Consider the following 72,089-nt stretch of genomic DNA (forward strand, 5'->3'; position numbering starts at 1 on the left):
TTTTTCTAGTATTAACATGTCCTAAACGATTATGCCATAAAGATAAAGAGTCAACAACATAAGCAAAGACATTCACTTTATTGATATTGAGTTTAAACATCCCTTCATACATATATCCCTTTCCAACAAAGGTACCCCCCTTAGAAAGAATGAATTTGTCAGATTCAAATACGAGCTTGAAGCCATTCTTGTTAAGAATGCTTCCAGAAACTAAATTCTTTCGCACTTCAGGTACATGAAAGACATCGGTAAGAGTGAGGCGCTTGCCGGATGTAAATTCCAGTTCTACTTTGCCTCTTCCTTTGACTTCTGCCGTCGACGAATTGCCCATGTAAAGGACACTTCCATCTTCAACCGTTTCATAGGTCGAAAACAGATTCCTGTCTTTGCAGACATGCCTCGTCGCACCCGAGTCAATCCACCAATCATTGCCATCTTCAAGAATATTTGCTTCTGAAATCATGGCCACAAACTTGTTGTTGTCTGTTGGTGTTCCCGACTTCTTATCTTTAAGAAGTCGACATTCACTCTTGTAGTGGCCTGGTTTGCCACAATTGAAACAAGCACCCTTCCTTTTCTTATTCTTATTATTCTTCTTGTCAGGGTGTTTGTTTCTCTTCCGATTGCCTTTCCCTTGTTGGTTTGGTTTATTGACATTTTCCACCAAGTGTATCTTAGAGGAAGAATTCTCATGATCATCTTTATGATCTCTAATCCTTGACTCTTCCTCAATCCTGAGGCATAGAGCTAAGTCATCAAGAGAAATCTCCTCTTTCTTGTGTTTAAGACTTTTTCTAAATTCTTTCCAACTTGGCGGAAGTTTGTCAATAATCGACGGAATTATAAAGGAATCATCAAGTAAAATGCCTTGCAAATGAATTTGACTCACCATGTGTTGGATTTCATGCAGTTGATCAATAACAGGTCTATCATCTACCATGCGATAATTCAGGAAACGACTCACAGAGAATTTTTTGCTGCTAGCATCCTCCGCCATGTACTTCGCTTCGAGTGCGTTCCAAATCTCACTTGCCGATCCCATTCCCTGATATATGTCGAACAAAGTATCCGACATAGCATTGAGGATGTGCCCTTTGCAGATGTAATCATCTTGTTCCCATTTCATTCTTGCACGAGCCTGCGCTAATGTCTCATTTTCAACTGTTGTCGGCCTTGGGGATGTGAGAACTCGAACTACTTTGAGCGACGTAAGGATGAAGTGCAACTTCTTCTGCCATCGCTTGAAATTCCCTTTGTCAAATCGCTCAAGTTTGACAAAGTCTTGGGACATTTGACGGATTGAGTACAACGCCATTGAAGCAAAGATAAATCTGTCTTAAGATTGTTAGTGAAATAATTATGTATCTGTTGGAAAGAAAAAGCAGTAACCAGTTTGCTTCAAGGCGCGAAATCGCTTTCCTTAAGACAGATTTCGCCCCCACTAGAAGTGTGCAAAGGGGATCCGCGAACTGCCTCCAAGATACAATGAAGCCAGTAGGAATGTCCTACTAATTTGACGACGCTATGCACAAGCGGAGTCAAATCCGAAATGCCCTTAGAATCTTACAAGCCTGAGAGAATCAGTCTAATTTCTGTTACTGCAGTATAACAGTAATTAGATAAACAATAAGAAAATAGTTTAGTAAAACGAATTTTGGTGGGAGCAAGAAAGAGAGTATAATGCACTAGAAGTCTTAAGAATTTATCCAGAAATGGGTAAATTCGATTGTACTTTGAAATGGTTGGGTTCTGCAACTTTTATAGAGCCTCTGGTGTCTTTTCAGTGTGAAAAGCACCCCTGTATAGAGTCTTTCCAGATCGGTTTGAATTCTGGCCGTTAGATCGCGCCCATACGCGATTCAACGAACCAGATCAATCCTAGAGAGTCTGTTGGGATATTTAAATTCCCGTCCTCCCATCTAACCGTTAGATGATCCATCTATGGTACAGATCGCACCCCTTAGATCCTTGACCGTTGGGAAGGGACACAACCCAATGGATCGCACCCACTGACCGTTGGAGTACTGGGCCCGCTGGGCCGACCGTTGTGCTCGAATCAAAGCCCAACCCAATCGAACTATTCGACACTGGGCTTGGGCTTGATGGCCCTTTGAACTATTTGGCCCACCCACTAGACCGATCCACAATCGTCTAGATCCAACGGTCCAGATCAGATCTGGAAAAATTAAAGGCTCCAATCGCTCCTCGCTACGATGCGGCGTGCGAAGTGCAAAGTGCGCCTAAAAAAACGCCAATAAAGCGCCACTATGCGCCCTATAGCCCATTGCCCACGCCGCGCGTGCGTGTGCGCGAACGGTGCGTTGCACCGTCCCGCAGGTCCAACCATGGGTTCAACCCAATGTGCAATCAAACAAGTAATAGAAAAGTGTAGTGCTTTATAAGCCCTTCTCTTTCTTTTCTCTCATCCGATTTGGGACTATCTTTTCAACTACATTACACTATTCTCTTTCTCTTGCAAAAAGCAACTATTTCCAAAGAAAAGTTTTTCTTTTTCCAAAACACACTTAAAGAAAATATTTTCCAAAAATTGTTTTGACCAAAAACACTTGATTTTGAAAAATCTTTAACAATCCCCCACCATTTTCAAAATCAAAAAAGATTTTCTCATCAGGCTTGGAATTTTTATGCATAAATAAAGGTATCTTTCGATTTGAACATTTACTTAGTGAAAACACATCAAAGTTAACCAGAATTGCATAGTAGACATGTCTTTGAACTAGCGATTCTATTTGGTTAACCGGACACATCTCACACATAAGAATTTATCTCTTTAGGCAATTTCTAAAAAACCGACACATGAATTGGCCTTGTGTCTATATCTTGGTTTCATGAGTGCTCTAGAAACTAGCCAGGTCTCATAGGAAGCGGCACCACTCCCACACTCACATAGGTAGACTTATCAAGAGTGCCCCTGTAACTATAACACTCCAACACTTTGTTATAAGTCTATTAAGAGCTCAAATGCTCAGCCTTTCCCTTTTATACATTACAGGTACCAAGCACTTTACCTTGGGATGGAAATATAATATATATTATAGTGCTTGCAATCACTCCATATGATGTACTTTGACTCATTGAACTCAAGACTTGATATTTATTCAAGTGTTGAGTCGAGGTTCCATCATTGGTGACTATTTGGTAATGGCTTTAACCCCATCCCTAATGATGTTTTACACACCATATCTCTCGCAAGAGCTTTAGTAAATGGATCAGCCAAATTTTGGCTTGATCTCACAAAATCAATAGTTACTACTCCATTAGTAAGTAACTCTCTCACAGTACTGTGTCTAAGTCCTATATGCCTGGACTTACCATTATAAACATGATTATATGCCCTTGATAGTGAGGCCTGACTATCACAGTGGACATAAATCGATGGCATAGGATTAGGCCATAACGGAATTTCCAATAACAAATTCCGAAGCCATTCCGCCTCTTTACAACATGCTGCCAGAGCTATAAACTCTGCTTCCATAGTGGATGTTGAAATGCATGTTTGTTTCTTAGAGACCCAGGAGACTGCTCCCCCACCAAGGGTGAAAATCCACCCACTGGTTGATGTATGATCTATACGCTCAGTTATCCAACTAGCGTCAGTGTATCCTTCTATTACAGTTGGATACCCACCATAACATAAACCATAGTCTATAGTTTTCTTTAAATATTTTAATACTCTATAGACTGCATTCCAATGAGAGAAATTTGGATTACTGGTAAACCTACTAAGCTTACCCACAGCAAATGCTATGTCTGGCCTAGTACAGGTCATAGCATACATAAGGCTACCAATCACACTAGCATACCCTAGTTGAGAAATAGTCCTTCCAGAATTAAGATATAACTTCCCACTAGGATCAAAAGGAGTTGAAGCAGGTGAACAATCAAAATGATTAAACTTTTTAAGAACTTTTTCAATATAATGTGACTGGGTTAGAATCAAACTACTGTTATGTCTTATGATTCTTATACCCAAGATCACATCTGCTTCACCCATATCTTTCATATCAAAGTTTTGAGATAAAAATAATTTAGTACTTTGAATACATTCAAAATCTGTACTAAATATTAACATATCATCAACATATAAACATATAATAACACCACTACCACCTTTAAAGTTACTATATACACATTTATCTGACTCATGAATTCTATAACCATTAGAGACTAACACCTTATCAAATCTTTCATGCCATTGCTTAGGAGCTTGTTTTAGGCCATATAAAGATTTGACTAATTTACAGACTTTATGCTCTTGACCAGGTAAAATGAAACCTTCAGGTTGTTCCATATACACTTCTTCATCAAGTTCACCATTTAAGAATGCTGTTTTAACATCCATTTGGTGAATGTGAAGTTTGTATATGGAAGCAAGAGCAATCAAGACTCTAATGGTAGAAATCCTAGCAACGGGTGCATAAGTATCAAAATAATCAATTCCGGGTTTTTGAGTAAACCCTTTGGCAACTAACCTAGCTTTAAACTTTTCTATAGTTCCATCTACTTTGATCTTCTTTTTGAAGATCCACTTACACCCAATAGGTTTAGATCCAGGTGGTAGATCAACTAAATACCAAGTCTTATTACCCATAATAGAATCCATTTCGTCATTAATTGCTTCTTTCCAAAAAGCGACATCCTGTGACTTTATGGCTTCCGTATAGGTTTGAGGGTCACTTTCTACATTTAAATCTAACATTATAGAAGATTTGAGTTTTTCTCTTGTCCCTTCTACTAGGTAAGTAACAAAGTCAGGACCAAAACTCTTTTCACTTCTATCTCTTTTACTTCTTCTTATTTCACTAGGTTCACCATCTTTTGTTTGTGGTTCTAAAGAAAGTTCCACAGTATTACTAGGCTGAACTTCTTTTGGAATTGAAGTGAACCTATTCTCATAGAAGAAGGCATCTCTAGATTCAATTATTGTATTAATTTGTAGAAAATCATTAGGTACTATAACTAGAAACCTATATGCCTTACTATGGCTAGCATATCCTAAAAAAATACACTCTATACCCTTCTCACCTAATTTTCTTAATTTAGGTTTAGGAACTTTAACAATGGCTCTACAACCCCAAACTTTAAGATAATTCAAGTTTGGTTTTCTTTTCTTCCAAAGCTCATAAGGGGTTACATTATTCTTTTTACTTGGTACCCTATTCAATATGTAACAGGCAGTAAGTAATGCTTCACCCCAAAAACTTTTATTCAAACCAGAATTAACAAGCATAGCATTAACCATTTCAGTTAAAGTTCTATTTTTTCTTTCTGCTACACCATTTTGCTGTGGTGTATAAGGGGCAGAAGTTTCATGAACTATGCCCACTGATTCACAGAAAAGAGGGAAATGGTATTCACCACCCCTATCAGATCTAAGGCATTTAATGCATGTTTCACATTGGTTTTCTACTTCTGTTTTATAAACCTTAAACTTTTCCAACACTTCATCTTTATGACTAAGTAAATATACATAGCAAAATTTAGTAAAATCATCTATAAAAGTAACAAAATACTTTTTACCTCCCTTGGTAGGAACACTATGTATATCGCATACATCGCTATGTACAAGGTCTAACAGATTAGAAGTTCTATCTACTGAGGGAAATGGTTTAGTTATTAATTTAGTTTGCATACATATTTTGCATTTATCTACTAAATCAATTTCACATTTTGGAATTAAATCTAACTTAACCATATCATGCATTTTTCTAGTATTAACATGTCCTAAACGATTATGCCATAAAGATAAAGAGTCAACAACATAAGCAAAGACATTCACTTTATTGATATTGAGTTTAAACATCCCTTCATACATATATCCCTTTCCAACAAAGGTACCCCCCTTAGAAAGAATGAATTTGTCAGATTCAAATACGAGCTTGAAGCCATTCTTGTTAAGAATGCTTCCAGAAACTAAATTCTTTCGCACTTCAGGTACATGAAAGACATCGGTAAGAGTGAGGCGCTTGCCGGATGTAAATTCCAGTTCTACTTTGCCTCTTCCTTTGACTTCTGCCGTCGACGAATTGCCCATGTAAAGGACACTTCCATCTTCAACCGTTTCATAGGTCGAAAACAGATTCCTGTCTTTGCAGACATGCCTCGTCGCACCCGAGTCAATCCACCAATCATTGCCATCTTCAAGAATATTTGCTTCTGAAATCATGGCCACAAACTTGTTGTTGTCTGTTGGTGTTCCCGACTTCTTATCTTTAAGAAGTCGACATTCACTCTTGTAGTGGCCTGGTTTGCCACAATTGAAACAAGCACCCTTCCTTTTCTTATTCTTATTATTCTTCTTGTCAGGGTGTTTGTTTCTCTTCCGATTGCCTTTCCCTTGTTGGTTTGGTTTATTGACATTTTCCACCAAGTGTATCTTAGAGGAAGAATTCTCATGATCATCTTTATGATCTCTAATCCTTGACTCTTCCTCAATCCTGAGGCATAGAGCTAAGTCATCAAGAGAAATCTCCTCTTTCTTGTGTTTAAGACTTTTTCTAAATTCTTTCCAACTTGGCGGAAGTTTGTCAATAATCGACGGAATTATAAAGGAATCATCAAGTAAAATGCCTTGCAAATGAATTTGACTCACCATGTGTTGGATTTCATGCAGTTGATCAATAACAGGTCTATCATCTACCATGCGATAATTCAGGAAACGACTCACAGAGAATTTTTTGCTGCTAGCATCCTCCGCCATGTACTTCGCTTCGAGTGCGTTCCAAATCTCACTTGCCGATCCCATTCCCTGATATATGTCGAACAAAGTATCCGACATAGCATTGAGGATGTGCCCTTTGCAGATGTAATCATCTTGTTCCCATTTCATTCTTGCACGAGCCTGCGCTAATGTCTCATTTTCAACTGTTGTCGGCCTTGGGGATGTGAGAACTCGAACTACTTTGAGCGACGTAAGGATGAAGTGCAACTTCTTCTGCCATCGCTTGAAATTCCCTTTGTCAAATCGCTCAAGTTTGACAAAGTCTTGGGACATTTGACGGATTGAGTACAACGCCATTGAAGCAAAGATAAATCTGTCTTAAGATTGTTAGTGAAATAATTATGTATCTGTTGGAAAGAAAAAGCAGTAACCAGTTTGCTTCAAGGCGCGAAATCGCTTTCCTTAAGACAGATTTCGCCCCCACTAGAAGTGTGCAAAGGGGATCCGCGAACTGCCTCCAAGATACAATGAAGCCAGTAGGAATGTCCTACTAATTTGACGACGCTATGCACAAGCGGAGTCAAATCCGAAATGCCCTTAGAATCTTACAAGCCTGAGAGAATCAGTCTAATTTCTGTTACTGCAGTATAACAGTAATTAGATAAACAATAAGAAAATAGTTTAGTAAAACGAATTTTGGTGGGAGCAAGAAAGAGAGTATAATGCACTAGAAGTCTTAAGAATTTATCCAGAAATGGGTAAATTCGATTGTACTTTGAAATGGTTGGGTTCTGCAACTTTTATAGAGCCTCTGGTGTCTTTTCAGTGTGAAAAGCACCCCTGTATAGAGTCTTTCCAGATCGGTTTGAATTCTGGCCGTTAGATCGCGCCCATACGCGATTCAACGAACCAGATCAATCCTAGAGAGTCTGTTGGGATATTTAAATTCCCGTCCTCCCATCTAACCGTTAGATGATCCATCTATGGTACAGATCGCACCCCTTAGATCCTTGACCGTTGGGAAGGGACACAACCCAATGGATCGCACCCACTGACCGTTGGAGTACTGGGCCCGCTGGGCCGACCGTTGTGCTCGAATCAAAGCCCAACCCAATCGAACTATTCGACACTGGGCTTGGGCTTGATGGCCCTTTGAACTATTTGGCCCACCCACTAGACCGATCCACAATCGTCTAGATCCAACGGTCCAGATCAGATCTGGAAAAATTAAAGGCTCCAATCGCTCCTCGCTACGATGCGGCGTGCGAAGTGCAAAGTGCGCCTAAAAAAACGCCAATAAAGCGCCACTATGCGCCCTATAGCCCATTGCCCACGCCGCGCGTGCGTGTGCGCGAACGGTGCGTTGCACCGTCCCGCAGGTCCAACCATGGGTTCAACCCAATGTGCAATCAAACAAGTAATAGAAAAGTGTAGTGCTTTATAAGCCCTTCTCTTTCTTTTCTCTCATCCGATTTGGGACTATCTTTTCAACTACATTACACTATTCTCTTTCTCTTGCAAAAAGCAACTATTTCCAAAGAAAAGTTTTTCTTTTTCCAAAACACACTTAAAGAAAATATTTTCCAAAAATTGTTTTGACCAAAAACACTTGATTTTGAAAAATCTTTAACAGAACATAGAATTTGGAGAACCTGGAAAAGTACTATCAGTAGAATAGTTTGCTTGATTATTAGCCCAATCTTTAATTCATGGGTTAGTTTGTTTGATCCAATGTGGTTTGGCATTATTTTACCAATTAATAAGAGTTGTTCTTTTCCGAAAAGCAAATTGTATTCAAATCATAGCCTAACATCAACATGACTCGGGACCGACCCGGGCGGTCCATCCACAAACCCAAGGACCAACTTGGAGTAAAGTCATTGACTCTTATAAACCGATCTTCCCTCTGAAGGACTTCCTCGGAGAGACCGAAGCTGACCTGGTCAGGACTCAAGAACCACGCAGACCGAGATTTGAAGCCTACCAGGTAGGACCATGGCACCCGGGAACCACCTGGACCGAGCCTTGAAGCTGACCAGATAGGGCCCCGGTTGCATTGGATATCTATATCCGCTAACTCCTAGCGTCCTAGGCTCGGGTATGTGTAGAATCTGGACCTGATCGACTAATAACCACCACCTCAAATACTTTCAAACTAAAACTTGACCCTTGGCTAGAGGGGTTGGTCATGTTCGAACCGATTAGTCTAAGAAAGACCAGCTAATGTACAGAAGCGTGGGGAATCATGACCCGCCTGGCCATCAGGCCGACCAAGAATAATCAAATCGAGCCAGGCCCCAGCGAAGGAAGGTCGAGGAACCCTAATGAAGCTCATCTGAAGTTCACATCCACCGGGTACGGTATGAGCCCCTCTTAGGAAAGCAAATGGCCAAAGTTCGATACTCCGAACTAATACATAGCGGAAAAAAGGAGTTTCATTCATCAACAAGAATCATACAAAATATAAGAAAGAAATGTAGCACTTCACTAAAGTTAAATAGTTTTATATCGAAGGGTTTCGAGGACATACACAAAAAGGGGTTCGACCAAAGCTGAGCCCAGCCATTGTGAAAATTCAGTTACATTACAAGTAAAACATCCGACCTACCCAATTTCTGCTTACATCGCTCATGAGCAATGGATCTGCGGGTGGACGAGGAAGCTTCGTGTCTTTAGAAAGCTACTTCCTCGGACCAGAATGATGCAAGAAGGGTGGAGGGGTATTATGTTAGGGGTAAAATCCGTTCACCAATGATCACTTGAAATGTGGCCCTGGTCCGACCTTGGGGGACCGAACTTGCTAATTATAAAACAAGGGCAAAGATGTCTTTTCACACTCCATTAGTTAGTAACTCTGCGCAAATGGGAAAGTGCCCAAGTGGGGGCTCCGAGCCCTACACGACGAATTTCCTAAAAGCTCGAGTGTATAAATAGAAGCCAAGTTCCACAAGAAAACTCAAGGATCACCTAGATACACATGGAAACTGACTTCTTAGGGAGGTCGACTAATTGAAAAGTCTCCAAGAAAGGCAAGCCTCCTAAGCTGCCTAGGATTTTGACCCTATAATAGGACCCCCCATGCCCAAGGTAAGTAACGGAAGCTCTTATATTCATATCTTTACTTTGCTCCCTTGTTGCTCAGTTTCTCTGGTTGTGCCGATTTCTGACTTGAGCATCGAAGGGTCTTCCCAGAGTTCAAACTCCGGGACCTTTAACATTTTGTTCTCTAAGAGCAGGACGAAGCACAATCCGAACCTCGTGTCTAGTTCTTCTAGAGCGGATTTATGCACCAATTATAAATAACTAAGCTCAGTTAGACAGCTAAAAAACTCGCATCTACCCTTGCTGGCGCACAGGAAATGGCACGCCCGCTACTCGCCTATTGAAGGTGCATGCACGAGACTCAAGCAAGTATAGTCATGACTGCCTACCTTGCGATGCCTTCGCACTAATATTTTGTGCTTCTCATGGACGGCCATGGAAAACAACAAAACATACCATTCCTTTGTAACCAGACATACGGAGTTCAATTGCTCAAACAACAAATCCCATATAGACAAAAAAAAAAGTTAGAAAGAACCTTCTGTGGCAAACTGTTTTGACCTCGTCCTCACTGAGATTGAGCTGATGGGAGAGGTAAATGGGAGAAATGAGCAAGAAATACAAACACAGACTTTCTCACTCAAGGGGAGAGCCCCCTTTACGATGCAACTAAGAAAAAATTATTATTTCTTCCTTCATGCAATTATGAACGCGAGATGATATAGAAAAGACTCACAATCTAGTATAATTCCAAATCTCCTAGAAGAAACGAAATCCTAAACTACTATTTTGAAGATCAAATAAAAAGGAAACAATCATATTGCAAAAGGGAAACAATCCTACTACAAAAGGAAACAATCTTAAAGCAAAAAAAAGGAAACAATCTTAATGCAAAAAAAGGAAACATTCCTACTCTTCACCAGCTACACTTGCGTAATTAGGAGCCTCACTTGCGGCCAGGGCGTGTGGGTCATTATAGTGCGTAATGGCGCCCACAAGAGCCCGAACATGCCTGTAATAAGAAGAGTAGTCCACAAACACCCCGTCGCATCCCAATTGCATCATCAAGGCTACATCTGCGGGCATGGTAATGCCTCCGTACACGAAAAGAGCCACGGGAAGCCTCCCCAACTTCTTCGTCTGTGCCACAAGATCATAAGGAGCAGAAATCTTCTTGGCGAATGCATAAACTTCATCTTCATCCATGTTGATCAGAACCCGAATGTCGCCCATCACAGATCGCACCTGACTCACCGTCTTGGCAATGTTTCCAGATTCTCCTCCCTCCGTCCTGATCATGGCTGCCCCTTCTCTTATCCTCATCAAAGCCTCGCCGAGGTCTCGGCACCCGCATATGAAAGGAACCTGAAAGTTGTGCTTGTTGATATGGTGCTGATCATCGGCGGGGGAGAGCGCCTCGCTCTCATCCACATAATCTACACCTACTGCCTCAAGGATCTGGGCTTCTACGAAATGGCCTATACGTGCCTTGTCAATGACAGGGATTTTGATAGCTCTCTTAATGTCTTTGATGAGTGAAGGATTCGCCATTCGACCAGATTTGTATCCATCTGAGACAATGATGGCGCATGCCCCGTGTTCTTCGGCGAACTTGGCCTGGTTTTTGTTTTCGACATTGATGACTACGCCTTTTCTGAGAGACTGTGCGAAACTAGTGAGATTTCTAACATGGTGAGTTACAAAAGATTTGCAGAGAGATATTCGTAAATGCCTATGCATTTGTTACGAACCCTATCTGATTCGTAATGTGATTGATCGTCTTAGAGGGAAGATCGGCCTCTTGATCCACTTCGAGGGAAGGATAAGTCCTCCTTTGTGCAGAAGACACACTTTCTCAAACAAATTTCTTCATTGATTTCCATTAACAATAACATATGCTTATATAAAGCACTTAATGTTAAACATAGAAAGATCTAGAAAGATCTTATGATAAGAATAGAAATAGCAAAATAAAGATTATCCTAATCTAAATAGGTATCCTAATATAAAATAACTACTAAATATATCAAATCTGGTAAGATCTAATATTATTCACTAAAATATCTAATTAATTTATTCCACTCTAAGTGGGACCCATCTAGGCACCTAACATTCCACCCTCCTTGAAATAAATCTTGTGCATTTTCTGAAAGTCTTTTTCTGTCTCCCTCATTTTCTTCTTCTCTTTGCCTTACGGTTTGTCGTCATCAATGGTTGAGACAACTCCATTTTCAAACTGATCTTCATCAAAGCTCATGCGTTGTTTTATTTTTTGAATGATTTGGATGTTGACAAACGGATGGCTATGTGCGAGAATTTTTTGGATGGCATTGGACAATTTGAGAACAGACTCTTCGACGACGAACTTTCTTTTGTGGCTTTTTCGCCTTTTCTTCCTGATTTTTTTCTCCTTCTTTTCTTGTCTTTTTCTGTTTCATTGTTTCCTTTTCATCGGGCAAGCCTTTTCGACCGTTGTGTCGATTTTGTTCAAGCTTTTCGAAAACCGTCGATGTCCTTCCATCATTTCCAAAAGAAGTGATTTAATATCCTACAGATCTTCACATATTGATTCCCAAATCTCCGAAGACGTAGCCATGACGCAAGATCGACCGCTCGGATACCAATTGTTATGAACCCGATCCGATTCGTAACGTGATTGATCTTCTTAGAGGGAAGATCGGCCTCTTGATCCACTTCGAGGGAAGGATCAGTCTCCTTTGTGTACAAGACACACTTTCTCAATCAAATTTCTTCATTGATTTCCATTAACAATAACAAATGCTTATATAAAGCACTTAATGGTAAACATAAAAAGATCTTATGATAAGAATAGAAATAGCCAAATAAAGATTATCCTAATATAAATAGGTGTCCTAATCTAACATAACTACTAAATATATCAGATCTGGTAAGATCTAAAATATCTAATTAATTTACCAGATCTGATATTATTCACTAAAATATCTAATTAATTTATTCCACTCAAAGTGGGACTCATCTAGGCACCTAACAACATCTTCCCCCCCCCCCCCCACACAGTGGTTTGGTGAGAATGAAGCACAGATAAACCAACTTCCCAACTTGGAAACTTCTTCTACTTTGTTCCAGCAAACCTTAGACCCTTGAATTATTATTATTTTTCTTTTAGAGATTGTAGAGAGTAAGCTGAGAGAGGACAGACTAGAAGAGAAACCCCAAGCGTTTCTGGGTTTGTAGATGAGATGAGCCATTTATAGTCAGTCTAATTTCTTGTAGAGGAAAGAAAGGACTTTATAATTCTCACTATGTTGGAGGGAGGAAAGAATTCTATTCTTCCTAATAAATTTGAGTATTTATATGGCATAAGCCTTACAACTATACAGAAGAGGTACGACCCTTGATATTTGATCCAACATCAGCTCACTTTTTGAGAAGGTGCTGTTGGATCAAATATCAAGGATGGTAACTCCACCATACAAAGGCCTTATTGTTGTAAGGCCTTACACCTAGGGGTGCAACTTGGGTAGGGATCAACCCGATTTTGGCTCGGGTTGGGTTGGCATTTCCTCTAGTTGGGTTGGGTTAGGGTTGGGAAAAGCCAACCTGATTTAATTTCGGGTTAGGTTAGGGTTGAGGCCTTAGCAACCTGCCCCAACTCGAACCCGCTCCGTCCCCTAATTTCATCTTGATTTTATATGGGTTATTGTATTTTTCTATTTGGTCCAAGGTGAACTTGAACCAACCCGACCCAATTTTGGTTAGATGGGTTTGGTTAGGGTTGAGAATTTTAGAGGCGGGTTGGGTTAGGGTTGACCATCCTCAGCTCAAGGCCCGGGTTGGGGGAATGCTATCGTGGGTTGGGTTAGCGTTGGCCTCAACCTGACCCAAGTTGCACCCCTACTTACACCATATAATTTCTCAATAAATTGGGGGATGGTAGTACAAAACGCTTAACTAAGGCCATGTTAATTGTTACAAGAAAAACAATTCTCTTTACTGTTTAGGATCATTTCCGTTTATAAAACAGAATTTTATAAATATTTCTGTTTATAAATAAAATTTCAGTTCCACGACTTAAGAGGGAAATGATGTGATTATGATTATTTTAGACGGATATTATCAGTAATTAATATCTCTCTAGGTAAATATTGAATAAGGTTGTTAAAGTTAGCTTTTTTCATGGGTCTTTAGAAATATTTTTCCTTCCCAAACTTTTCCAAAAAATTCAGGAAGCGCATGAGAAGTCCCATCACATTAGTATGATCTAGATGGTTGATTTGGTAGACACCAACACGGAGATGAATGAAATTGAATTTCTCGGATGATCTTATGGCCATGTCTGGCAACCAAGGAATTTTTTTTCATGACAAATCAGTGTCTCCAGGTGGTGTGAGAGAGTTACGGTAGGTGGGAGAAGGAAAGATTTGAGAGGGCAGGAATGCGTTGAGGGTGAGAAGTGGCTAAGAAATTAGGAAAAAGTCGTGAAGTGGAGTTTCTTTTTTCCTGAATTTTTAGGCTTTTCTTGCCCTTTCCTCACTCAGTCCTTCCTGTATTCAGTAAAACAAATACATATCCTAGCCAATCTCTTTGGAGACAAAATCAAAATTCAATTCAAGGGGTCAATGACCAAAATGTTTTCATCCCCTGAGATTAGATTTTAAGCGATTGAGAAGGGAATGACACTTCTTCTTTGTGCTCAGCTGCCTTTACATGGATGGAAAGGACGTTTTCCACTGCGTGACGCCGACTATGGGGGATGCCAGCACACGCAAAATGTGAACGACACATCGACACATGCAGAATGTGAACGACTCGTGAGAAACGTTAATGCATGCAGAACGCAAAAGACACCATCGATGCATGCAGAATGCAAACGACTCTCGGGACTGACAGACCGCTTGATCAGCCAATTGATAAAACGACACAAAACAAACTCGGTGTGAGGGATAATTAATTAATGATAACATCTCACTTTGGGAGATGAATCCATTGCACTTTAATCCGATTGGACAATACAACTAGGAAAAGTAAATGGTTAAAGATAAAATGCTAAGACATGTGTGATTTTGGTTATAAGACCTCTTCTTCAGAGACAGGGGTCTCTTTTATATAGCTTTTCTTGGATAACCGCTCCACATTATCCCACGTTTCAAGGACAGGACTTCTAATAACTCCCCACTTCACTCTACATCTTTCACTTCCCCTACTTTAGATTATTCGCTATTTCCCTTCTTTGGAACAGAACACGACATATGGCTTGTACTTCCCTTGACTTTGCCTCACTAAGTTATCAACCGCTAACTCAGCCTTTCATGACCGATTGTATCAATATTGGGTGTAAACAGGTACAACACACAGAGATCATTCCATTAGGGCTCATTTGGATGCCGAGAAGATTTTGATTTAGAATTCTCACATTTGCAGCCCTTTTTGTGTTGACATTTGGATCCTGATCAAATCCTTAAATTTTCAATTCAGCGACTGACAGTGAAAAAATTCAATTTCCAAATAAGCTGTGGAAATAAGAAATTGGAAATCCACAGATCTGGCAGTTTCCTTCACCCTCTTGGCTCCTAAACCCCCCCCCCCCCTGCAGCAGGAATTACCCCCTTCCCTCTCTCTCTCTCTCTCTCTCTCTCTCTCTCTCAACATGAGCTGGCAGATCTATTCTTTTGTACTGAGAACTCAATTCCAAATCCCAATACAAAATCTGTGGTATCCAAACGGGCCCTTAAGGTATTCTCAACGGCATTTGACCATAAAGAGGCAAGTGAGCCCTGAAATGTCTTTACCGAAGGAGCATAAAAGTGATTTTCTTGTAAGCATTTTCTTAAGTTGGTGCATGGATAATCATAGTACACATGGCAGTGGGTCTGTGACCCGATATTCATAAGCCTTGCTTTGGATCTCCTACATGATTAGTCAGATTGATCTGAACTGTTAGCTTGATAAGCCTAGCTTTGGATCCCTTTAACAAAATCTTATTTAGTTGTTGTCGTATGTGTGCCATTACCAATAATTTTTGACCATTCACTTTCAACAACCATGGTTTAGATTTCGGCTGAAACGAAACGAAATGGCCAAAATATTTCGATTTTAGCTTCCATCCAATCGAAATCTACTTGGATTTAGAAATTACAAGAATTCGTCTAAAATTTTGGTATTTCGTTAATGTCACGGTCGAAAATGCAGAACATGCAACTTTGACTTTTCATTTATTAAAAAAGCAAATTTTCCATCATAATGTCAAACCAAAATCAACTTCCATCGCAGAAAAGGGAAGAGAACAATGAGACCTCTTTAAGATATTTCTAAAAATACAATAAAAATAAAAAGAAGAAACCGGCGGGGGGAGAATCTAACCTGGATTTCGACCCTGATTTCATACTGAAATGTTTTCGTGATTTTACAAGAATTCGACTAAGAATTTCTTGATTTTAAAAGAATTCGACTAAGAATTCGTACTGAAACTAAAATGTTTCTGTTTCACTGATGACCAAAACCAAAACCGAAATTTAAAATCTTGTCAACAAGTGGCAATGATTGACGTGATTGTGGGGCCATAAGAGATCCAAACAAGGCTACCAAGTGAACGGTTCTGATCAATATAAGGTGGGACCCACTATAATTAGCACCCTGCCGGGGAAGTGATATATTCACCCCCTTTTCTTCCACATGCCACCCCGATTTAGCGTATTTATGACTATTCTTTTTACACACTAAAAGGGGGTGGCCCAGGGAAGAAACATGGCCAAATATATCATTTCCTCCCTGCTGGGCATTGATTTCTAATAATATCCAAACGATCCCCATTGTTCAAGTTACCATGTCTACAAGATCCAAACCATTCATCTTGTTTCTCCCCAGATCATCGCTCAAAATTGCACCGATCCGATGATCTTTAACATCTAGCCTACAAATGGACACTTAAAATAAAACAAGGCAACATCTTGAATCCAACGACCAAATTCTAACGATTGTATGGGAGTTGGTACAATTTCCCATCAATTGTGTGGATCGAAGATGGACGGCCATGATTCATAAATCAAATAGCCAAAACAGTCATAAAAAAAATGACTACCCGAACATCCTAATATTCCCAACTCAAATCATTAAAGAGGATTGGGAGCACCAAACCCACCCCTACACAACCTCTACACTAGCAACAAATCCTCCATAAACAAACAATATAAATAACTAAAGCTTAAGATTAGCCACCTAAAAAACTCGAATCCACTCTCACATGCACCAGAAATGACACGCCCATTACTCACCGCGCACCCCATTGAAGGTGTAGGTGTGACTCAAGCAGGCCTAGGCGTGGCCGCCTGCTTATTTTTGTGCGCCATTGCACTAACAATGTGTGCTTCCCATGGACGGCCATGGCGTCGGCTCAGGACCGGACGCCATTATGTTTCCGACCCTGTCATACAACTTAACACCGAACAAGAGATCTGTGTTTGGAAGAAGAACATACTCATGGGAGAGAAATGCCAGTTGCCTGACTACTCAGGGATCATAGCTTATGATGCTGCTGGAAATCTCATTGCACCGGGGACTTCTCGTATCGCATGTTCCTTGAAATGATAGCAAAAGAGCTTTCTGTAATGTGTTAATTTGCAATTGAAGAATTTGAGAACAGAAAGGAACATTTCTATAAGCAAGCTTTTTCATGGATTACATGGTTAAAGAGTTTGGATGATCAATTTTTTTTTTTTTTTTTTAGCGTAGTTTCGATCAAATCTACTTTCAGATGAAGGAAAACAAAGTTTAGGGGTGTCACAACATGGAGCCCAAATCAGAGGCTAGAACTAATTTCCACCATAATTTCACAGTTGATCATTTCACGCACTGTTGCGTCAATATGGGTACGAGTATCGGAATTCGACATGGATTCTACGATAGTTTAATCAACTCTTAATTATTATTTTTTTGCATAATGATAAAATTATAACTAGTAATATATTGAAAATTTAAATAGATTAAGTTAATATGATGCTTAAATCCTACATTAAAAAATTGCTACACAACAATAAGCTTCACGCATCTTTATCAAAACATTGAAGCGCTGAAATCATTTCCCTAGGAAAAACCTCCCTTACAAAAAATGGGTAAAAGGCCGCCCCATTTGCAAGGGCACTTGTCAATCCAGCATTCCTCTTCAGAAAAAAACAAATAAAAAGAATCTACAAAGCCCCGTTCACTTGCATTCCTCGGGTGGGAAACCCCAAGAAATTGACATGGCAAAAAGAAAAGAAAAGAAGCTAAAAAGAATCTACTTAAAAATATGAAAAAAAAAGGGAATAGTAAAATGACTAGCACGTCCTATCCCATAAAACTAACAAAATGTAAATGACCCTTACGTCCTATTTTGTCCTTTTCTTCCAAAACTAACAAACCGTATCATCTTCTTCGCCTCCAAACCCTTTGATTTTAGCGCTGTGAAAACAACCAATTACTCCAAAAGTATAAGCTGTTCGAGATGGCATTATTTAATATTTAATCTTTTATACTTTAAAACACACCCTCACTGTGGCCAATTTTGTTTGGTTGGCCTACACATTGCACATGTAGTCTCACTTTTGAGTTGGCCATTGCATGTGGATTTTTAATATCAAGGAGTTTGGATTCTGATCCCACGTGAAACGACCAATTACTACAAAGGCTTAAGATGTTGGAGATGGCATTATTTAATCTTTTATGCTTTAACATCCATAATAAAAGGTAACATGTGAAATGATCAATTACTCCGAAAGATTAAGCTGTTGGAGATGGCGTTATTTAATCCTTTATACTTTAACACTCCCCTTCACGTGTGACCTGTCTTTTTAAGGTTGGCCGACACGTGGCACATGTGGCCCCTCACATGTGCAGTTTAAATCTCGAGGAGTTTTGAACCCAAGGCAATTGCTCTGATACCATGTGAAAACAACCCCTTAGTCCAAAAGCTTAAGCTGTTGGAGATAGCGTTATTTAATCTTTTATACTTTAACAAGGTGCCATCTTCGTGATCCTCCGAACAACCTCAACCCAGCGTCCTTGTACATGGGTTGCAATAAATGGGGCTTTGCAAGGAGGCTTTTTGCTCCGAAGGTATGGAAGGGCTCAGTCATCGCCTCGAAGCTTTTATTCATAGGCTGCAATAGAAGGGGTTTTACAAGGGAGGGTTTTTGCTCGAAGAGTCGGGTGAAGGAGTTTAGTTTTACAAGGGAGTGCTTTTGATCTAAGGGTCTGTTACTGCAATGCCATGGCCCGAAGCTATTATTTAAAGGTTGCAGGAAGATGGGCTTTGCAAGGGAGGGATTTTGTTGGCAGTGCTTTGTATTTGGGTTGCAGGACATGAGAGACAAGAAGCGTGATGTCGATATCGAAAGAAGTTCTGCAGAAATTTTAACTGGGTTTCCTTTCCTTTCGGTGTCTAGGAATGCAAGTGAACAGAGCCCAAGTGTAAAACGTAATGGAATCCGAGTACTTCGCCCATTGAGAAGAATCCATATAACATGGCACATAGTAGAAGAAACTCCCTAGGAATGATCAAATTAGTCAAAACATGCCATCATTGCAATGAATAAAGGATTCTTGTGCGAATGGCCGATATTTCCTTACCACCTTATCCATTTTTGCAGATTAGCCTAGCGTCATCCGTCAAGACAGGACGCCTTACCCCAAATCTCTAGGCCTCTTGATCAAGGACCTATATGCAAACAAATAAAGCAATGGAATTAAGATCATTTGCAACAATGGTGCAGCAAGCAAAGATGGAAATCCAAATTTCAAAGCTTAGCATAACAAATGTTCTAGAAATTTTTCTAAAGGATTCATTTAGCTGACCCCAACTAGTTTGGGACAAAGGCTTTGTTGAGTTGAGTTGAGTTGAGTTGAGCTGAGCATAACAAATGTTCTAACATGCTACAAAACAAATTATACTTTCCTAATGATGGCAAAAACCAATATGGATTTTGAGAATCGATTCAAATGGTTACTATAGTTCAGTGTTCAAAATCTTGGACTCAGGTGGGAACCCGGCCAAGATGAAACAGAATCGACACATGTCAATGATTGACTTGGTGGGTCCAAATTCAGACTTGGAAGAGAACTCGGTCAAGGCAAGACTGATTTTCGGCGAGTCAAAATTATTATTTTTTAAAGGTAACATATTTATTCCAAGTAAAAGCAAAAGTTGTAACCAAGAGGACAAGTTGTCCCACAAACATGATACGATACCAAGTCCGGAACCAGGTAATACAAAGAATCCGAAGTGTACAAGGCCCCTAAAGAGGACAGAAACCGAATGCCCCTATGAGCTATAGAAGGCAGCCATAAGGTTATCCGACACCTTCCGAAGGCACTTGTAGAGAAAATCAACCACAACCAAGTCCACACCATCCTTTGCCAATCGATCTGCCTTCTCATTGGCCGACCTTCTCATGTGTTGGATTTTTGGGCAAATTACAAGCACCATGTCCCTGATCTCCGCAATGATGTCTTCAAGCTTCCAAGGTCCCCTACACTTGTTAGACCCAAGCTAACGCATTCGCCAAATCACCCTCAATAATGAGAGGGCCAAAATTGTGCTTTGCATACCATCTTAGACAAAAAACAGAGCTCTAGATTTGGCTTCATGAGCATCACAGAAACCAGCTGGACCCGAGAAAGACATCAACACAACCCCATTAGCATCACAAACAAGCCTACGACCCCATTAGCATCACAAAACAAGCCTCCAATACCGGCCCACCCGGATTATCAATTGAGCTTCCATCAAAGCTCAAATTAACCCTACCCACCGGATGAGCCTTCCACTTAGGAGAGATCTTCTCCTTTGTTTTCTTTTCCCATATCACTGTGGGATGCCAATTTCTTAGAATTTCCCAAAACTATAAGTAAGCCCAACCTTTTTTCTAGTCCATGTGATTAGCGAAAGTTTGATATCAACGGTAATTTTTGACTCAGGGAGTTTTTTAACAATGACAGAGTTCACAAGTATGTGATTAAATCAAAGTTCAAAATACTGCACAGTAGCCATGCGACGGAGTATGTATTCATGGTGATAGAGTTATACAATATTGATAATATACAAGTGATCGCATGAAAAACACTAATATGTACTGTATAAACCACCTCCAAGCCCGCACAGAATACGTACCCAACAATGCAGACTGTCAAACCAAGGACCAAACTTTTTCGGAGACATCCGATAAAATTGGAACGATACAGAGAAGATTAGCATGGCCCTCTTCGAGTTGAGAAATATGTTCTGCGGGTTGGGAAAAATGAACCCGAGGATTTTTCGGGTCGGGTTAGGGTTCATGCAGAGGAAACCCGACCTGAGGCAAAAACCTGAATCGTGCTTTTCAGTGAAAAGTTCCCAGATACTGCATTTCAGTAAAAAAGATTTTTATTTGCCATTGCAGAAAAAGTTGATAAACATTGATTTGGCTGAAGCACGCTTACCCATATTTAATATTTTATACTTTAGCACTCCTCATGTTTGGCCCCTCTTTTTAGGGTTGGCTTACATGTGGCCCCTCTTTTGGGTTGGCCATTACATGTGGATTTTAAATATCAAGGAGTTTTGAACCCAGGACCTTTGCTCTGATACCATGTGAAACAACCAATTACTCCAAAAGCTGAAGCCGTTGGAGATGGCGTTATTTAATCTTTTATACTTTAACATATGCATTTGCAGATGGATTAGTGCATGAATTTGCTTTTATCATGGATTTATGGTTGAAAAATTGAAAAAGGTATATTTTCAATTAAGACACAGCAAACCTTTTCCTGCTAACACACGAGTCAATTGTGCAAAAAGAACCTAAGTAGCAGCTCATGTGTATCGGGGAAAATTAAGACACAGCAAACTTTTTCCTGTTAACAAACGAGTCAATTGTGCAAAAAGAAGCTAAGTAACAAGCTCATGTGTATCGGGGACCCCTGATTGTGCATGAGTAAGTTTTCTTGGATAGTGACGAGAGAGAGAGAGAGATTTTGATATTTATCTGTTCTTGGAACAGGCCTCCTTGAAACCGGATCACAGGGGCGAGATATGGATGAGGCACCACGGGAGGAGAGACCCAGGCTCAACAGGTTGAGCCAATGTTGATGTAGGCACGACATTCAGATTCTATCCCGTCAGATAGCAGACCAGAGGTAGTACTGGATTTGGTTCCTCTTGAGAGGAAAGCTGATGATACTGACAGTATCAGAGATCTGAATAGAGATGAGCGCGAGTTGCTCAGAGAGATGGTTGGTATGGTTAGGGCTCAGCAGAGTCAGCCCGCTCAGCTTTAAGCCAGTCAGACTACTTCCTTGGGACGGGGTATTGTGGAATACATGAGACTGGCACCTCAGGTATTCAGAGGTTCTGGCAGCATCCAGGAGGCAGAGACTTGGATGGAGAGTGTTGAGATGGCCTTTCAGGCCATGGATTGTACAGACGGGAGGGAGAAGGTTCGTTATGCAACCTTCATGCTACAAGAGAGTGCTCTTCACTGGTGGAGAGCAGTACTAGCAGCCCGAGGAGGAGACTCACCCCCAGTGTCTGGGCAGTGTTCTGCACAGCATTCCATGAGCGGTACTATCCGGGTAGTAGGATGTGCCAGTTCGAGCAGGACTTCTTGATGCTTCGGCAGGGTACCAAGACGGTGGACGAGTACGTGGCAGAGTTTGACAGGCTGTCACGATACATGCCCTTGATTCCCTCCAGTCCAGCGATGAGGACCCGGAGATTCGAGAGGGGTCTGGAGCCTCACATTAGACGAGGCTTAGCATCTTCATTCGGTACTAGCTTTGCGGAGTTGGTGGACAAAGCCAGATTCATTGAGACAGTCTGGCGAGAGACCAAAGAGGTCTATGGCGGAACCCCGAGGAAGAGAGGCAGAGACTTTTCTCAGGGGGCTACAGTTCAGCCAGGGAACAACAACTAGTGTTACTGATAGTCAGACGAGCTCGAGGAGACCCCCGAGACCTGTATGTGGAGTCTACGGGCTCATTTGACGAGCGATTGTTGGAGTGTAACTGGCACTTGTTTCCGGTGTGGTCAGCAGGGCCATAGGATGGCCCAATGTCCGATGGGACCATCATCATCAGTTTTGAGGCCAGCTGAGAGGCCTCCTCTTCCTCCAGCACGGTCAGTCCAGAGGGGGGGCATCATCTACAGTGAGGGGTCCGAGGGCCCAGTCAGATCAGAGTTCATTTGTTCCACCTGTACCTTTCAGACAGCAGAGTGGTGGCAGACCTCAGGCAGCCAGCTGTGTGTTTGCATTGACTCACAAGGATGAAGAAGCATCAGGCACAGTAAGGTATTATTTCTGTTTATTTCTGAGGCGGCATGCGCATTATTTGATCCGGGGCCCACCCATTCGTTTATTTCTACATCATTGGTGCATGAGCATGGTGTTCAGTCAGCCCCTCTGTAGTTTGACCTATCTGTTAGTACGCATGTGGGTGGAATTCTGTTTGTAGATCGAATCTGCCATCTGTGTCCTGTCCGTATAGGAGACAGAGATTTCTTCGCTGACTTGATTGTGTTGATGATACATGATTTTGACGTCATTTTGGGTATGGACTGGTTGTCTTCATACTTCACAACTGTAGACTGTCAGGCAAAGCAAGTTGTTTGCGGATTCTAGGTGAATCCAATGTTGTTTTTACTGGTACAGACATGAGAGTACCTATTAGACTGGTATCAGCCCTGCAGATGCAGAGATTGATGAGTGGGTGTACGGTATACCTAGCTGCGGTAGTGGACACCAGTGGTTGTGAGCCGTGGCAAGATTAGATACCAGCAGTACGAGACTTCCTCGATGTATTTCCGGAGGATCTTCCAGGTTTACCTCCAGATAGGGAAGTCGAGTTTGCTGTGGACCTTGTACCTGATACAGTTCCGATATCTAGAATTGCCCCAGCCGAGATGAAAGAACTGAAAGAGCAGTTACAAGAGAGGATGGACAAAGGCTTTATTAAGTCTAGTGTGTCCCCATGGGGCTCACCCGTGCTATTTGTGAAAAAGAAAGACGGTAGTTTGAGACTGTGTATCGACTACCGTAAGCTGAACAAAGTGACGGTCAAGAACAAGTATCCGTTGCCACGGATAGATGATTTATTTGACCAGCTACAAGGGGCTTCTGTATTTTCAAAGATTTATCTTCGCTCAGGTTATCACCAGCTGAAGATCAAGTCTGATGGTATAGCCAAGACAGCTTTCAGGACTTGCTATGGGCATTACGAGTTCTTAGTTATGCCGTTCGGTTTGACGAACGCCCCTGCAGCTTTTGTGGACCTGATGAATAGGGTATTTCAGCCCTACCTGGATCAGTTCGTTGTCGTTTTTATAGACGACATCTTGATATATTCGACAGATCGAGCAGAGCATGAACAACATCTGACAGTCATCCTTGAGACACTCAGACGGAACAGGTTGTATGCAAAGCTAAAGAAGTGTGAATTCTGGCTCGATTGAGTGACTTTTCTGGGTCATGTTATTTCTGGCGATGGACTAGTGGTCAATCCTCAGAAAATTGAAGCAGTGATGAGTTGGAAACGACCGAGTAGTGTAACTGAGATCCGGAGTTTTCTGGGTCTAGCTCGTTATTACCGACGCTTTGTGGAGGACTTCTCCAAACTTGCAGCACCACTTACCAGGTTGACCCGGAAGGGGGTCAAGTTTGTTTGGACTGATGATTGCGAGTTCAGCTTTCTAGAACTGAAGCATAAATTGACATCAGCCCCGGTGTTGGCATTGCCGGTGAGTGGCCAGAGCTTTACAGTGTATATAGATGCCTCGAGGAGAGGACTCGGTTGTGTTCTGATGCAGAATGGCAGGTGGTAATAACATATGCTTCTAGACGGCTGAAACCACATGAGGAGAATTATCCTACACATGACTTAGAACTCGCAGCTGTCATATTTTCGTTGAAGATCTGGAGGCAGTACTTATATGGGGTGTCGTGTGAGATCTTCACGGATCATAAGAGCTTGAAGTATATCTTCACGCAGAAAGAGTTGAACATGAGACAGAGAAGATGGCTTCAGCTGATAAAGGGACTACGATCTGACTATCAGCTATCATCCTGGAAAAGCTAATGTTGTTGCTGATGCATTTAGCAGGAAGTCATCAGCAGGATTAGCTTATCTTCTGACTTCCGAGAGGTGACTCCTAGATGATATGCAGAGGATGAGCTTGGAAGTATGTTGTAGTGGAGTCGGAACCCAAATAGCCCATTTGCAGGTCCGACCCACATTACTTGATCCAATAAGAGGAGCATAGTTATCAGATCCCGTACTGCAGAGACTACGGAGTGAGATAGAGTCTGGTGCTGAGACTGATTTTGCAGTGGACTTAGATGGTTCTCTGTACTTCAGATCCAGAGTATGTGTACCAGATGATCCAGAGTTGAGGAGAGAAATTCTGGAAGAGGCACATTGTACAGGGTACACAGTTCACCCAGGAGAACGAAAATGAACTGAAACCTGAAAACTACCTTCTGGTGGAAGACATTAAAAGGGAGATAGCTCAGTTTGTATCTCGATGCCTTACATGCAGCAGCAGGTGAAGGCAGAGCATCAAAGGCCAGCAGGACTATTATGTCCTCTCCCCATTCCCGAGTGGAAATGGGAACACATCACGATGGACTTTGTTTTAGGATTTCCACGGACTCCAAGGGGACATGACAGGATTTGGGTGATTATCGACAGACTCACGAAATCAGCTCACTTTTTGGCCATCAGTACGGGCATGTCACTAGAGAGACTAGCCACATTGTACATAGAGCAGATCATCAGACTGCACAAGGTACCAGTATCGATTGTATCCGATAGAGACCCACATTTCGTGAGCCAGTTCTGGGGTAGTTTGCATCGTGCAATGGGCACCACGTTATCTTTCAGTACAACTTTTCACCCCAGACAGACAGGCAGTCTGAGAGGACCATTCAGACCTTGGAGGATATGCTGCGGTCTTGTGTTTTGGACTTAAAAGGAGCTTGGGATGACCATTTAGCGCTGATAGAGTTTGCTTACAATAACAGCTACCAGGCCAGTATTCAGATGGCACCCTATGAGGCCCTATATGGCAGGAGATTCAGATCTCCCATTTGCTGGGATGAGGTTCGAGAGTGCCAACTCCTAGGTCCAGAGTTGATTCAGATCACCACCGACAAAATCAGAGTGATCAGAGAACGTCTTCGAGTAGCACAGAGCAGACAGAAGAGCTATGCAAATCACCGGAGACGATCAAAGGTAAAATGTCAAATTTCAGTTTTTTAGAACACAGTGCTGGAAATTTGAACTTTCGTGTTTTTGGGGTGCTTACGCCCAGAATTAGCCGGAGAAACCAACTAGAAAGTTGTAGATCTTTTTTCCATAGATAGAAGTACAATAAATTTTGTTAAATTTGGATAAGAATTGAGTCAGTTATACTCATTTCAATTTTCTGTTAAAAAGTGGGTTCAAATATGTGGTTTCTTGTTTTTCGGCCACCTCCGGCCGGAATTGGCCGGAGCTCCGAACATAAAAGTTGTAGGAGATGTTAACAATAATGTTTATGTTTTGTGAAACTCCCAATTCTAAGTTTATAGAGAGATATACTCATTTTTGTGTTTCTAATAAGAGTGGAAACCCACTTTCTGACAGCAGAGGAGAAAATGGAAATTTCTGGCCATCTCCGGTGAAAATTGGCCGAAGTGGTCAACTAAAAAGTTGTTCCTATATTTATAATAAACAACTTTTATGTTTATCACTTTTCAGATTTGAAGGTCTTGAGGGAGAAAAATTGAAATTGGATTTCAGGTTATCTAAAAATTTTTAACCAGGCTGGTCGATCGGCCCTAGCACGATTGACCGAGGGCTCTCTCGAAAGTGAACTAGAGAATGTTATTTGCAGCACCGGGTCGACCGGGTAATAAATGATGTATTTATTACCTGAAACCATGTACCATATAATGTTACACTACTAGTAATACTATATTGCTTACAGGCTTTGGCTTACATTTATCTGTTGCTTATCTTTCAGACACTGTGTAGGACATCAGCCAGGGCAGCTGATTTTTGGGGACCACGATCGAGACCCTACTCATGTATATGAAAATTATCTTTTATGTAAATCGACTTTAGTTAATTATGGATGTTATGTTTAGTACCATCCTTATTCTGGATTGATTGTACACTCAGAGGCCTTGCACGGTTGCCAGGTTGGCCTGGTAAGTGTGTGGCGCCTGTCACGTGGTCCATAGGTCGGGGCGTGACGGGAAAGATGGTACTTTACCCTTACTCGTGTGTCTTAAGGGTGGGTCAAAATATTGGTATTTGTACGGATACAAACACCTACAAAGTTGGGATGCTTTTCTAGCATCCAGTGCAAAGGTTGTCGTGTGCTAACGGGCCTTGGTTTGACGGTTATCCTGGAATATCCTACGTCTTCAGGGTGGGCCAAAAGACTGGTATTTGTACGGATACAAACACCTACAAAGTCGGGATGCTTTTCTAGCATCCAATGCAAAGACTGCCGTGTGCTAACGGGCCTTGGTTTGGCGGATATCCTGGAATATCCTTTGTCTTAAGGGTGGGCAAAAAAACTGGTATATATACAGATACAAACACCTACAAAGTTGGGATTAGTAAGCGAAAGTATCTGCTCATTTGAAAGCGGGCGGAAGGCGGACTCCGTGCTGGGGCGGGCCCCAAAGTTTGCTTTTGAAGGGAGGATCCGTAGTGACGAGATTTGATTGAGGATGAAAGGGTCTGTGATGACGGGATCTGATCGATTGATTGGGAAAAGAATTCATGGTGACGGGATTCAGTTCCGAGGAAGGATCCATTGGGGATTTCGGAGTTTGTTGATGGGGATGGAAGAATCTTTGGTTAGAGACCTGGTACTAAGAACCAGGGTCTAAGCAAGGATCCTATGGATGTGGAGAACAGGCCTCACGAATTTCCATGTAGAAACAAATTTCGATTGAGTTGGAGGAGCTCGATTGGGAGACATTTATTTGCCTAGCAACTTTACTGGGGATGATTGAGATGGTAACAGGAAAAGAGGTAAAATGCGAAAACGACAGGGAGATGAAAACAATGGAATGCGTGGCGTCGTTGATTATGGGTAAATCAGGGATCAAAATGACAGAAATACTCCTTAGAAAGCAGAACACAAAGGGAATTAAATCAGGGCAAGAAAGCAGGATAAAGAGGGATTAGTAGAAAACAAAGCACCTAAAGAAGATTGTCTGGTAAGAAGTAATAATTTAACTGCTTGTGTGCCCCCACATTTTTTTTCAAAAACAAGTTTCTTCCATTTAGGCAAAATCGGCAACAGTCTGATAAAAAATTTGTCTCTCGTTGTCTCACTGTTCCAGAAATCACCGATTTTGCCAAACCCTAGCGCCTATATCTTTCTCTTACATATAGGAGAAACTCTTGGGTGATCAAAAAACGGGATTTTTTCTTTTCTTTCCATGGAGGCTCTCTATCTCTTGCCATCCTTTTCTCCTCTTCCTTCCAAAATCAGTTACCCTTCTTGCCCCTTTCTGAGATCCTCAGGTTTGGCATCTACAAGCTCAATGGATTTGATAGGTTGTTTGCCTAAACAACAGTCGAGATTCAGCCCGGTGATGGCGGTGAAATGTGAATGCTCCAAGGTTTACTCTGAGTTTCTCTTTTTCGGGGTTGCTTTTCTTTCTTTTCGCTTTTGATCGAAGTTCACGAGTCTAGCTCTTCTTCTTTAATTTGCAAGTTGTTCCATAACCCAATACAGGCCTGAGTATTCCTGAGTTTAAGATGCTCCTATCCATCCAAGAGGATCGACCGATAGCCCACTTTTAGACAAACTATTCCGAGATTCCCCCGATATAAATCCGAAAATAACAAAAAAAAATAAAATATTCTGAGATTCATCCTTCCAAAGAAATTCCAAGACAAATATTTGTGACTATGTAACAGACAACATTTCACAAAAAAAACAAAATAAAATAAAGCAAATTAATCAGAAAGAAAAATAGAATTGCTAGTCGATATAAGAGATGAGCTACTGATTAGATGGCCCAAAACGATTGCCTGGTCTACTAATTGAATGACAACATGTCTTTTCCTAATTGCCTCCTATCATTCTCAAAATCAATCAAAATTTCCAATGACTTATACAATCCTAAAGTGTATATGTTGATGAAGGCTGTAGTTGGAATAAAAAATCAATAGAAGTGATATTATTCAAGTCGTAGTTATGGGATTGTATTATCCATGGCTACAAAGATGACGACGATTTTTATTTTTCTCTTTTCCCATGTATGAAGGAAGAGAAAGACACATTTCCATCCCTGCGGATTGTTATGGAATATCATTTAAACTATTAAGGGTTTCCAATTTGATGCAACTAACCTGCTTGGTGGGGTTTGCACTGTGACAGGTCATTACTTTTTGTATGAGAATTCATCCTCAAACTCCTTCTCAAACTGCTCCCGAGATTCTGTTTTTGCCGCCAATATGACATCATCAAGAAATCCTCTCTGGGGAAATTCTTGGGGAACAAAGCTCCGATAATTCTCAAACTGTTCTTCCGCTTCCTTCTTATTGTCTAATAAGCTGTAGATTATACCCTGTAACATTGCTATGGAATGTAATTAATATATATTAAGCTGCATATTATACCCTGTAGCATTGTTATGAAAGGTAATCAATATATATATATATATATATATATATATATATATATGAGGAAAGTGTTGGTGAGCTTAAGCTCACCATAAGTTTGGTGAGCTTAAGCGCCCAATCACATTGGGGCTTACTTTGTTAAGATGATCCAAAGCATTCATTTGAAAGGCCCTTACATAGATGGGGTGTGTACCAAAAATCAGCTCCATAGGATCATCCTAACCCATCCATTTGTAGAGGTCAAAATAGACAGACATTATTTGTCCACAACTCTGCCCATTTTAGGATGATCCTATGGAGCTGATTTTTGGTACACACCCTATCTATGATAGGGCCTTGCAAATGAATGGTTTGGATCACCACAGAAAATGTGGGACCCATGTGATTGGGGCGCTTAAGCTCACCATAAGTTTGGTGAGCTTAAGCTCACCAACACTTTCCTCATATGTATATATATATATATATATATATATATATATATATATACATATGAGAAAACGGTTTCTACACACAAGTGTAGATAAGTTATCTACACACTAGCTTAAAATACAGTGGAGGCCCACATTGTTTGGGTGATCCAAACCATTCATTTGACTGGCCCTCACATAGATAGGGTGTCCACAAAAAATCAGCTCCATAGGATCATCCTAACCCTTCGAACCGTGGAGGCAAAAAATGGACAGATTTGTGAAGGTTTATACACGTCCATTTTACCTCCACAAATCGTAGGGTTGGGATGATCCTATGGAGCTGATTTTTTGTGGACACCCTATCTATGTGAGGGCAAATCAAATGAATGGTTTGGATCACCCAAACAATATGCCCTCCACTGTATTTTAAGCTAGTGTGTAGATAACTTATCTACACTTGTGTGTAGAAACCGTTTTCTCATATATATATATATATATATATATATATATATATATATATATATATATATATATATATATATGTATGAGGGAAAAGGATTGTGCGCTCGAGTGCCCCAAACTCATGTGGGCCCACTTTGTTAGGATGATCCAAAGCATTCATTTGAAAGGCCCTTACATAGATGGGGTATGTACCAAAAATTAGCTCCATAGGATCATCCTAACCCATCCATTTGTGGAGGTCAAAATGGACAGACTCTGTTTGTCCACAAATCTGCCCATTTTTGCCCTCCACTTTTGGAGGGGTTAGGATGATTCAATGGACCTGATTTTTGGTACACACCCTATCTATGATGGGGCCATGCAAATGAATGGTTTGGATCAGCACAAAAAATGTGGGACCCATGTGATTTGGCACTCAAGCGCACCTAAGCTTAGGTGCGCTCGAGCGCACAATCCTTTTCCTCTCTCTCTCTCTCTCTCTCTCTCTCTCTCTCTCTCTCTCTCTCTCTATATATATATATATATATATATATATATATATATAGAGGAAACTGTTGGTGAGCTTAAGCTCACCAAACTTTTGGTGAGCTAGCTTGCCCAATCACATGGGTCCCACATTTTGGGGAGTGATCGAAACCATTCATTTTAAAGGCCTTATCATAGATAGGGGGTGTACCAAAAATCAGCTCCATAGGATCATCCTAACCCCTCCATTTGTGGAGGACAAAAATGGACAGACACAAATCTGCCCATTTTTGTCCTCACAAATGAAGGGGTTAGGATGATCCTATGGAGCTGATTTTTGGTACACCCCCTATCTATCATAAGGCCTTTAAAATGAATGGTTTGGATCATCCTAACAAAGTGGGCCCCCATGTGATTGGGCAAGCTAGCTCACCAAAAGTTTGGTGAGCTTAAGCTCACCAACAGTTTCCTCATATATATATATATATATATATATATATATATATATATATATGAGAGGATAGAGTTGCTTTGCTCGAGCGCAGCTGCGCTCGATCACAGAAACAGGGTGGGATCCAAAGCATTCATTTGATGGGCCCTTTCATGGGTAGGGTGTCCACCAAAAATCAGCTCCATTGGATCACCTTAGGGTGTCCATTTGTGGGGCAAAAAATGGACAGATTTGTGGACAAACAGTATCTGTCCATTTTTAGCCCCACAAATGGACACCCATTGGTGATCCAATGGAACTGATTTTTGGTAGGCCCCCCATCCATGATGGGGCCTTTCAAATGAATGGTTAGGATCACCCCCCCAATGGCTCCACCCCCCTGTTTCTGTGCTCGAGTGCAGCTAAGCCTAGCTGCGCTCGAGCGCAGCAACCCTTCTCTCTCTCTCTCTCTCTCTCTCTCTCTCTCTCTCTCTCTCTCTCTCTCTCTCTCTCTATATATATATATATATATATATATATATATATATATATATATATATATATGCAGCGACTGAATGGGGTTTTCTTTTATGATCACCGAGAAAATATAATCATTAACAGAGAATAAAAACAAACAAAGATGTACGGATCCAGAAACTAACAGAAGAGAAATAGAATAATCAATCTGGACCCAACCTGCTCCCCAGAAGTGAAACAAACAAATCTGCATTCATTTTTATCTTAACAAAAACGAAGTCGCGGGAGATTAGGAAGAGCATGGAAAGCTTAGTTCAGCTGATGAATATGTACAAGAAATACTTTTTTTGGAGCTTACATCCTCAGAATATTGATTTACAGATTTTGCTACAATTTCTTCAAATCTCATGTTTATTTTTATTTTTTGGTAAATTGAAAGTTACCATAATGGGATGCTTCATCAGATGAGCAGCTCAAACACAGGACATGGATGCTTAAATGACACACACAAGTAGTTCGGCTTATTAAGTTTTCAACTATTGATTCAACAATTGAAAGTTATCATAGGGCATATGATTTATTAATTAAGTTTAAAAAATTTGGAATATTTAATGTGTTTATCCAACAGTTCCACAACCCTGTTTAAGCTTGAGAGCTGTTGGTTTTTGAAAAAGTAATAACGGTTGACTAGAGACAGAAAGGCATTATGAATTAGAAAAGAAAAGTTCGATACAGTTTTCGTTGCTTGTCTTGTCCATTTTCTCTTGCGAGAGAAGAATTTATCAAGCATAAGCTGTCAAGATCAACAGCTAGGAACAATGAGGTAACCAATGAAAACTTACAAGTATAGGACTTAAGTTGCAAGGATTCTTGCAAATTGAAAGCTGAGACTTCTCCCTAGTGGCGTTGCCCTTGAGCAAGTAGTGTTGGGGTTAGGGTAAAAACTTCATCCTCACTGCCCAGTAAAATAAAATAGAATTCTTCCAAACATGGCAAAGTGCATACATCAACACATGTGAATTCAGAAACACCATGCTCATGGATTTGACTGAGACATTTTCGGATTTATTTAGGTTGATTTAGCTTATTCAAGATTGTACTTGGCAAAAGAAATCGTTTAGGTTGCAGTCTCTCCCGGTGAATTACCTCAAACTTAACTTCGATGGCAGATAGTTTGATAATAGAGGACTGGCGGGTATTGGTGGAGTTTTAAAGGACCACATAGGCTTGATGAAATTGGTTTTCTCTGCTCCTATTGGGGTTCAAAATTCAAGTGAGACTGAGGTTCTAGCTTTACCCCCAGCTTGAAGCTTTCCAAATCATTAGTTGGTGGCCCTCTCTTGGCGGAAGGAAATTCATGGAATATAATTGGATGAATTAATAAAGGTACTATCCCCGACTATCTCCCGATAGAGGAAATCCTAGACATTGTGACGAGCATACCATTCCAGCAACGTTTTACGGGAAGCCAAATAGGTAGTGGATGATCTAGCCAAGGTGTTGGACATGAAGTTTTGGTTGTTGGAAAGAAAATCCTCGGTAGTTTTAGGTGTTTGTGCAGGTTCTGGTTTTCCATAATTGTATATGCGATAAAGTTTGCATTACTATCGCAGTTATTACTCTCTTTTACTGTTCAAAAGAAGTTTACCTTTTCCATAGATTTGATCTCTATCATTCTCAATAACATGGAAAATACAATGTTACATTCATAGAACCAATTATAAACATATTACTCAATAAAATATTAATTTTTTAAAAATGATTAGAATATCCTTCCAAATCTGTTAGGCTACCAATGATAATGCCTAGACTGAAACAGAAGTTCTCATTAAGATTTTAAGACTAACATATATATAGTAAGGAAGCATAAGAGATGAGAAAATGCTTTTACTAAAACAGAACCATCAAAACCACAGAATAACAAGAAAAAGAGAACTGCATGTAAATACCAACTTAAACATGTCCTGAGCGCTCTCTAACCAGTAACCACTCTTTACCTGACAAAGATAGGGTCGAAAATCTCTAGGGTCCTCATTAACTAAATCTTGGAATTTCTTCAAGCCCTCCTCCAAGTTGCCCTGCATGACAGAGAGGTAACTTTATTGTTCTCCACTGACCAAATTACAACTTACAAACAAGGAATATATAGTTTAGGTTTTTCCTAAGCAAACGTTAAAATGTATTGTAGAAAATGTCTAGGTGTATTTAAAATGTTAGAACAGCACACACTATCTTTCTACAAGCAGCTGCAACCAAGAGGGTCAATGTTACCACCTTTACGACATGCATTTGTGCAATCAAGATTTTAATGTTGCGCTCTTCAGTGACTCTTTTCTCAGAGCGAGCAAGTACCAAAGCTTTATTCAGCATCTCAAACACAGCTGGACCTTCACGATTCTTGTGCATTACCAGTGCCAGCCCCTGTAAGGGAGAGTTGTAAGTCACGCACTCAAGATTTGCCAAGAAGTTACTTGACAAGAAAACACAGTTTAAAGATAAGGGCCGTGAAGAGCAAGCATGGTTTTCTTTACAAGATTTCGCCGAAATTTCACCGAAATTCCGAAATTTCGCCGAAATGTTGCCAACCGAAATTTCATTTGTGGACTCTTTTACAAAATTTGCACCGAAATTTTAAAAATGTAGACCGAAATGTTATAATTTCCACCGAAATCGCCGAAATTGAAACCGAAATTTTAGAAATTTCGATCGAAAATAAAAAAAAATAAACGAAATCATAATCATATTTTTACATGGTTTCGGCCCGAAACCGAAACATTTCGGTTTCGGTGGTGGCCGAAACCAACACAGAAACCAAAATTTAAAACCATGAGAGCAAGTAATTACTTTAAGTAGCTCCATACAGAACATACACGAATGCTAAGAAATCCAGAAAAGACACCATTCAAAAAAAAATGAAATCCAGGAAAGATAGGTTATGAATTACATAAAATCTGGAAAGTGATAATGATATAGTTGGTACGTCCACTAACGGACCCAAAGGTTAGAATGCTTGGAAGAAGCATCACTCTAAAAGTAACTACAGATCAGAATGAATGTGACTACTAAACCCTCAAGAAAATTCAAGCAGGAAGCAAACAATTCTTTGGATAGTTGAAAAAACATTAAGGTAGGCCTTCTTTGGAGTTTCCAGCATCGGGTGATATTATGTATTCGAGAGGCAAATAAAATTGTGGTTCTAATAACCTTTAGTGCTATACAGGGGCAGTATCCTATGTGTTTCATGTGTGGCATGTCTCTGGCACTGCCATTGTATGTTATATCCTTCTTTCATTTATTGATGTTTAACCGCACCTTGCTTGAAGATGAAAACAGGAATCTATCTTGGTAACCCTATCTGATTGTATACCAAGTGTTGCATGTGGCATGTGTGTTGGTGCAAAAATACTACACTACTTTTAGGGTGCGTTTGGATTGATGGAATCGGAAATAAAGAATCGGTGTTTGATTCTATCCCCACGATTCTTGTGTTTGGGTGATCTTACTCAATGCAAAGGGAATGCCCAACCGGAATTTTAGGTGGAATCTTGGGTGGATTTTGATACCGCCCTAGGTAAGTGGTATTCTGATTCCCAAAACAAAATTACTCGATTTGGTGGACAAAATTAGGGAGAAAAAGTCTCCATGATTTAAGGGAGAAAATCTCTCTCTCTCTCTCTCTCTCTCTCTCTCTCTCTCTCTCTCTCTCTCTCTCTCTCTCTCTCTCTCTCTCTCAATGGCAAATGCTTAGTCTCAAACGCGAGACCCTAAACCTGCTATTTTGGAAAATCCTTCGTTAATAACGATTCTTTATTATAATGGGTAGCCAAACACAAGAATTGGAATCCACATTCCCTTTACCATGGGAAATGGAATAGGAACTGAATTTGATTTCTATACCCATTCTTGATTCCTTGTATCCAAACGCACCCTTATAAGAGGGAAAATATCCTTCGATCGAAGGTTTTCGAATGCCTTTCCAATTAGTAAAACTTTACCTAGAATTCCAGTAATGTGTGAACCGCGATCAAACGATTGTTGGTTCAAATGCATTGTGATTGAAGACTTAATAATTCATTTAGTGTAAGGGAAAAGAAATTCACCATGGAACCTTCTTCGTGGCAATGTCCATTTATGTCTCCACCGTATACAATCGAATTGCAGAATGAGAATGTAGAGGGAAGAAGAGATCTACGTTACAGACTACTCTTAGATAAAAAGAAAAAGATCCAAGTTGTTTGTTGAATTGGCGAGAGAGAGCAACATTCTTTTCTCCTCATCTTTATACCCTTTGGTTCTAACGGTTACTGACCAACCTCTACTTTTTTTTTCTTTTTTTCCTTTTTTTTTAATGGCTAAGAGAAAAATATTGTTAAAAATAAGAGGCCCACGACCGAGATGGTCGATAAATGCTAGGAGCAAAATATTATTAAAAATAAAAAGGAGGCCCGCAACGAGATGGTCGAGGCTACAACAAAAGAAACAACAATAAAATACAAGAGACTAGCAACATGGCGGTAAAAAATCAAAAACTTCCAAGTCAGCCCTCCTGACCCCTGCACGGGCCAACCTATCTGCCTCTCCATTGGCTGACCTTTTAACATGCTGAAACCTTACACCAAAACCGCCTTTTTTTTTCTTTTTGAATGGTACCAAAACCGGTTATTCTCTCCTGGAACCCATTTTGAAAGTGTAATTTTGAAATTGGAGAGATTGGAAATTAGAAACTTTGGAGGGAGATTCTCCATTTGGAGAAAATTTCAAGTGAATCTCATTCAAAAGAGAAAAAGAGCTTGTTCTTCAAGTTTCTTCTCTTGTTCTTAGTCTTATAATCCTTGTTTGCAAGGAGATTTCATTTTCCACTGATTCGGCATCACCATTGCTAGATCCAAGCTTCACCATTGAAGAAAGCATATGTTAGAAATGAGATTAGGGTTAGAGGAGAGGAAGAAGAAGAGGAGTAGAGAGATGGAGAGTCACCACTAGGGAGCTCCTCATGTAAATGATGTATCTATGGGCCCAAACTAGGGCAACAATGTACAATGACTACAATACCCTTTACACTATAAGTAATGACTAAACTACCCTTAATACATGTTATTCAACACTCCCTCAAGCTAGAGTGTATATACTATAAAGCTCCAGCTTGGTACAAAGAACTACAACAACAACTAAAAAGTACAATAAAAAGACCATGCATAAAAATAGTACAATAAGCCCATACACACATCCAGCTTGGTATAACACTCCTCAAGTTGGTGTGGTGAATACATAATGAAAGCATAATACTAAAAAAGACAGTAAAGGCCACAATAAACAGCAACGAGCTCAATGGCCAACAAAAAGAGCAGCTCCCCTGAAATAGCACAATAGCGAGAGCAATCAAACAGGGCCTCCTCCTGAATGAGAGCACGGCGAACAGATCCACAGATCACGAGCAATGGAGGTGCCATGGCAGGAACAACTACGATCCAGCAAGCAAAAGGGTCACACCAAAGGTGCGTACAGCGAACATTGGCGAAGCAACACAACACCAAGTGAAGAGGATAACAACCGATGGGGAAACCATCGAAGACAAGGTCGACGGCAAAATCGTCGCCTAGAGAGAAGGGAGAGAAAAAAGGATAACTAACAAACGATGGGGAAACTATCGTCTAGAGACTACGTCGACAGCATGAACATCGTCGCCTGAAGACAAGAAGAAAATGAGGGAGAAGATAAACCAACTAATGATGGGGACACCATTGTTTAGAGACTACGTCGACGGAATGAACATCGTCGCTTGAAAAGAACCGACCAATGATGGGGAAACCATCGCCCAAAAAAGAGAGGTTGACAGGAAAAGACTGTCCCCTGTAAAAGAGTCGGCCAACGACGGATATGGAAGCCATCGCCTGGAAAATGAGGAAGAATATAACCAACGATGGGGGAACCATCTTCTGGAGACAAGGTCGACGGAATTAACATCGTCGCCTGAAAAGGAGCCGACCAATAATGGGAACACCATAGCCCGAAAAAGAGAGGTTGAGGGGAAATGATCGTCGCCTGTAAGAGAGCCAACCAAAGATGAATATGGAAGCCATCTCCCAAAAAAGAGGGGATTAGGTATAAAGCTGAGAAGACAAAGACTGACTAGGGAGCACAACAACACTCCCCCTCGGGTGAAACTACATTAGCCCGGAGATGACAATACAAGGAGGTCAATGTCAAGACAACACAAAGAGATAAGGCATAAAGCCGAACAACACGAAGAGACATGAAAAACAATACATGAAAACAAGACAACACTCCCCCTAAAGAGAAGACAAGGACAACACTCCCTCAAGAAAACAATATGGAAACAACACTAACACTCCCCAAAAAGACGACTAAGAGAACAACAACAAGAAAATGAACAACATAACAACACTCCCTCAAGAAGACAACATAAAGAGGACACACCACGAAAAGGACAACCCCAAGACAATACGAAGGAAAAGACAATTACAACACTCCCCCTCAAGTTAAAGGTCGAATACCTTCAACTTGCAACAAAAAGAAGACAATCAAGGCATCACACCTCTCTCGGGCACTTGGTGTGTGCCTTGAATAACAACCCAAAGGAAGAGTAAATAAATAGACCTAGAGGGAGTTTGGGTGTAATGAGAGCCATTTGGTATCGCCAGATGAGATGATGGTGAGAAAGTATGTTAAAAAAAGGATTTGGGATTTTGAATTGAGATTGGGACTTTCAAGGGGAGAGCCAAAAGTGATTTGGAAGAAGATTTTCTTCCTAAATGAAAACAAAAGAGAAAGCAAGGAAAGATTTGGGGTTTTGGGAAGTGTGCTCGCAAGATGCAAAGAGGAGTAATAATCGAGACAATGGTAATCGCAAGGAACAAGGTGGGGTTTGCTATAGTAAAAACAAAAAGGGGTTTGCCCTGTGCAATAACGAGAGAGATAAAAGGGTTTGCCACAACCCCAAAATGTGCAAATGAAAAAACCAGAGAGAAGGATTAAGTGCGAGAGAGAGATTTTCATAATGCGCAGAGAGAGAGAGAGAGAGAGAGAGATTTGAGGAGAGAGAAAAGGAAACCCAAAAAATGCAAAGAGATAGAGATTCGCACGACAGAAACAAAGAAGGAGAGATTTCTCTTGCGCTTTTGCGCTATTTTTGAAAATGAGAAAAAAAGGAAAGCCCAAAAATGGGTTGCGCACAAATAAAGACAGAAAATATAGGGGGAAAGATTTGAAAGAGATAGTTTAGGAGATCTAGAAGACAAAAAAGAAGAAGAAACTAGTGCGTGGAGAGAGATAGAGAATGGCGTGCTAATGGCGACCTTCTCATGTATTTGATTGGGATTTTGACTCGTGATTTTATGCCATGAATCATGCTAAACACCTGAATCGAAGAATTAATCCAAACAGACAGCCTTGACGACACTTGTGCCATTAACTCCCTCCCCCCCCAAAAAAAAACGGCTATTTAGTTATTATCTGAACAGTCATTCTGTGACATGCCTCTCTGAAACAACATGTGTCCCTCCAAAAAAGGCAATTTGATCCTTTCAAAAACTAGTAATAATAAGTTTTAGCAGATCAGCGTGGTGCTCCAATCCCCATACTTGTCACTCTTTTGATACGACATTCTCTCAACTTATATAACATCATAATCGCTTTGAAGTTCACATTCCCAATCCCTTTATCTTCTGTCTTCAACTTCTATTACAATCCGAAGCATATGAGTCGTGCCATTGCTTCGTCCTCTTATCATTCCTATTCTCTATTCATCTAAATCTCAAATGGCGACGAGTCTCAAAACTAAATCTCTAAAGACTTTTGATGATGCCTCTACATCTGATCCCACTGACAGCTTATGTCGATTCAAGGATTTCAGAGAGAATACTTTCCCAAACATTCTATTTTCCCCTGTTCCTAACTCTTCATCGTTCGTCCTTGGTCCTTGGTGTCACACAATTTTAAAGAACAACCATCGACCAAGCTTGTTAAAAAATCTAAACTCCTAATAGAAGATGCCAATGTTGACATCTCATATTGGGCCAATGATAAACCTATGAGATCCTGGCCAGTCGTGGATCTGGCATGAAAGAAATGGGTAAAAAGGGTAAGTGCAAAACGAGCTGATTTTTGGAATGAGCATGGAATTTACGATGCCATTTACTTGTCAACAGTCTGCATTCCTCTGAAAAAACTGTGGCTTTTCGCCGCCCTGCTCTTTTGGTCCCTCACCATGAACTCTTTCATTTTAAGGTTGGGCCAATGGGTCCTACCTTGTTGGATGGGTAGGACTCACAGGTCTCTCTCCTTATGGGGAAGAATTTTTTGCTGCTTTCGTGACCTCTGGCGACACTATGTATTGTAATCAACATGAAAATTCTTCTCAGAGATCGAAAGAGTGTGATTTTGGGCTTTGATTTGAACTATAGAAGTCGGGGCAAAATATTAAATTCGAGTGATCAGGGTCGCTCATCTGCTACGAGTGGGATTAGTCGATTGTATGATCTTTTTTGTGTGATCTTTTTTCTTTATAAACAATGCCTCTTGATCCTGCATGGTGGCATGGGACAATGGTGAGTCCACCATCGAGAAAGTAAGTGCATTGTATTTATTGTAACAAAATTACTATTGGTAGGATTAATCGATTTATATATCATCTCGCTAAGTTACATGAAAACCCAGTCGGGTGTCCACGTGCACCTAAATAAGTGATGAGGCAAATGAGAGCTGCCCTCGAGCAATTTAAAGAGAAGAAACAAGAAATAAAAAACATAAACATACAAACTATTGGACAATGAAACACAGAGATATGTATGCGGTGAGGAAAGCTATTCAACATACATTCTACATGGAAATGGTTGTGCAATGCAGTGCATGAGATGAAGAAAGATCTGGCGTGCAGGTCTTTCTTTTGAAACCACCATTCTCAGTACTGTGCCGCACAAGGGGCCCAAAAAAGATTTCAACTTTTCCAACAATAGTTTTTTGGCTGCTTTATAGTTCGCTGCATTGTAATTTACAAATTGAACAACATATTCTTTCTCCAACTTCTTCAACCAGTTTGTGGAATAGTTTGAATAAGTATTTAGCATTCTTCTGCTCTTTTGAAGCATCAATGCATTAAGGAACACTATCCCTCGAGGACTAGATGCCAAAAAGTTAATTAGTGTCCTTCCATTGATATCTTTCTATCTATCAGTCAGAGTGGTACATCTTGATTTGTCCCATATTCTTTTAAACTCTTTAAAATGTTGTCTGACATCTTCAATATCTTCATCTAATATGGGACCTCCAAGTTCGTATGGAGTTTGTGGATTAACTCCAAGTCCTACTTGTTGCATGGTTTCTATGGTTATCCTATAATATGGATTTGAAGCCGCACGAAATGGTAGTCCAGCATAATACCAAAATCTTCCCATCACCCTGCCTAACTTCTTCAAGTCTTTTCCCCATGTTGCTTTTAAAGTAGGTTGTTGTGATGGAGATACAAACCTAAGTGGGTCTAAGGTTCCACTCCTTGTAAGAGCATCATTATAAGAGGTTGAACAAAAACCTCTACCCAAACTTGTGGGCCATATCGTTGATGGGCCAACATCAGAATATCGTGCTGCTACAAATGGACCAGCCTGCCCATGAATTCAGCAGCAGTTCGAAAGGTTGACCTATTCGGGAATCTCCGGATCTATGCTTATCTTCAACTACCCGGATTTGATTACGAGCTTTCGGAATTTCTGTGGGAGGGACATTCTGTTGCGGGTCGGAAAAGCTGGGTAAGTCTAGGGCCACTCGGAGGAGGAACCTTATAGAGATCGCAACTTTACGTAAGGCAGAGTTTGGTTTTTTGGGAGGGAACTCGCCAAAATGAACTATACGCAGGAAACCTATTCCGAAGTCAGAACCTCTTTGTGAACTTATCAAATGCCTGCTCCCTCTCGAACCACTAATATTATTGATCAGATCATTGAATCATTTATTTCTCTTGAAATCAGTTCAATTCTTATTTCTACACACGCCTTTTTTTAGGAGGTCTACATCCATTATATTGCATAGGGGTTACGTCACGTACGAAACTTAATAGTATACCACTTCTACGAATGGCTCGTAATGCTGCATCTCCGTCGGCTAAAAGACTTTCCGAACTTGAGATGCAGGCATGAAATTGATCTGATCTTTCAATTGAAATGAAACTTTGTAGTCATTTCCTTTCGTAAAAAAGGTAGAAAAAGACGAGGTTTAGCCAACTTTTTCATATATGCTCCTTTTTAAGCCAGCCCATATCCGTTAACTGCCAACCGTTTTCTTGCTTGGCTTATACCTTTCTTGATTGGCTTCGCCTTAACTATACAAGGGAGACCATATACCTTTCTTGATTGACTTACCATCCCCGATCTGACTAGATAGAGGACGGCTAGTAAAGACTGAAAACGGCTTCCCTCCGTTGTGACCCTGCTTGCTCGACCGGGCTACAACACTTGGATGACCGGCGACTCATAGGCAGTGGCTTGGCTAAGGGAACCCACCGGAGCCGATAGATATCCGCCAATCCATTTTAAAATAGCTATACCCACATATACATGCATTTATCCATAGATCATGTATCTGCATGCATAACATAACAGCCTTTTCCTTGTCGCAGCTTTCGATTGGGGGAGCCTCGAGCATCCAGTATATGACATTAAGGAGTATTCCCCAATAGAGTAGTCAACTTATAGAACAAGCAAGTAAGCTAAGGCTAAGGCTAAAACCCCTTGTGTGAAGCATATGGGTAAGAAGGAATCAATATCTTGACATAAGCCAAGAGGCAAGTGTAGATAAGATAAAAAATGGATTGAAGGTAAGATAGACGAAACCAGCAAGACATAATAGGTAGCGCGGCGCATGTGCTTTACTTCTTTTTGAGTCAGACCTACGTCTACATGCAAATGATGGGTCTACATCAAACCTACGTGAAGGTTCTGATGATGAGACAACTTCATCTCGTGCGTTGAATGGCACTACCATTTCCATATAGAATGTATGTTGATTGCCTTTCCTTGCCACACGCACATCTCTATCTAGCATTGCTTCTTCTTGTGTGTTTCGTTCTTCAACAATTTGTTTGTTTATATTCTTCATTGCTTGTTTATCCTCTTTAAATTATTCGAGGGCAACTCTCATTTGTCTCATTAGTTGTTCATATACACGTGAATACCCGGCGAGTTTGCTATGTAAATTAGCGTAATGATTTTTAAATCGATTAATCCCACCAGTTGTAATTTTGTTACAATAAATACAATACACTGTTTTTCTCGATGGTGGATTCACCATCTTCCCATTCTCCCCTGCAGGATCAAGAGGCATTGTTTATCTAGAAAAAAAAAGTTCATATAAAAAGATAACATAATCGATTAATCCCACTAGTAGTATGATGATCTATCATATGAACAACCCTAATCACTGGAAATTAGTGTTTTGCCCCAACTTCAATAGATCAAATCAAAGCAAAAAATCATACCCTTATGATCTGAAAGAAGAATGATTCATTAAAGAAACGCCTAGAGATCGGAGACTTAGGTTCTTCCTATGGAGATGATAGTTGGGAGTTGGGACAAGACCTATTTAAGTAGGGGACAAACAATTGAACGGTTTCGATCATCTAACCTTATGGGGGCCCATAGTAAAATTTTGGAAACTACGAGGACAAGTAAGCACAGACAATATCGTGTAAAAACTCTTCCCACATTTATTTTTCACAAAATATATTGCGGTGTGAATATTCTGATGATCCAAACCATTCATTCGTTGCCCTGACTTAAATTGATCGGAGCCCAAAAAACCATCTCAATAGAATGATCCTAACCATCCAATCTGTGAGGCACGACTCATTAAAGAAACCTCGATAGATTGGAGGATTAGGATCCACCTGTGGAGATTATTTTTTGGGACAGATCTATTTAAGTAGTGGCCCAACAATTAAACTATATAATCGTCCTCACAAATCGGAGGGTTAGGATCCACGTATGGAGATTATGTTTGGGGACAAACCCATTTAAGTAGGGGCCCAACAAATGAATGGTCATCTAACAATGTAGGAGCCCACTAATTTTTTTTGAAAAATACATGCACGAATACCTACAGGTGGCAGGTGCCTATGTTTGGATTGAAAGAAAAAGTGAAAAACATTTCTGATGGGAAAATTTTTCTTGGGAAAATTTAGATGATAATGATATGATTGTGATTAATTTAGAGGGATATTACATAAATTGAAGGTCCATCTAAGTAAATGTTGAATGGGTTTAGTTTCAGTTACCTTTTTTTCAAGTGTAAAATTAGTAAGAAAATTTAGAAATATTTTTTCTTTCCAAACTTTTCCAGAAATTTCACACAAAAATTCATGCAATCTAAACCGGGCCTAAGATTTAAAATATTCGTATGCAGACCATTTAGATAATAATCGTTTGACTATGATATTCTCAGTCCCATGAATTAATAGTAAGACAAACCCACATTATCTTTTATTATTTAACCAGCTATCAAAAGCTATTACAATTCCCAAGCAGATCTCTCAATAGCCAATTGAAAAGGATAAGACAAGGTGAGTCTGTGTTAAACATTAGTGTCAGTACCAATAGCCTTTCAAAATAACAAAAAAACGGCATGTATCTATCAACTAAAGCAGATAAATGACTGCAAAGGCAGCATAAAAGAGGCGCATTTACGCTGCATTTGGGTCATCTATGAACAGTTATACATGGTAAATTCCAAACGAGACAGTTTCGGGAAAGTAGAAAGGCTGAGAGAAGCAAAATCAAGCCTTTTTTTTTTCAGAAATGACATTACACTGCCACACAACAATTTTATAATAAGGAAATGACATTACACCGCCACACAGCAAATGAATAATGAATTTTTTTGTTGTTACTTTCAAAGAACGAATGGGGAAAGGGGCTTTGAGTCTGGGCACAAATGGACGACTTAGATCATATATCTTGAAAAAAGAAATTAGCATTTACGGCAAAGACAAAACAGTCCTATCATTTTTATTGAGCAACCTCATCTTCTTCTTAGTCGAGTTAGGATTAAGAGGGTTTTCTGGTTACCTGGAATGAGAAAACCGGCAAAAACGATTGGTGGTAAGTTTTTTGTGAGTGACGGTAAGGTCCTTGCACAGGACCCTAGTGGGAATAGGATTTCTCATGGGAAACAAGTGATGAAGGAGAGAGATAGGTGGGGCTGAATCCAACCCATATTTATGCATCTACAGCTCCAGGTACGATTTCTACCCAAAGATATGAAAACCTTATCTTTTTTTTAAATGCTTGAAGATAAGGAAATGGGATGGTATATGAGTTGAGGAGTCACGGACCGGCAAGATTCGCTGCCATTGATCACATCTAAGTAGAAACATAGATTCATGTTCGAAATGGCCAAGACTCGTCAAGTCCATGACTCCACTACAATTCTGCGTTGACTCAGCCGAATTCCGAGCCGAGTCGCCGAGTTTTTTAAACACTGGTAGACATTGTTACAGGAAATATTGACGATTTGCTTACTTGGAAGAGTTGGGTAGAATCCAAGTTGAGACAACTAACTATGAAGCCTCTTGTGGATGCCATTGAAACTGAAGTTTTCTTTCATCGACTGGCTGCTATACATATTCTGCCTGTGATAGACTTAGAACAAAATCTGATGCATTTAACCGCATCAAGTATGGAGCAGCACCCAAGCATATTCAGTGAATTGGAGCAGCTTAACAGTTGTATGTTCAGTTCAATGACGGGTTTAGTTGAGGCAGGAAATGGAGAAAGATCAGATGCCACAGCTGCATTGATCTGATTGGGAATTAGGTGCAGAACAATAACTTATAGGGGTGGTTTTTGCCTACAAAACAGGGAAGCAAACTAATTATGAATAACTATCCATTGTTCTTGGTTGGACATCAAAGAGGTGAACAGTCGGTTGAAACTTCTTTTCCTTGCTGAAGCTTGAAAAAAAAAAAAAAGAGAGAGACGCAAACGTGGTGGTTTGAGCTATGAGAAGACAGCAAAAGGGATAATTATAACTGTTTGTGATTTGGGTAAATACCCTGCTCCCGTATGTCAAGGGAGATCTGAGCTTGAGGACATGCTCTTTTTAAGAGAGTGGAGGGGTGATGTGGACATCGACCCCATCTAGGCAGCCCAAGATTGAAGACAAAGCAAGGGAAATGATAAAGAGTCTAAGTGGTGGCTTGGCATGGATCTACAGTCAAAATTTGATCTAGGCGTGGCTCAAGGGTGGAGCTTTGACATGTATTGTGTGTATCCTATGAATGTACAGATGTACATGTATATGATATGTGTATTGAGTATGTGTGTATAGGTATAAGTGTAATTGTGATGGGTAGGAGCAATACTTGTAATAAGAGGATAATTGAGTGGCATTGTAGTGATGCTTTCATGTAAAGGCTGGGATCTGGGATTTTCTATAAATAGGGGGGCTAGGGGGTAGAGATTAGGTTTTTTTTTTTTTAATCATTTGAGAAGAAATATAATTTTTCGAAGTGAGGAGGTTTCTTGGAGAGAATTCCAAGGGAAAAGGGGAAAAATTCTTCAACGTTGGATCCTCGGCCCTCGAGAAGGCGAGCTCTGAGCAAGCCTTGTTGGACGGATCGTTGTCATTGTTCTGGATCCGAGTATGGATGAGATTCACACGGGGTTTTGTACTTCTATCAATGGTTTGAAATTTCGGTTTCGGCATAAATTTCGGACCTAGCCGAAACCGAAATTTCGGCGGAAATTTGGTAGAGACACGAAATGTCGATTTTTTGGGCCGAAATTTGGGAAAGGAATAAAAATTAATATTATTTTCCCAAATTTTGTCCAAATTGATGAAATTTCCAAAATTTCGGTTTCGAAATTTCATGGTACGTTTTGCCAATTTCTAGAATTTCATTCATAGTTTCCATGTTTTTCTTCCGTAGCTTGTTTCAAGAAATAAATCCATCTCCAGGTACCACCAAATCATTCGACACTTGGTGGGAAGCATATGTCGAGACTTCTTTGCCTGTTTCTAGAGCGAGATTGAAAATCAACCTTTGTCGTTCAATTACAAAGGGAGAAGGTTCTCATGACCATTCATCGAAAGTGCCAACCACGGGTCCTGAAGATTCTCAACAAGCCGAAACAGCTGAAGAGATATCACAAAAACTTCGAGGTATGCCATCTAATTACTCAAGAACTTCAACTTTATCTTCCATTCTCTCATTGTTCTTCTCCCTGTAGATGAACCCTTGAAGACACCTTCAAGAACCCCCGAAGTTGTTGTGACAAAGGCTATTGCTCCTCCATTACAGAGGCCTTTTTGTGCTGATGATTTTTCTGGTGAAGAAACAAAAGAAGGCTCCTCGGAAAGAATATTAGTCAGAACTTTCAATCAGCCGGTAAATACGTCCTCGATGTATGCTAAATTTTATTTGGAATGCGGCTTACTTTCTGATCATCGCAGGTCAGACTTATGCAGTTCGTTATAGAATCAGAAGCGCTTTTAGGGTGAAAGCCAATGAAATTCACCATAAAACAATGAAAGATTCTTCAACCTCTGCTCCCATCATCCATCACACCATTGTCGTCTAACAGCAATTCTGACTCACCGCATTTCATGGTTGTAGAACCTCCACTAAGTCAAACTTTGATTCCCAAAGGAGGCTTAGCTAAGGGGAAGGAAAAAAGGGTAACCGAGGAGACAGTGACTTCGGCCAACCTGGTAACTATGGACTATCCTATCTCTTAGCAGTTGCGACACATGATCAAAAAAGGCGGTTCCATTTGCAAGAATGAAGAATCCATAACAGGTTAGTGAAGAAGTCTTCAAGAGCTTATTAGAGTTGCAAGAATATCTGAAGGTGCGGTACCGGTGGATTAGCATAAGAATCATAGTAATGCTATTAAAATATCAAGAAAAGATAATTATTCAATTTGCCAGCTGGTAGATGAGTTTTTTAAGATTACAATACTCAGATCAAAAGGCAGAATGCAACCATCAAGATTGATTACAAGAATATACAGGACCTAGGATTCCCTGATTGAAAGCAGCGAGAGGATCTTAAGACATGAACATGGGTAATAATGTAGTGGATGATATAATCCCTTTAACGAGGAACACTCCTTTTGTGCTCCTATCTTGCACTAATACATATTAGGTAAGGTACTCAAATGACAGCTCACAACAGGAACTCATATATTCATGTCAAAGAACTGTTTGCAATTGAAAGTCACACCAAACATCCAAACATTAAAGATCAAAGCCAGGATGGTCATCTATCAAACAAAAAGACGAAAACCTAACAACACCTAATTGTCATTTTCAACTAAGAAACCAACACCTTCTTTACTCTTTTTTGGTGGTCATTTCTCATAAGCTACTACAAATTCTTATATAAGAAACATCATTCAAACCAACATCATAAATAACATCAAGGAAAATAAACATCCAATTTTTAGGCTAAAAAGGTTCAAGGAGAGTGCATATCTATATTTTTAAGCATTTATTTTATCCATCTATCAGGACAAGCATATATACATACATATATATTGGAGGCTAGAAAGAAGCAAGGAAGTAAAGATACATACATGCAAAGCCCTAAGCAAGAGAGGCCTCTCCTCTAAGATTTCCTTGAACAATTTCTTGGCCTTGGAAAGCTGCCCCATGAGCTCATATGAAAGAGCCTGCAAAAGCCTCCATTCGACCTCATCTGGTTCAACATCTATCAACCTCTCCACATACTTAATAGCCTCCTTGGTCTTCCCTTTCCTCATTTTCCCATACAAAACTACCTTCAAAGCTTCGACATCTCTTGGGTTCTTCTCCAAAATCTTCAAGTACAACCCTTCATCTTCATCTTTCCCATTTTGGGTCTCTCTCTTTTCCTCCAAAGGTGTAGAAATACCACTGTTTGGGGCACTTGATGATGCCAGAGCAAGTCTGTTGTTGAATCTCCCCAAAAAGAGAAGAGACCCAATAAGCACGATAGCCAGTCTCTTTGCATACTTTTTGAAATTATGTATAGTGCTTGGTTCTATTATATGGTTTTGAGGAGTGTATGAACATGATATCTTGGAAAAATTGGAAGTGGGCTGTTGAAGAAAAGATGAAGGGAGACATTTGGTTTTGAAGAAATGAGACTTACCCAGTTGCAGTTGAGTACAGGGTTGGAATTTGGGGGTGATAGAGAGTGATTTCTGCAAGTGGAGGTGGAGAGGAAGATTAGTTGATAAGCTTTCCATTCCCTTAAAACCCTTGTTTTTCAAAACCCTGGTAAAATTGTTGGGGTGTTTGTTAGAGTGTACAGTGATTAAGAGGGAGACGGGCAACTCATCCACGCGTTTGGCAAGATGAAAAGTTCACAAATGATTAAATAAAGAACCCGACTTCGGCCTAGGGGCTCAACCCCAACCCAATGGGTTCAACCCTATTTTGGCTCGGGTTCGGTTCGCATTTTCTCGGGCTGGGTTGGATTTTATTAGGGTTGAGAAAAGCCAACCCGATTTAATTTCGGGTTGGGTTAGGGGTGAGGCTTTGCCAACCTGACCCAACCCAACCAGACAAAACCCGACCTTTGTCCTCTAATTTTATCGTGATTTTCTTAGGGAGGTGATATTTTCGCTCCCCCTGCATTACACATGTGCTTCCCTTACAACCCGATTTGACGTGAAAAGTGGGCAACTTTAACACTTTTTGCCGTCAAATCACGTTATAAGGGGGGCGCATGCGTAATGTGGGGGAGTGAAAATATGATCGCCCTTTTCTTATTATTATGTTTTTTTCTTGTATTTTTCGGTTTGGCCCTAGATGAACCCGAACCTAACCTGACTCAACCCGACCCGACTTGAAGGTGGGTTGGGTTAGGGTTGATCATCATCAACCCAAGGCTAGGGTTAGGGTTGAGGGAATGCTATCTCAGGTTGGGTTAGGGTTGGCCTCAATCCGACCCAACCCGACCCGACCCGAGTTGCACCCCTACTTTGGCCTGTTTGTTTTTTTATTATGAGAATAGTTTGTGAGTCCAAAACTGATTTTTGGACTCAAATTAGTTTAATTTGAGTCCAATAATCAGTTTTGGAAAGTTAGAATCGATGCAGCCATGTTTGTTTTAGATTGTGACAACCGGATTGTGGGCTCAAACTGATTATTGCACTCAAAATAGGTTACCACGATTTAAATCAAACAGGACCTTCATATTATGACAACCGATTGCGAGTTCTACACCAGTCATTGGACTCAAATTTCATTTAGGCCATGTTCTACCATGTAATAGTTGTAGGGCTGACAATCTGTCGTCATAATTTGAAACGAACAGGGCCTTTGTTTTAGATTGTTGCAACAGATTGTGGGCCCCAAACCAATGATTGAACTCCAAATGACATTTAGTTTAGAGTCAAATAATCGATTTGGGGCCCACAATCGGTTACAACAATCTAAAATGAACAGGGCCTTGATTTTGAGTCCAATAATAGGTGTAGCACTCACAATCGGTTGTCATAATCTTAAACGAACAGTACCTAAGGTCCTGTTCGATTAAGATTATGATAACTAACTGTGAGTGCCAAAACGATTATTGGACTCCAAATTAATTCAAAATTACGTTAATTTTGAGTCCAATAATTGGTTTGGCACTCACAGTCGGTTATCATAATCTTAAACGAACAAGAACTAAGGCATTGACATTGGCCCCACAGGTGTGTAAGCACTAAGCAGGGATCTTGTAGATAATCACTAGGTGACCCGGATGACCTCATCCCATGCCTAACAGTCGTCCCATCAATAAGTTAAGGCCTACAAAAATCAATGCTCCGGATTCTCTTAACAAAATCCTAAATGGGACATAATAGATCAAGGCTCTGACATCGTCCCATCAATTTGAGGCCAAACAAAAATGAGCCGAGTTGTGTTTTTCAGTCAATCAATGGTGCCAATCACAACGACTTGGCACATGTGAGGCCCAAAAAGTGATTGTTAAGGAGGAGCATGTGGGTGGTCCTCTTTTTAGCATTTTTCTACAAACACACTTTTCCATTTTCCTATCATATGTATCCTTCACTAGTCTTCAACATGACTTACAAAAATTAATGCAGTGTGCTTCATCATACCATTTCCTTTAGAGTTCAAGTTGAAAAATGAAGACGTAGAACGTAGTTTACATCCTTAAGAACAAGCTTAAATCATCATCGGCCAGGATGTACACATCTCATAAGCCAACTGTTGTTGGGGGGTTCCACGTGAATGCAAAATAGTCCCACATCGGAAAAGTATAACGTTCCACGTGAATGCAAAATAGTCCCACATCAGAAAAGTATAACAATGTGGATGTGCTTATAAGGGAATGGGTTCCCTCCCCTTAACAGCTAGCTTTTGAGGGCGAGTTCTACCAGGGTCCCAACAAGTGGTATCAGAGCCGGGCACGTGGTAACTCTGGTTTAGCCTCCGAGGACGGAAAAATCCCTCGGGGAAGAATCTCGGCAACCCCGGTATGCCTCAGAGGATGGAAAAATCTCTCGGGGAAGATCTCGTAGTTCCCATGTTCCTGCCGCCTTCCACATGGAAGGAGAGATTGTTGTGGGTCCATCCCATGATGTAAGCCCCACCGCACTCACGCCGCTCTCTTAACTAAAATAGAGAGTCGGTGGGTGGGTTTTCAACGAGTGAAAAAAGAAAAGAAAAAGAAAAGCTAAGAGGCTTTGCTTGGGAAAGAAAGAAGAGAAAAGAAGAAGCCAAAACCTAGGGTTTTAGAGTAGGTTTTAGAGCGGTTTATTCTTGTGTATTCCTCAAGTTAGATCACATATACATAATAGGCAAAACATATATCAATTCAAATCAAATGCCTTTAATTAAAGGGTTTCATTAATTATTACTATTAATGTTCCTTCTTTAACTTAAAGTTCACTTTCACTTGGGTTTTTCAAGTATAACAATATTTCTGAACTTATCAAAGGTCATATGGATACAATAGATGCTCAAATATGAAATACACTCCACAGTGACAATATGTTAGATTTCAATGTGCACACTTATGTAAGATTAACATGATTTTTCATTTTCTAGTGCACCTAAGTTTGTTATGAAGGGTTTTAGGTGATTAAATACTCTTAGCATTTCCCTTTCTTTAATAAAATTTTATTTGTTTGCATATTTCAAGTTTTCAACGTGCACACTTAAGTAAGATTAACATGATTTTTCATTTTCTAGTGCACCTAAGTTTGTTATGAAGGGTTTTAGGTGATTAAATACTCTTAGCATTTCACTTTCTTTAATAAAATTTTATTTGTTTGCATATTTCAAGTTCATCTTAGAATTTTTCAAAACAAGTGATACCCACTTATAGTTTTCATGTCAAATATACATAATCATATAAGGTTTATAGACATGACTAATTTAATGAGAGGATAAGATAAATCATATAGATTTCTCATATTAAACCAATATTACTTTCCCTTTAGTTTTGAGGGATTATCTCAAAAGCCAAAGATTTTCAAGTGATTTTCACTAATGAGAGAGACTTTGGGCTAATGAGCTCATTTTATGAATTTCTTATGATATATACTATGAATTTAGAAATTCATTAAGCTTTACATTTTGACCCATATTAATTCATCTAGATTTTATAAGAAAGATAATTTTAGCTTTTAATTTTTAATTTTTTTTACCAAGATTAACTTATTTTGGCTCTAAAATCATTAAGCTCTTTTGAAATTTTAAATATGACTTAATAGGAGCTTAAGTTCTACATTTCTCATCTTTGTGTTGGTTTTGCTAGATAATATATGATAGGCTAGGTGAACACTTTAAGATCTAGCAAATACTAGATTTAACCTATTTGGATTCTAGACTTAAAAACCTATCTTCAACCAATTAGGCAAATCATATGAGTCATGAGGCTACTAAGTGTATGATTGAGATTCAAGTGATATACCAAACACTAAGACTATAGTACATGATCATACTATTATAAGAGAATTTAATCTACCATGCTCAAGTACAAGAGTTAATAGAGATCAATCAATCATAATGAATAACGTCACAAATAATATAAATACAACATCATAGATGCATAACCATTAGCGAAGATAAGCATACCTATATCTATAATTCATTTTCAAGAGATTTAAACATTGAAGCACATCATTGATACAAAATAAGTATTCCAGAGTGAATACTTGTATCAAATTCTCTTAATTTCAAAATATAATCATTAAGTGCATTTACTAGATATTGGATAATCAATAAGAGTATCTAGTGCATAATTCTCAATGAAAAAATTTAATCAGAACCCCTAAAACTACCAAGTGTATGAAATGGCTCAAGTAGGGGGTTTTGAAACCCAAACCAACTTGGGTCCAACTAGATTTGTGTTATACAATGAATCTTTTCTTATCCATATAAGTTTAACATTTTTTACAAACCTATATCTACACTTGAATTTATAGTGTCCAAATCTACCACAATAGTCACATTAAATGGAACAACAAGTATGACTACTATACTCATTACAAGAAAATTGATGACGATATTTATGATTTACTTCTTGTAAATTTTGGTTTTTCAAAACTTATTTTGCATTTTTAAACTTTATGTCATTCATTTCTTCTTTCAAAGTTTTAATTTCATAAGTTAAACCAATTCTTAGTTTTTCATCCTCTTCTTCCAAGGATTTACATTTTCAATCAAGACCAAGTTGTCTTTTTAAAAAATTTCATTTTCTTCAATCAAACTCTTTTCTTTAATCAATAAATCATTGAACTCTTTTTGCAAGTTTTCAACCTTTTCGGAAGTAGAAGCAAGTGACTTACTAAGAGTTAGATTTTTCAACATTTGTTTATCTAGGTTTTCTTGGATCTTTTAACAAAATATCACCCAGTCATCATATGAAAAAGGTTCCAAATCATCCAAAAATATTTGAAAATGTTTTGGACCAGTCATGATAGGATTTATGTGTTGGATCCATTTTTTAAGTGCTAATTTCATGTCTTTCCATTTTGAAACTTAACTTAGCACTTGGGCTTTGGGGCCACTTGGTTTGGGGCTACTTTTGAAAATATTTTGGGGTATTTTTGAGGTGTGTTTTAGATCGTTTTATAGTACCTTGACCTTAAAAGAAATCACAAGAGATGGAGTGTACAATCTACCATTCTATGCACTCTCTTGAGCATTTCTTCAAGTAGCCTTCATTGATCTTCCTTTATGTTCATGGCTTGCTTGAGGGATCTTCAACTCGAGCTTCTTGATTTGACATCTTCGAAGGATGATGCAGCCAATGTGTTCAAGCTCGTTTGACCTTTGTGCATATTGATCCTCAAGCTTTAGCCTTCAATGATGTTCCATTGAATGTTCACTTTCTTGGGATGCTTGAGATTGAGCTCCTCCTTGGTTGTACCTCCAAGGCAAGATGATTCCAGTTTGCTCCTGATCCTTTGACTTGTATTTGGATCGTCCTCAACCATAGGCCATGTAAGGTGGTGTGCTAGCATATGTTACCATGTTAAAACCTGTCTATAGCACAACACTCAAGGCAACACATTAGTACATAAAAGAAGTAATCAATTTGTGTTTGTTGATCATCAAAACATGGTTGGATGAATCCATGGATGATCATCCAAACAAGTCCTAAGCAGTTCTGCCGGCTGCATCAAGTATTCCTCTAAATTAACCATACTCATGCAATTTCCCTATAAATCATGAAAAGGATAAAATTCCAAAAAACTATTTTCCACCATATATGTTTTCCTTCCAAACCAAATAGGGCCAAGGACTCTATAGAACTTCTTCCCTTTTTTCCCTCCTCCCAATTTGCGCATGTTCAACTCTCTCGTTCGAACCAACTCCCTTTTTGCTTAAGCAGTTAACAATCCCCATTACTACTTTCATCGATTCCTCCGGAAACATCGAACTCGTCAATCCTACTCATCTTCAATCTCCTAATTCGCCAGAGGAAAAACTGTTTTCAGATGTAAAGCCATATATATATATTCGGTAACCAAAATGAAAAAAAAAATCGGATGGAGAGTTTCTTGCAGAAGAATCGAGGAAGGTAGAGCTGCCCGGAGCATGCTGAACACATTGATTCAGATAGAATCTTTGAATTCGATGAATCTTCAGTAGAGAAAACCTAATAACTGATGGAAACTCTAATCATATGGTTGTGGCGCTTACGACGAATGTTTTTGTTGTGTATCATTGAATCGGCCTCTTTTTATATTACCATCTTTATATTTCTATCATTTACATTCTCGCACCTTTAAATTATATACTTTACTTTTCAGTAGGTGTTGCGTCAATTACTTTAGTTCTTCACTTTTAATCCGTATTGATCTATGCCCCATATCTCACACATCGTGCAAGCTCCAATCCATACAAAAGACGTGGGTGACAACTCTAACCTATCCTAAATTCCTTGAGGTTAGTCAATCAAGGTGTGTGAATGTTAGTTTGCTACACATTGAGATCTACCTCCTCAAGATTGCATAAAAGAACGGGATGATGCTAATCACATGGACGTAACAAGCCATCCTGATTCCTTAAGATCTGTATTCATATGTCACGATTTAAAGTTTAAGATGGGTCAGATAACCCACGTTGATTTGATCATATCCTACATAGTTTAATTAGGTGATACTTAGTTCAAAGTTTCTTTAACCTTTCTAGAATTGACCACTATATGCATTCTGTACCATACATGCAATAGACCATTATCTAGGAGTAAAGGATTTGATCTCTAGTCCTATTATAGTGAGAGAAGTTAATTTTCTAGGATACCCATGTTCTTTCAATAACAGTTCACTTTTAAAAAGTTAACAGTTTGATTATTGGCATGCTTATCTATTGTTATGATTGATCCAATCGATTGGGACATTGCAGGGAAAGCATCTAAACTGGTTTAAAATAAATGCATGATTTACAAAGATTCTATGATGTTATATCCTAACCTTCGTAGACCTGATCGTTAGTTAGTGTTCTCGATTATAATCAACGGTCATGGAAAGTAGTTATGTTTCTTATCCGTTAGCAATGTCAAGTATTTAATTAGAGATTTACAAACCGTTTTCTAATATAAACATATTTATCTTGAAAATTAGAGTTTATGAAATATCTGTTTAGTCAATAAATTGATAATTTTATGTCAGGGTGAATATTGGGGGCTTTGAACTATTAGCTCATGTGAGATTAGACTTTATTTAGTTTAAGGGTTGAGATATTGTTGTGCTGTTATATGTGACTAATCTAAACTTCTAAAGAAGTAAAATAATTCCTACAAATAAAGAATCAATCTTTAAATGCATGCAAGCATCTAGCCTCTTGGGTTAGGTTAATACGTAATTAGTTAAGGTTTGGGGTTAGGGGAAGATCCGAGAGGGGAATAGTGAAATGAGATGAGAGAGAGAGAGAGAGAGAGAGAGAGAGAGAGAGAGTCAATTTGAGACTTCACTCCTTCTAAATGGTGGAAAAAATTTCCATCAAGAATTTTATATGATAAAAATACTCTTCACATTCTTTTATTTTGCAATTTGAAGGATATTTTCGTATATCAGCGACCTTTAATACTTTCCACGACGCACAAATTGATTTTGTGGCTATGTTTGAGGACCTTAGTATATCAATCTAAATTGGATATGATGGATCCAACTATTGTGCCTAGGGATTCAACTTTGGCCCTGTGAGCCCAGACCCGCCCTGGGTGGGCTTGGGTTCACTTTTGCAGGCCCGACCCAGGGTCGAGTGTGGCTCAAGGTTGATACCTCGGGCTAGCCCGACCCTGTTTACACTATATACAATATTTTGATATTTACACCAACCCATCTTGTCTTTTAGTACTTGAAAAACTTATTACATTTTCCAAAATGCTCTTACAAGCCAATTAAAGAAGAAAAGACAGCTTGGTTTGTGCCGCTATAAAAACTTGGTTGTGCTAGCCAGTTTTGCGAGAATCCATTTCGCAGCTGGCTTTTGCATTTGAGAACAACCACATAGGTTGATTTTTGGGCAGATTGTCTTATTCATTTAATTCACATGATGTGGCAGATTGTGGTTGTTCTCACATGCAAAAGCCATCCGCGGGCGAAATTGGCTATCAAGTCCTCTGAAAGACTGAAACTATGTTGAATAGATATATATTTACTACGGTCAATCAGGGCCATCTCGGCCAGGCATGGCCCAATCAGGGTGGGCCAGAGCTGGGCTGAGCCCGGCAGGGCGCGCTTGGGTTGTGGTTTCTTTTTGGCCTTTACTCAAGTCAGGGCGAGCCAGGCCAAGATAATGGGATCTAGGGTTAGGCTACGGTTTTGGAAAGCCCGGCCCAATCTGTCCCTGTTGCAACCCTAATAGTGCCCAAGTCTTGTCAAATTAAGTTTGGATACTTTAGATTCATCAGACTGTCTAGGTCCACCAACATATCTACTAAATATTTAAAAATGGCATCTTTAAAGATAACGGCATAATGACTATATCACCACACAATGCATGCCGATATCTTTGACAGATATTATTTGGATGTCATATTTATTAGTGGCACTGCTTTTGCTCTCATTCATGTACGTGTCGTCAATATGTAGTCAATTTCAAAGTATTTTTTCCTATAAAACAAGGCCCCTTCCCCACGTCTACCTAAGCCTTTTCTACTTTCCTTGGATAGTCGTCGTGATAAGGCCCCAAACCAAGTCATTCTTGGTACCGTGGTCTATCAACATCAAAGCCATGGAAGTTAAGAAGCTATGGCAATGCCTTTCCATGAGATGTTTTTGTAATGATCCATCTCAAGTGGTAGTCCTTACCAATGGACAATATGGAATGGGTGATATAGGAAAAGAAAACAAGGGCAAATTGCAAGCAAGCCTGATTTCAGGTCGTCTTCTTCCATACCGGGTTGTCTCAGTTTGGCAACTCGATCAAGTTGGAGGTAATAGCCAAACTTTCTTTCATGATGTGTGTGTACGCACACATGTATGTGTCTTATTCTATGCCTGTATGTGCATATATGATTACTTGCATACATAAGTTCATCAACAAATGTTATCTATAAGTATAATTTATAAAATAAACTTCACTTACGCCCTGTTCACTAGAGATTATGACAGCCAATTGAGATCCCCAAATCAATTATTGGGCTCAAAATTATGTTTAATTTTGAGTCCAAAAATTGATTTGGGGCTCTCAATCAGTTGGGATAATCTCAAACGAGGGTTTTAGCCGTTATAAAGCATGATTTAGCCAAAAAAATAGATATTTTAAAATATTCCCAATAAATATTTATTTATGTTAGTACGCATTAGACGTTAAACTTATTTTCTTCAGCATGCCATTCGGGTAAATCTAAACGGTTGATTGTTTTAGTTCGTAGACTTTGTTACTGCATTCCTATGACATTTTAATATTTTTTAAAATAATATATATATATATATATATATATATATGTGGGTGTGTGTGTGTGTGCGCCACATGACCGAGAGAAGAGAAACATAAACAACAAGTCCGACTGTCACTTTAATATTTTCTCTTGATTTTTCACTAAATGATCAAAATACACCTATTTTAGAGGCTAATTTTCAAATCAATGTCATAAGTTACAAAGTGATTTACAACTACATGAATGCAAGCGTCCGCCAAAGCATTATCTCCCAATCAATTTAGCTAACGTGGGGTTATTCATATTTTGAAGTGGCTTTCATATTCCCCACTCCCACCCTCTTAAGTCTCTCCCTCTCCATCCATCTCTCATAAGTGACCCTACTAATATTCCATGGAATAATATTTTATTGTTCCTAAACATGCCCTACATCCAAATAGCTCCAAGATTATAACACTAAATCCAGTATAATATTGATTGCATTCTTTTACAAATCAAGAATCCTAACAATCCCTGCGAGGATTTAATCCTAAGGATCACCATTGAGATCCACATGGAAAATTTGTGTGTGATTACAATTTGATCTAGTGGCCCGTCATTAGTTTAGCTTTTCTTGATAGAACCCTAAAGATCAAAGGGCCAAAAACATCTGGTCAAGGTGGGACTAACCAACAACAATTCATCTAACATTTTATCAAAAAATTTGCAGATCACGGGTGGCTCTGAAGAAGTTGAGGTTGATCGTTGGAGACAACTTGCTGATATCTACATTGCAGAGAGTTCAGTCCAACCCACCCTCGAATCCCAGGGTTCTGCAGCAGAAGCTTATGCGTCAGGTTGTTCGAAAGTGATTGATATTTGAAATTCGAATTGCTACAATGGCAAAACTTGATATTCCATCTTGTTAGGATTTGAAGCAGTAGCGGATACATGGAGGATGACTTCATTAAAGCTCTGTTAGTTATGCTAGGTAATTATTCTAGGGTATGAATTTCACAGCTTTTATGTTGTGTGTGTGCCACATAATTTTCAGATCTAAATGGAATTTGTCGACTTTAAGCACAATATATTTGTCTTTTGAGAACTTTAAGATCACTTTTATCATCAATCAAAACCATAGTAGCTATGGTCTAGCATTTATGCTTATCCATTAGTAGTGGAGTTAAAAAAAAGTAAGTTAGATTTCATGGAGTTGAGATCCATATGGAGTTCAAAAGGCTGATGAGCCGTAGATCTCACAAAAACCTTCCAACATACTATTGTGATGTTGACAAAAATCTTTCTCTCAAGCCTTTTTGTTTTAAATTTTGAGAACCGATTGTGTGTCCAAAATTGATTAGTAGGGGAAATTAATGCATTCATAGTTTCCAAATACGGGCTAAGAGTGATTTTCTTTCTTTTTTTACTGGTGGAAAAAAAGATCACATGGCCAGGATGGCCTTTGCCTACATGCTCTGGGTGTGGGCTAGATCAAGTGTCGTTCGGCTTAGACATGGAGGGCACAGAGGTACAAATACAATCTTAGAAATCATCAAATAAGCAACACCATCCATAATAGCTTAATCATATCGAACACCCAGTGACATGCGTTATCGTACATGTCTCGAACAATAAAGTCGAAAAAAGTATAAGAAAGTATAATGACCAATCTTCCCTCTAAAGAGCCCAACTTTATGTCAAGACTACATAGAGTTACGAGGTATTATTAGTCCCATGTCGAACTAACATCCCATGCATATATAAGATATGATTACTTTGTTGTGTAGTTCAATGATGTTGCCTATCAAATATTATTCTCCACATTAATGAAATGAAATGAAATGCAAATATTAACATATATCTATTTTTTGTCGCTATGACCATTTCAGTCGAATTTCAAGATTTTTGTTTGAATTTTAGCCAAAATTTTGAGAAAGAGAAGAAAGAGTTTGTATTTCTCTTTTCATAGTGGATTTCTTTCGGAGTTTGTCCCATGGTTTTTCCCTTCACATAGGAGGGTTTTCAACGTTAAAATCGTGTGTTCTTGATTTGTGTGGTGGATTGCTATTTTTACACTTTGTGGTTTCTTGTTCATGGCTATTTTCTTGATTCGCAGATAGAAGGGGAAAATTTATCCACGGCAATGTATCCGTGTTTTTCCCAACAAACTGGTATAAGAGCCTTGGTTGTTGGTTATTATTTATCTGTGAATCAAATATGGAGGCAAGTACCTCATCAAGGATGATTAGCCTAAACGGAGGAAATTGGTTAATCTGGAAAGCCAAGATGGAAGACCTATTATATTCAAGAGAGACCTCTATTTTTTGACTGAGAGTATAGAGAAGAAGCTAGAATCCCTAAAAAGTGATGAATGAAAGAAGTTGGATCAGAATGCTGTTGCTAATATCCGACAATGGCTAGATGATGTTGTGTTCCACCATGTGGCAAAGGAAACCAGTGCAAGTTCCTTGTGGAAAAAGTTGCATGATTTGTATGAGAGAAAGACGGGTAGTAATAAGGCGTTCTTGATTAGAAAGCTTATGAACTTGAAGTTTAGAGAGAATGGGTCAGTTGCAGAGCACCTGAATGAGATGCAGAGCATCGTGAATCAGCTTGCGGCTATGAAGATGGTGCTAGATGATGAGCTACAAGCACTGTTATTGCTAAGCTCATTACCTGACAGTTGGGAGACTCTTGTCGTATCCTTAGCAACTCGGTGCCGGATGGTATTGTCACCATGAGCCAAGTTACAAGCAGTTTGTTGAATGAAGAAGTTAGAAGAAAATCTTCATATTCCTCCCACTCCCAAGCATTAGTCACTGAAGAACGAGGGAGATCAAATGACATGAAAAATTACAGCCGAAGCAAATCAAGAGGAAGATCCAAGTCAGGAAGTGGAATAATTTGTTTTCATTGCAGAAAGCCTGGACATATAAAGAAGGATTGCAGAAAATACAAAAGTAAATAAAAGGAAGGAAAAATGGATAAGGAACTAGAGAAACTCAAGAAACCACCGCAGTAGCATCGAGTGAAGTTGTGATCTTCTCGATATGTGGTGAAGGTTGTGTTAGCACAGCGTCTGATGGGTCGAATTGGGTAGTTGACACAGGATCCTCCTTCCAAGCCACCTCACACAGAGATTTCTTTACCACGTACAAATCGGGCGACTTTGGTTCGGTAAAGATGGGAAATGACGGTATATCAAAAATTGCTGGCATTGGTGATGTTGGCATTCCCACCAATGTTGGTTACAAGTTGATACTTAAATATGTGAGACATGTTCCTGACCTCAGATTGAATCTCATCTCAACCGGTAAACTTGATGATGAAGGGTATGTATCACAGTTTGGCAATGGACTGTGGAAGTTGAGAAATGCTCTCTTGTTGTGGCAAGAGACAAGAAGTGTTGCTTCCTCTACAAGACAGAAGGTATGTTGTCTAAGGGTGAGATAAATGCCCTGGAAGAATCTCAACCAGATTTATGGCATCAACGACTTAGGCACTTGAGTGAGAAAGGTTTGGAGATTTTGGTGAAGAACAGTTGCCTTCCAAAACTCAAAGGTGCGTCCTTAACTCCTTGTGATCATTATTTAGTTGGAAAACAACACAGGGTTTCTTTCTCACATTCAAAAGCTAACCGGAATACTAACATCCTTGATTTAGTTTATTTTTATGTATGTGACCCTATGATTGTGAAAACTCTTGGTGGTGCATTGTATTTTGTTTCTTTTATTGATTATGCATCTAGAAAAGTTTGGACCTAGGTATGAAGAGCAAAGATGAAGTTTTTGAAATCTTTCAGAAGTTTCATGTTATGGCTGAGAGGCAAACGTCCAAGGCATTGAAATGTCTCTGCTCGGATAACGGCATAGAGTACACCTCAAGAAAGTTTAAGGATTATTGTGCGAAACATGGCATTAGACATGAGAAAACCATCCCTTACACGCCACAGCACAACGGCGTTGCAGAAAGAAGGAACCACATAATAGTTGAAAGAATTAGAAGCATTCGTTGGCAAAGTTACCTAAAGAATTTTGGGGTAAAGCTATGTGTACAGTGTGCTACCTGATAAATCGATTTCCTTTATCGCCATTAGAAGGAGAGGTTCTAGAAAGAGTATGGACAGGCAAAGATGTGTCATACTCACACTTACGAGTGTTTGGATGCAAGGCCTTTATGCATGTACCTAAAGACAGAATCGGAGAAAGCTTGATGACAAGGCAACCCAACGTGTATTTTTGGGTTATGGTAATGAAGAATTTGGTATAGGTTATGGGATCCCATGGCCAAGAAGTTGCATAGAAGCCGCGATGTGGTTTTTTGTGAAAATCAAACGATTTCTGATTTGGGTAAGGAAGAAACACCAAAAGAGGTTATAGTTGAGCTGCTAGAATCTTAAGAGCCCTTACCCACATTTGATGATGATGAGCAACAAGCTGATGATGATGAAGATCAGGCTTGGGGTAGTGAGGCCCCTCAAATAGATGATGATGATTTGCATGAGGATGTGCATGGTGATACCGAGCACGGGGAGCAACCCTCTCATGAAGAACCATCTATGTTAAGAAGATCGGAAAGAGAAAGGAAGGAGTCCACTAGATATCCATCATCAGAGTATGTGACTCTCACAGAAGGTGAACCTGAAAGCTTCAAAGAAGCTATGACACATGAGCATAAGGAACAGTGGCAGAAGGCTATGCAAGAAGAGCTCAATTCCTTGCATAAGAACAAGACCTATGAGTTAGTTGAATTGCCAATGGGTCGAAAAGCTTTGAAGAACAAGTGGGTATTGTGGACCCTGATCAGAGAGAGAGGTGGGGGACGAGCCCCCGACGGCCTCTAAGATCATCCACGTGTGAAGGAGAGCTCTACCAAGGAACTCTCGAAACATATGCCACCCTCATAGCATAGCACAAGTGGCGATAAATGAGATACCTCTTGATCCAAGGATAAATCCTCAAACCAAGACGTACCTAAAATAAACTCAGAGTCGTCATCCATGGATAGGCCATAGAACCCCAAAAATAAATATGCTCTGTATACCATGGATAACCATAAATATATATGGGCTCGTGCCTGATTACGAATGGAGAAGGTCCGAAGAGCACCCCCAATTCGTCCGAGTGCAAGCACTTGGTCTCTTATGCCATTTATTATTATTAACCTTGAAGATTTTTGGGCGAAAATCATGTAAAATAGGAACAAATATCCCCGAGTGGACGTCTACCTAAACATGCATGACCCGGGGATAAAATAATAAGCATGCACAAAATAAATGGAAGAAGTGTCGTCTAATCACAGCTAGGTTATGAGTGACATGCCTAATGGATGTCTAAGTTCTAGTGGATAAACACATGCATGCTACAGCTAAAGGTATAAGGTTTGTACAGGAAAGTAAGAAAATACAACAAAACATACAACACAACTCGACATCACATACAATACAACAAGACAAATCTTAAATTCTATAACGTACTCCTCGACTCTTAAATGGCCTCAAATATCCATCCAAGCCGCCTACGTATCCCCGCCTCCACGAGAATCAGTCACGTAGTTCTTCGCGCCTATTCTAAACTATGATGCCTAAGACATCTAGACCTCTATCCTAGACTCGACCTAAAAGACCGGACTAGTTATTAAAGCTTCTTGTGCGATTATTTAAATTCCAGTAGATTGTGGATTTTAGGACACCTTATATGCCCTAACTAAATGCAGGTTAACCCTAAGCTAATGCAGGTGGTTCCTACAACCTATGTGTAACTAGACTGTGTTTTCTAAGGAAAATAATATGATCACTAACGCATCCTAGACCTAGTCATTAGTCCGCGATGTGAATCACCAACTGACCGGACGGAGGTGTAACAAACTCCTAACTCTAACTCTAACACACAACAAATCAAAGACAAACTCCTAACTCTAAAATTCTCTATCTAGGACAAACTCCTAACTCTAGAGGAAGATCTTTTTTAAAACAAAGTTTTAAAGTTGTTTGAATGATTTTTGAAAGATTTACAAAGTCTATTTACAAAGTTTGGCTGGACTTTAGATAAAGATTCCAAGCTGCACTACGTACCTCGTGGAAGAGGATCAAGCCAACGTAGTTCGGAAACAAACTTCCTAACTATACTCCTAAAATCTTAAAGCTTCCAAATGTTTCAATATTTTTTATATTTTTAAATATTCTAATATTTTTGTAATTTTAAATGATTTCAATGCTTTTGGGTCTTAAAATATTTTCAATTTTAAAGGGAATATACAAACACAACCAAAAACTAGGGCAAAGCCCTAAATCTAAAGGGGAAACCCCGAACAGGCAACTAGTGTCTCAAAGAGACGATCCACAACAAGTAAACTAGTATCCCAAGAACAATGAAAACGATCCCAAGCAAGCAAAGCTCTAATAAGACTGAGTTAGTCTCTAACTAAGATGAAGTAACAACTCTTAAAGGAGAAACTCCTAACTAATAATACTAAAGAGGTGATGCAAATGAGTTAGAGACTCTCTAATAACACTACCAAAAGGAGGGCAAATAAAGTCAAAGACTCGCTATAGAAGAAGGGGGGCTCTAATATGAGGCTAACTAAGCCTTCTAAAGGATAAACTCTCTAAATGAGACAAGGCCTGTCTTTAAATATGAGCTCTATCAATGAGGCAGGGCATGCCTCCTAGACACAAAAGTGAGCACCAAGTATCCTTATCATTGCCCTTGTAATGATAAACAAGGATGAGGCAACTAACAGACCAAGTTGGTCTCCAACTAACAGGGGTACAAGTTGGGATACAACTTGAAGAGGATTTTACAAACAAGGCAAGATCTTGCCTCCTATGAGCTAACCTTCCACGAAACTAAGATAGGCTCCCTAAAGAATACGTTCTAAACAACAAGGCTCGTCTCCAAAGGAGAAGTGCCTTAATGAGACATCGTGTATCTCCTAGTGTAACTCACTAATGAGACCACAATGGTCTCCTAAATGGGGGCTCTAGATGGCTCTTTTATTACCCTTGCAATGAGAAGGGAAGAACTACATCTAATGGTATCCAAAAGACAAAGAAATTCTTCTAAATGAGAGGGGAAATGCTATTAGGACTTGGCAAGTCTCCTAAGGAATGGGCTTGGGTTAACACCTTCATCGCCCTCGCAATGAAATACATATTATCAAATGATCCTTTGACACGTACTCAATATCCCCTTAATACAACACATTTTCATGCGAGATGAGTTTATTTCATATCAGGATGCAATACTAAATATCAAGAATTCACATAGTTCAAGATATTTACCCTACTTCGTTTAAACCACTACCTTCAGCCTACTTAAATGAAGTAACTCGATCACAACAATAAACTTATTAAAGATAATTCACCGAATGAATTATAAGGTAATCTTCATGCCCCAACACTAACGGAATACCTCAGCCAAAATTTTATATACATTCCATGAGATACCCACCGGGTAGTTATGAAATTATGAAACTAATAAGGTCATTTAATGCTGTTGTATGTCAAATATAGACCACTCAGAAGAAGTCAGATACATACAACAAGGTTATTCAATTCGGAAATTATTTCACAAAATGAAAATAGAATTCAACATGGTTATCCAAAACACACTTCCCATCAGAATAAGGTTACAAATGAAAGAAACTTACACATGCACTACCCTCTTTCTTTAAAATTCTATCTGATACTAAAATATCTCCACTATGATAAACATATCCCAAACCTCAAACCAAAAGAAACTTACATGTCTAATTCATTACCTGATGATACAAGTTAAAAAAAAAAAAAAAAAAAACCTCAATACAATGCCATCATTCCACCATGTCTATGCAGATATTAATCATTCCATCCATACAATGATTTTGACATCCCCGGGTGTCAAAGTCAACAAAAGCATGTCCTCCCAATTATACCTCCCAATCATACCAATTCTTCCCCCTTTTGTTGACACCATAATATACTTCAGTCACTATATTTATCCAATTAAAACTACTGAAATGTTCAAATACAAAGTGCACACTCACACCTACAGTAGTTTAGTCAAATGAGCTTTTGAATACTCTTTTTAGAAATATGATTCATATAAACACTGAGAGCCATAACCTGTAATTATGCGCATAACCTGTTTCAACATAGAAAATCATGGCCTGTAGCATATAGGAGAGCTTCCCATAGTGAACAAAACTCAATATAATTCACTAACTCATGTTACAGATCTTTCGCACCACAGAGGAATCCAAAATGATGTTACACAAAGATCAGATAATTGTTCCTTACTACAAGCATTTCAAGGAGATAGACACAAAATTTCATAACTGCCACAACAACTTTTAGATGATTTCATAGAATATTAAACACATTACCTCTCAAGAAATTTTCCACAATCAATTTACACATATTGAAATCATTTTTCATTTTCAAGACTTGATAATAAGAACATCCATGGACCATAGAAAAAGAATCACGCATGGATCAAGCATCAATTAAGCAATAGTTAACACCAATAAGGAAAATAGAGCAGTATGCTATTCCAAGTATACAGATCAAAAATTGCAACGAAATTGGACTAGGAATTTGATCATGAACTCCCCTGATTCTCAGTATTTTGGAAATGTTGAAAACCAAAATTAAATGAGGCTAGAGCTAATCTGTCAAAAATTAGATGAAACTCAATCATAAACAAAAAATCATCACACACCATCGTCTCACAGTAAGGTATATGGAAATTAATCCAGGATTAAAGATCAAATGGTCAGCAATGATTACACTTTTCCTTCACAAACTGTTAAAAACAGAGTTCTCAAATCAGTTCATCACTTGGGAGATTTACAACATAAAGAAAAACAAAGTATGATCCCAAATTAAACTCACAACCTTATTAGTAAAACCAACATTGTCTAACCCATAAACACTTCATCCAGATGAAAGCAATTCAGGGGCTCACAAATATAGAAGAAAATCTCAACATATCGATAGAAAACCATACACTCATCCCGAAATATTTTCAAAGATGAAACGAAACCAATATCAATTGCTAACTTCAAAATGCATGCATCAAAGCATCATAAACCACCTTTTAACAAACTTCAGTTGTTCGTCCAGCTTTTAGTCATTAAGAGTCCCATGCATCAAATATATTGCAACTGATCCATGATTAGAGCCATTCTAAAACACTTGCATTACATAACTCAAAGCAAACATCCATAGATCAAGAAATTAACTCGGCTCAAGACATAGCCTTAGCAGAACTTGCAGCTCTCTTATATTAGTTGTAGGAAATCTTTTTCCAAAAGAACTTGCTGATGGTGAACACTCAATGGATATGAACTGAAGAAGAAAATGACTCAAGACGGTCGGATCCCAGCTTAGAGCAGGAGAAGTTGGGACAAAATGGCTCAGAGTTAAGTGGGGATAGTCGGAATTAATGGGGTCGGATGATCGGAGAAGATGGATCTTGGCCGGCAATGATCAGAAAATCTGATCGGAGGTTGGTGGCTTGTGGTAGGGTTTGCTTAGGGTTAGGTGGACAAATTGGTGGGCTGATTAGAGGTGGAGGTGGAGAAGAAGAAGATGGTTGTGAAGACCGAAATCAGGTAGGAGTAATGGAGGTGATGATGCTAGGCAATGGTGGTCGAAGGCGATGGTCGGATTCACTAAATAGGAAAAATGGTGGCTGATGGTAGTAGATGTGGGTTTTGAATTAGAAAATGGTGAAAATAAAAATGAAAAGGATGAGAGAATTGGAAGGGAAGTGGCTGTGAGGGTGAAATTTAGATAAGCTGAAGTGGGTTTATAGCGTATGGCAATGGAGATTGGATTTACAGGGGATTTGGTCGGATTCCGGCGAGAATCCCACCGGAGAAGAAGGGTTTAATGATGGTAGAGAGGTTTGGGTGAGATGGGTTCTAAGAAGAGAAGAATAGAAGAAGAATAAGAAGAATAAGATGGAACTGGGTGGCTCGGCTGGTGGTGGGAAGGAGAGGAAGAAGAAGAAGATCGGAGGTGGATATGGGTTGGATGTCCGGCGGATTTGCCAGAGAAGAGAGCAAGCCTCTCTCTCTCTCTCTCTCTCTCTCTCTCTCTCTCTCTCTCTCTGTTTCCACGAAAAATGATTTTTTTTTATCTTCTCTTATATACCAAAAATAAGGATATTGATATTGGCACCCCCAATTGATGGGGTGCGCCAAAAATTGATGGGCGTGCGTATTAGCCGCTGCCCAGACGGGCTAATCCACCCCCCTTTTCATTGGATATTCCTTGCTGCGGATACATCACCCCCCTTCATTGTTGTATTACATTACACTGCGGCGCTCGTCCTATTTGTAATTTCTTGGCAAATTTTGACGAAATCTGGTGGAGGCCTAATTAAGACTCTAACCTACTCTAGGAACAAATTTGAGATCCTAGAACACTAATTTGATAAGATTTTTAACCAAATATAACTATTAGGGGTACGGTCAAAATGAGGTGTCTACAGGTATTCAAAGTGAGGAATGAAGCTGACAAGAAAAATATGAAGTACAAAGCAAGGCTAGTTGTGAAAGGATTTGGGCAGAAAAAAGGAATTGACTTTGATCAGATTTTTTCTCCCGTTGTGAAGATGTCCTCTATTCGCACTATGCTAAATCTTGAACAACTGTATGTCAAGACAACTTTCTTGCATGGTGACTTGAATGAAGAAATCTACATGAAACAGCCAGAAGGGTTTCATGTAAAGAGCAAAGAGCACATGGTTTGCAGGTTGAAGAAGAGTTTGTATGGGTTGAAGCAAGCTCCAAGACATTGGTACAAGAAGTTTGATTCATTTATGATTGATCAAGGTTACAAAAGAACAGTTGCAGATCACTGTGTGTATGTCAAAAAGTTTCCTGATGGTAACTTTATTATTCTCTTGTTATATGCTGATGATATGCTTATTGTTGGTCAAGATGCTAACTTGATTGGCAGGTTAAAGAAAAAGTCGAACCAAGTCTTTGACATGAAAGACTTAGGGCCTTTAAAGCAGATTTTGGGTATGGCAGTGAAGCGTGATAGAAGAAACAAGAAGTTATGGCTATCACAGGAGAAGTACATTGAGAAAGTACTTGGAAGGCTCAATATGAAAAATGGCAAGCCCGTCAGTACTCCACTAGCTGGTCACTTCAAGCTTAGTAAAAAGTTGTCTCCAATCAGTAGTGAAGAGAAGAAAGAGATGGAGAAGATTCTCTATGCGTTAGCTGTAGGGAGCATAATGTATACTATGGTTTGTACAAGACCCAACATAACATATGCGACTGGTGTGGTTAGCAGATATTTGGCAAATCCAGGAAAGCAACTTTGGGAAGCTGTAAAGTGGATTTTGAGATATTTAAGAGGCACTTCGAAACAGTGCTTGTGTTTCAGAAACACATCACCCAGGGTTGAAGGCTATATAGATGCAGACATTGCATGAGATATAGACAGAAGGAAGTCTACTTCAGGCTACCTGTTTACTTTTGAAGGGGGGGGGGGCATTTCATGGCAATCAAAGCTGCAAAAATGTGTTACACTATCGACTACAGAGGCAGAGTATATTGCTACTACAGAAGCCTGTAAGGAGATGCTATGGCTAAAGCGTTTTCTTATAGAGTTGGGTTTGGACCAGAAGGAATACATAGTCAGATGTCACAGTCAGAGTGCCATTGATTTGAGCAATAATGCCACTTACCACTCCAGGATGAAGCACATTGATGTGCGGTACCATTGGATTACAGATGTTTTGGAAAATGGGTTGATGGGGATTAGCAAGATTCACACTGATCGGAATCCGTCAGATCGGAATCCGTCAGACATGATGACAAAGACATTGCCAAAGAAGAAGCATGAGCTATGTAGAGCTTTGGCAAGCATGGGTGCCACGTGAGTATCCAGTTCAGAGATGCTCCTTCATGGGGCTCGTGGGGAAGATTGTTGTGGTTCCACCCCATGATGTAGGCCCCACCCCACTCATGCCACTCTCTTAACTAAAATAGAAAGTCGGTGCGTGGGTTTTCAACGAGTGAAAAATAGAAAGAAAAAGAAAAGCTAAGAGAGAGCGGAGAAAAAAGAGAATAAAATTAAGGATTTTCTGTGTGGTATCTAGGGTTTGGTTTGGGCTAAATCCTAAAGGGTTTTTTTGGAACCTTAATCTTCATTGAAGCATGAGAAAGAAAGAAGAGAAAGAAGGAGCCAAAACCTAGGGTTTTGGAGTGGTTCTTGGAGAAGAAGAAGAAGATCTCTCACTATTGGTTCTTTGAGGTGGGAAACATTCTCTTGCAAGGGTTTCGTAGGTAACCTATATTTCCTCCAAGATTTGATTGTTAATCTTCTATTCTTGTGTATTCCTCAAGTTTTTGGAAAAATTTGAGAAGAAAGACTTTGTATTTCTCTTTTCATAGTGGATTTCTTTCGGAGTTTGTCCCATGATTTTTTCCTTCACATCAGAGGGTTTTCCACGTTAAAATCATATGTTCTTGATTTGTGTGGTGGATTGCCATTTTTGCACTTTGTGGTTTCTTGTTCATCGCTATTTTCTTGATTCGCATATCAATAGAAGGGGGGAATTTATCCGCCGCTGTGTATCCATGTTTTCCCCAACAATTGTATCCGAGGAATTCTAGTTAATCATATAAACAATAGCAAAATCTCTTTAACTACATGCCTTACATCCTTAAGAACAGGCTTAAAGTCACCGTTAGTCTCAGTGCACATATCTCCTAACCCAACTAATACCTAAGGCTCAGTTTGGTTGCAGGTAGTTTACCTCGTAGAGTAGTGGTGTAAGTAGTCAATAGGGAGGAGAGAAGCCTCGTAGTTGCTTGGAACTTACCTCGTAGAATAGTGGTAAGTAGTGTGTTTGGTTGTCGACCTTATAGAATAGTGCTAGGCAGGTGTCATTACCATCATAGAGAGAGGCATCATTCTCAAGAAATCAAGTAAAAAATTACTTTTTTTTTGCTTGGATTTTGTGTTGACTTTTCCTTTGTATAAAGGAGAAAGTCTTATTATAATTCAAAATTACAACATGAGTACCCTCTTTTGTCATTTAGTGGTTCACATATGCACACTTTTGAGCTTTTGGGGTTTTTCTAACCCCAAATTTGAATTTCCCTCCAATGTTCTTGAGTTTGGTAGAGACCTTTAGTCTGACATTGGAAGATTGAGAGGAGGAAATGGGGCATATATATTGGAGTTGGATCTCAAAGGGTTTGGAATAGTTAGAGAGAAAATCATGGAGTTTGAGGGAAAATCTTTACCATGTGCACATGCCGAGCATGGCTGGGCCATGATCGGGGCATGCATGTGTGTGAAATTTTCTTTTTCTTTTTATTTTATATTTTTCATTTTATTATTTAATATTATGTCGGTTTCTTTTTGTAACCGCACTTAAAGTGCGCCCTATCATTTTCCTCCCGTTAAAAAATATTCTAAAACATTTCCTATTCGTGTTCTTTAATTAAGGATACATTTGTTGAGCATCTTTTCAGAGAGAGAGAGAGAGAGAGAGGCATATTGTGTATTGTGTACGGGATACGAATTCAAACAATTCTCTCTAATTTTTTCGGTTCTTTCTGGTTCTTCCAGTTTCACAAATTTTTTGGTAGTTTTGTTCTCCGATCAAGGCTACATAAGCATGTTCGCTAGCCATCCTAGTAGCGTGAATGTATACCCCTGGAGCGGAGTTGTTGAATACTGGAGACATATGCTGGAATCTTCAGCTCGCATATGTGGGGACGATACTTGTCTCAAGCATAGTGAACTAATATTCGTGCGCCAACTTATCGATAAGTTCCTCTCTACTGTTTCTTTATTTCTGCTGATACACATATTGCTGCATTGTTATCATATTTTGCATATTACAGTATTCTCATCAGATATAAAAGTATAATCTAAAATCCCTCAAGTTCCACACTACATTTTGTTGAGAGGAGACAAACATGACACGTCACCAAACAACCATGATACGTCATGATGGTCTTCCAAGATTTCAATGCTATATTGGCAACTAAGGGTGTCAATTTTGGCTCGGGCTCAAAAGCTCGCTCGAGCTCGGCTTGAGCTCTGCTCGAATCCTTAACGAGCCGAGCCGAGCCGGCTTGCCAGGCTCGTTAAGCTTAACGAGCCGAGCCCGATTTAGGCCAGGCTCGGCTCGTAAGGCTCGTTAAGAAAACCCGTATAAA

At 39.5% G+C, this 72,089-nt stretch overlaps 2 protein-coding genes and 1 pseudogene across 3 annotated transcripts; 1 reads left to right on the forward strand and 2 right to left on the reverse strand.

The window, feature by feature from the left end:
- Positions 1-10,633: 10,633 nt before the first annotated feature.
- LOC143883174 (pyridoxal 5'-phosphate synthase-like subunit PDX1.2) lies at positions 10,634-11,464 on the reverse strand. Its single transcript, XM_077386526.1, has one exon. It carries the CDS (start codon positions 11,462-11,464, stop codon positions 10,634-10,636), a length of 831 nt encoding a protein of 276 aa, XP_077242641.1.
- Positions 11,465-19,066: 7,602 nt separating this feature from the next.
- Positions 19,067-48,941, reverse strand: LOC143883738 (Tetratricopeptide repeat (TPR)-like superfamily protein). Of its 2 annotated transcripts, XM_077387057.1 has the most exons (5): positions 48,172-48,940; positions 33,863-34,009; positions 33,586-33,666; positions 29,072-29,289; positions 19,067-19,397 (listed from the first exon to the last, which is right to left on the reverse strand). In XM_077387057.1, the coding sequence occupies exons 1-4, from the start codon at positions 48,823-48,825 to the stop codon at positions 29,104-29,106; spliced, it is 1,068 nt and encodes a 355-aa protein (XP_077243172.1). In that variant the 5' UTR covers positions 48,826-48,940; the 3' UTR covers positions 19,067-19,397; positions 29,072-29,103. The 2 variants fall into 2 exon arrangements, with proteins under 2 accessions (XP_077243172.1, XP_077243173.1); XM_077387058.1 differs by lacking the exon at positions 29,072-29,289 and having other exon boundaries at positions 48,172-48,941.
- Positions 20,881-20,938, forward strand: LOC143885661 (U6 spliceosomal RNA; annotated as a pseudogene).
- Positions 48,942-72,089: the final 23,148 nt, after the last annotated feature.

This window comes from Tasmannia lanceolata, unplaced genomic scaffold, assembly GCF_043159265.1.
Source record: "Tasmannia lanceolata isolate RefF3 unplaced genomic scaffold, GAP_Taslan_0.1 ptg000008l, whole genome shotgun sequence".
In the NCBI taxonomy this organism is placed as follows: Eukaryota; Viridiplantae; Streptophyta; class Magnoliopsida; order Canellales; family Winteraceae; genus Tasmannia; species Tasmannia lanceolata.

Excerpts from the sequence above, each read along its gene's own strand:
- LOC143883174 (XM_077386526.1), bottom strand. The coding sequence starts at position 11,464 with ATGCATAGGCATTTACGAATATCTCTCTGCAAATCTTTTGTAACTCAC.
- LOC143883738 (XM_077387057.1), bottom strand. The coding sequence starts at position 48,825 with ATGGAAAGCTTATCAACTAATCTTCCTCTCCACCTCCACTTGCAGAAA. Across the intron at positions 34,010-48,171 it reads TCTTGCTTAGGGCTTTGCAT|GGGCTGGCACTGGTAATGCA; the intron begins GTATGTATCTTT and ends TCTCCCTTACAG. Across the intron at positions 29,290-33,585 it reads TTCGACCCTATCTTTGTCAG|GGTATAATCTACAGCTTATT; the intron begins GTAAAGAGTGGT and ends GCAATGTTACAG.